Here is a 72,089-nt window from a genome sequence, read left to right as displayed (position 1 = left end):
GTAATACTGCGTGGTACCCATCCCATGGGTCCCAAATCTCCAGGTTCAAGGGCATCTTCCTACATCGAAAACATGCATGAGACACCCAGAAGATGGTACACCGTGTGATCAGCAAAGGTTTCTAAAACGCACCTCATTTCTCATGTCCTTGTGCTCAGGTTCGCCATTCCAGCCGCTTTACTAGCAATCTCCCTCCTTGGAGAATCAGCACCTTTCACCTCCTGTTCCGTCCAGGTTGCCATTTGTCCTGAGGATGAACGGGAAGAGGGCCAAACAATGAGAGACTAGCTCTAGGTGTTGGGGCAGGCACAGGTCACTCTATTTTCCCATCAGGAAGAAGAATTAACCAGAGGCTCAGCTTGCCGCCCGGAACCAGAATAGGGCCTGAAGCAATCCTGCGCTTTTGCGACCAGATCCCAAAAAAGCGAGTTGAAAAATGGAGCTCAGGGGCACTGCAATTCACAAACCTGCAGAGTTATAACTGATAACTCTCGTCCACAAATATATTGAGGGAAGGCAACGAAGAGGATTTGAAAGCAAGGCAGAATTGCAGGAAACTGATTTCAGGAGGTAGATTCGAATCGCCTTTAAAGCACAGGAAAAGCGGCAAAACCTCGACAATGATGCCCTTGGCCAAAAAGGGCGTATGAGTTTTTTCCTGAATATATTCAGGAAAAAACGCATACGCCCTTTTTGGCCAACCAAGCAACCTGGAAAGGCAAATCAGCGCTACAAAGAAGTCTCGCTCCCCATCGGTCAAAAGGACCATGCTGAATAAAGTGTCAAAACCAGAAATGCAGGGCAGGCCATGGAGAAACGGGAGCCTTACTACGCTGATGGGCGGGATATAAATTGCCAACAGCCACTCTGGAGAAGTGTACGGTGTGTCCTGAAACACCTAAAAAACGCAGCTTAGAGAGCGTAGGGCACTTCCACTCATGGGCGTATAAATTGGGAAAACTAAAAATCAGCAAGACACAGGCACCCCAAAGTTTAGGGCTGCTCTGCTGACAAGAACCTCCACTTCCTTACACCTTAAATATCCCAGGAAAGAGAAAAATGGATAAAGACGTTGTGGTCCTTATGTACAATGGAATATCACTCAGCCATGAAATCAACGTCATAAGGCGAGTGGCAGCATGATGAGTGGATTTAGGTACGACGATTCTAAGTGAAATAAGTCAAACAGAAAACGACACTTATCATAAGATATCACTTATAGAGGGAAAGTAAAAACCGCTACACTGGAACTGAATTACAAAACAGAACAGAGTCACACGTTTAGAAAACACACTATGGCTGCTTAACGGGAAAGGTGAGGTGGGGTGATGCGTAAAAGAAGGGTTTCAAATTAGCTCAGATACCGTTCCATAAACCCAATATGTAATAGACAACACCTACTCCTTGCTCAGTGAACTTGACTCAACACCCCCTATTCAACGCCCAAGAATATATCTGACTAGTAAGAATCTTAAAACCTATGTGTTGATATCCCTCTGTAAGTGAGTCAAGTGGGTGTAAAGCGGCCTAAACACAGCAGTGAAAAGCAGCTAAACCCCATTATAAAAATCAACTACTTTTAAAAACCCGTGAAACAAAGACAGTGAAAGAGAGAGAAATTCTTACAAAATTCGTTCAGGGGCTGTGATGCCACCTGGATTGACCATATCTAGACCCACTGCTGATTGAGACATAAGGGTGAACACTCTTGGGGCTGAGAGGTTTGCTGAGGTTGGGTGAGCAAACGCAGACCCTTTAAAGTAATACTGCGTGGTACCCATCCCATGGGTCCCAAATCTCCAGGTTCAAGGGCATCTTCCTACATCGAAAACATGCATGAGACACCCAGAAGATGGTACACCGTGTGATCGGGAAAGGTTTCTAAAACGCACCTCATTTCTCATGTCCTTGTGCTCGGGTTCGCCATTCCAGCCGCTTTACTAGCAATCTCCCTCCTTGGAGAATCAGCACCTTTCACCTCCTGTTCCGTCCAGGTTGCCATTTGTCCTGAGGATGAACGGGAAGAGGGCCAAACAATGAGAGACTAGCTCTAGGTGTTGGGGCAGGCACAGGTCAATCTATTTTCCCATCAGGAAGAAGAATTAACCAGAGGCTCAGCTTGCCGCCCGGAACCAGAATAGGGCCTGAAGCAATCCTGCGCTTTTGCGACCAGCTCCCAAAAAAGCGAGTTGAAAAATGGAGCTCAGGGGCACTGCAATTCACAAACCTGCAGAGTTATAACTGATAACTCTCGTCCACAAATATATTGAGGGAAGGCAACGAAGAGGATTTGAAAGCAAGGCAGAATTGCAGGAAACTGATTTCAGGAGGTAGATTCGAATCGCCTTTAAAGCACAGGAAAAGCGGCAAAACCTCGACAATGATGCCCTTGGCCAAAAAGGGCGTATGAGTTTTTTCCTGAATATATTCAGGAAAAAACGCATACGCCCTTTTTGGCCAACCAAGCAACCTGGAAAGGCAAATCAGCGCTACAAAGAAGTCTCGCTCCCCATCGGTCAAAAGGACCATGCTGAATAAAGTGTCAAAACCAGAAATGCAGGGCAGGCCATGGAGAAACGGGAGCCTTGCTACGCTGATGGGCGGGATGTAAATTGCCAACAGCCACTCTGGAGAAGTGTACGGTGTGTCCTGAAACACCTAAAAAACGCAGCCTAGAGAGCGTAGGGCACTTCCACTCATGGGCGTATAAATTGGGAAAACTAAAAATCAGCAAGACACAGGCACCCCAAAGTTTAGGGCTGCTCTGCTGACAAGATCCTCCACTTCCTTACACCTTAAATATCCCAGGAAAGAGAAAAATGGATAAAGACGTTGTGGTCCTTATGTACAATGGAATATCACTCAGCCATGAAATCAACGTCATAAGGCTAGTGGCAGCATGATGAGTGGATTTAGGTACGACGATTCTAAGTGAAATAAGTCAAACAGAAAACGACACTTATCATAAGATATCACTTATAGAGGGAAAGTAAAAACCGCTACACTGGAACTGAATTACAAAACAGAACAGAGTCACACGTTTAGAAAACACACTATGGCTGCTTAACGGGAAAGGTGAGGTGGGGTGATGCGTAAAAGAAGGGTTTCAAATTAGCTCAGATACCGTTCCATAAACCCAATATGTAATCGACAAGACCTACTCCTTGCTCAGTGAACTGGACTCAACACCCCCTATTCAACGCCCAAGAATATATCTGACTAGTAAGAATCTTAAAACCTATGTGTTGATATCCCTCTGTAAGTGAGTCAAGTGGGTGTAAAGCGGCCTAAACACAGCAGTGAAAAGCAGCTAAACCCCATTATAAAAATCAACTACTTTTAAAAACCCGTGAAACAAAGACAGTGAAAGAGAGAGAAATTCTTACAAAATTCGTTCAGGGGCTGTGATGCCACCTGGATTGACCATATCTAGACCCACTGCTGATTGAGACATAAGGGTGAACACTCTTGGGGCTGAGAGGTTTGCTGAGGTTGGGTGAGCAAACGCAGACCCTTTAAAGTAATACTGCGTGGTACCCATCCCATGGGTCCCAAATCTCCAGGTTCAAGGGCATCTTCCTACATCGAAAACATGCATGAGACACCCAGAAGATGGTACACCGTGTGATCGGGAAAGGTTTCTAAAACGCACCTCATTTCTCATGTCCTTGTGCTCGGGTTCGCCATTCCAGCCGCTTTACTAGCAATCTCCCTCCTTGGAGAATCAGCACCTTTCACCTCCTGTTCCGTCCAGGTTGCCATTTGTCCTGAGGATGAACGGGAAGAGGGCCAAACAATGAGAGACTAGCTCTAGGTGTTGGGGCAGGCACAGGTCAATCTATTTTCCCATCAGGAAGAAGAATTAACCAGAGGCTCAGCTTGCCGCCCGGAACCAGAATAGGGCCTGAAGCAATCCTGCGCTTTTGCGACCAGCTCCCAAAAAAGCGAGTTGAAAAATGGAGCTCAGGGGCACTGCAATTCACAAACCTGCAGAGTTATAACTGATAACTCTCGTCCACAAATATATTGAGGGAAGGCAACGAAGAGGATTTGAAAGCAAGGCAGAATTGCAGGAAACTGATTTCAGGAGGTAGATTCGAATCGCCTTTAAAGCACAGGAAAAGCGGCAAAACCTCGACAATGATGCCCTTGGCCAAAAAGGGCGTATGAGTTTTTTCCTGAATATATTCAGGAAAAAACGCATACGCCCTTTTTGGCCAACCAAGCAACCTGGAAAGGCAAATCAGCGCTACAAAGAAGTCTCGCTCCCCATCGGTCAAAAGGACCATGCTGAATAAAGTGTCAAAACCAGAAATGCAGGGCAGGCCATGGAGAAACGGGAGCCTTGCTACGCTGATGGGCGGGATGTAAATTGCCAACAGCCACTCTGGAGAAGTGTACGGTGTGTCCTGAAACACCTAAAAAACGCAGCCTAGAGAGCGTAGGGCACTTCCACTCATGGGCGTATAAATTGGGAAAACTAAAAATCAGCAAGACACAGGCACCCCAAAGTTTAGGGCTGCTCTGCTGACAAGATCCTCCACTTCCTTACACCTTAAATATCCCAGGAAAGAGAAAAATGGATAAAGACGTTGTGGTCCTTATGTACAATGGAATATCACTCAGCCATGAAATCAACGTCATAAGGCTAGTGGCAGCATGATGAGTGGATTTAGGTACGACGATTCTAAGTGAAATAAGTCAAACAGAAAACGACACTTATCATAAGATATCACTTATAGAGGGAAAGTAAAAACCGCTACACTGGAACTGAATTACAAAACAGAACAGAGTCACACGTTTAGAAAACACACTATGGCTGCTTAACGGGAAAGGTGAGGTGGGGTGATGCGTAAAAGAAGGGTTTCAAATTAGCTCAGATACCGTTCCATAAACCCAATATGTAATCGACAAGACCTACTCCTTGCTCAGTGAACTGGACTCAACACCCCCTATTCAACGCCCAAGAATATATCTGACTAGTAAGAATCTTAAAACCTATGTGTTGATATCCCTCTGTAAGTGAGTCAAGTGGGTGTAAAGCGGCCTAAACACAGCAGTGAAAAGCAGCTAAACCCCATTATAAAAATCAACTACTTTTAAAAACCCGTGAAACAAAGACAGTGAAAGAGAGAGAAATTCTTACAAAATTCGTTCAGGGGCTGTGATGCCACCTGGATTGACCATATCTAGACCCACTGCTGATTGAGACATAAGGGTGAACACTCTTGGGGCTGAGAGGTTTGGTGAGGTTGGGTGAGCAAACACAGACCCTTTAAAGTAATACTGCGTGGTACCCATCCCATGGGTCCCAAATCTCCAGGTTCAAGGGCATCTTCCTACATCGAAAACATGCATGAGACACCCAGAAGATGGTACACCGTGTGATCGGGAAAGGTTTCTAAAACGCACCTCATTTCTCATGTCCTTGTGCTCGGGTTCGCCATTCCAGCCGCTTTACTAGCAATCTCCCTCCTTGGAGAATCAACACCTTTCACCTCCTGTTCCGTCCAGGTTGCCATTTGTCCTGAGGATGAACGGGAAGAGGGCCAAACAATGAGAGACTAGCTCTAGGTGTTGGGGCAGGCACAGGTCACTCTATTTTCCCATCAGGAAGAAGAATTAACCAGAGGCTCAGCTTGCCGCCCGGAACCAGAATAGGGCCTGAAGCAATCCTGCGCTTTTGCGACCAGATCCCAAAAAAGCGAGTTGAAAAATGGAGCTCCGGCGCACTGAAATTCACAAACCTGCAGAGTTATAACTGATAACTCTCGTCCACAAATATATTGAGGGAAGGCAACGAGGAGGATTTGAAAGCAAGGCAGATTTGCAGGAAACTGATTTCAGGAGGTAGATTCGAATCGCCTTTAAAGCACAGGAAAAGCGGCAAAAACTCTACAATGATGCCCTTGGCCAAAAAGGGCGTATGCGTTTTTTCCTGAATATATTCAGGAAAAAACGCATACGCCCTTTTTGGCCAACCAAGCAACCTGGAAAGGCAAATCAGCGCTACAAAGAAGTCTCGCTCCCCATCGGTCAAAAGGACCATGCTGAATAAAGTGTCAAAACCAGAAATGCAGGGCAGGCCATGGAGAAACGGGAGCCTTGCTACGCTGATGGGCGGGATGTAAATTGCCAACAGCCACTCTGGAGAAGTGTACGGTGTGTCCTGAAACACCTAAAAAACGCAGCTTAGAGAGCGTAGGGCACTTCCACTCATGGGCGTATAAATTCGGAAAACTAAAAATCAGCAAGACACAGGCACCCCAAAGTTTAGGGCTGCTCTGCTGACAAGAACCTCCACTTCCTTACACCTTAAATATCCCAGGAAAGAGAAAAATGGATAAAGACGTTGTGGTCCTTATGTACAATGGAATATCATTCAGCCATGAAATCAACGTCATAAGGCTAGTGGCAGCATGATGAGTGGATTTAGGTACGACGATTCTAAGTGAAATAAGTCAAACAGAAAACGACACTTATCATAAGATATCACTTATAGAGGGAATGTAAAAACCGCTACACTGGAACTGAATTACAAAACAGAACAGAGTCACACGTTTAGAAAACACACTATGGCTGCTTAACGGGAAAGGTGAGGTGGGGTGATGCGTAAAAGAAGGGTTTCAAATTAGCTCAGATACCGTTCCATAAACCCAATATGTAATCGACAAGACCTACTCCTTGCTCAGTGAACTTGACTCAACACCCCCTATTCAACGCCCAAGAATATATCTGACTAGTAAGAATCTTAAAACCTATGTGTTGATATCCCTCTGTAAGTGAGTCAAGTGGGTGTAAAGCGGCCTAAACACAGCAGTGAAAAGCAGCTAAACCCCATTATAAAAATCAACTACTTTTAAAAACCCGTGAAACAAAGACAGTGAAAGAGAGAAATTCTTACAAAATTCGTTCAGGGGCTGTGATGCCACCTGGATTGACCATATCTAGACCCACTGCTGATTGAGACATAAGGGTGAACACTCTTGGGGCTGAGAGGTTTGGTGAGGTTGGGTGAGCAAACGCAGACCCTTTAAAGTAATACTGCGTGGTACCCATCCCATGGGTCCCAAATCTCCAGGTTCAAGGGCATCTTCCTACATCGAAAACATGCATGAGACACCCAGAAGATGGTACACCGTGTGATCGGGAAAGGTTTCTAAAACGCACCTCATTTCTCATGTCCTTGTGCTCGGGTTCGCCATTCCAGCCGCTTTACTAGCAATCTCCCTCCTTGGAGAATCAGCACCTTTATCTCCTGTTCCGTCCAGGTTGCCATTTGTCCTGAGGATGAACGGGAAGAGGGCCAAACAATGAGAGACTAGCTCTAGGTGTTGGGGCAGGCACAGGTCACTCTATTTTCCCATCAGGAAGAAGAATTAACCAGAGGCTCAGCCTGCCACCCGGAACCAGAATAGGGCCTGAAGCAATCCTGCGCTTTTGCGGCCAGCTCCCAAAAAAGCGAGTTGAAAAATGGAGCTCAGGGGCACTGCAATTCACAAACCTGCAGAGTTATAACTGATATCTCTCGTCCACAAATATATTGAGGGAAGGCAACGAAGAGGATTTGAAAGCAAGGCAGAATTGCAGGAAACTGATTTCAGGAGGTAGATTCGAGTCGCCTTTAAAGCACAGGAAAAGCGGCAAAACCTCGACAATGATGCCCTTGGCCAAAAAGGGCGTATGCGTTTTTTCCTGAATATATTCAGGAAAAAACGCATACGCCCTTTTTGGCCAACCAAGCAACCTGGAAAGGCAAATCAGCGCTACAAAGAAGTCTCACTTCCCATCGGTCAAAAGGACCATGCTGAATAAAGTGTCAAAACCAGAAATGCAGGGCAGGCCATGGAGAAACGGGAGCCTTGCTACGCTGATGGGCGGGATGTAAATTGCCAACAGCCACTCTGGAGAAGTGTACGGTGTGTCCTGAAACACCTAAAAAACGCAGCTTAGAGAGCGTAGGGCACTTCCACTCATGGGCGTATAAATTGGGAAAACTAAAAATCAGCAAGACACAGGCACCCCAAAGTTTAGGGCTGCTCTGCTGACAAGAACCTCCACTTCTTTACACCTTAAATATCCCAGGAAAGAGAAAAATGGATAAAGACGTTGTGGTCCTTATGTACAATGGAATATCACTCAGCCATGAAATCAACGTCATAAGGCTAGTGGCAGCATGATAAGTGGATTTAGGTACGACGATTCTAAGTGAAATAAGTCAAACAGAAAACGACACTTATCATAAGATATCACTTATAGAGGGAATGTAAAAACCGCTACACTGGAACTGAATTACAAAACAGAACAGAGTCACACGTTTAGAAAACACACTATGGCTGCTTAACGGGAAAGGTGAGGTGGGGTGATGCGTAAAAGAAGGGTTTCAAATTAGCTCAGATACCGTTCCATAAACCCAATATGTAATAGACAAGACCTACTCCTTGCTCAGTGAACTTGACTCAACACCCCCTATTCAACGCCCAAGAATATATCTGACTAGTAAGAATCTTAAAACCTATGTGTTGATATCCCTCTGTAAGTGAGTCAAGTGGGTGTAAAGCGGCCTAAACACAGCAGTGAAAAGCAGCTAAACCCCATTATAAAAATCAACTACTTTTAAAAACCCGTGAAACAAAGACAGTGAAAGAGAGAGAAATTCTTACAAAATTCGTTCAGGGGCTGTGATGCCACCTGGATTGACCATATCTAGACCCACTGCTGATGGAGACATAAGGGTGAACACTCTTGGGGCTGAGAGGTTTGGTGAGGTTGGGTGAGCAAACGCAGACCCTTTAAAGTAATACTGCGTGGTACCCATCCCATGGGTCCCAAATCTCCAGGTTCAAGGGCATCTTCCTACATCGAAAATATGCATGAGACACCCAGAAGATGGTACACCGTGTGATCGGGAAAGGTTTCTAAAACGCACCTCATTTCTCATGTCCTTGTGCTCGGGTTCGCCATTCCAGCCGCTTTACTAGCAATCTCCCTCCTTGGAGAATCAGCACCTTTAACCTCCTGTTCCGTCCAGGTTGCCATTTGTCCTGAGGATGAACGGGAAGAGGGCCAAACAATGAGAGACTAGCTCTAGGTGTTGGGGCAGGCACAGGTCACTCTATTTTCCCATCAGGAAGAAGAATTAACCAGAGGCTCAGCTTGCCGCCCGGAACCAAAATAGGGCCTGAAGCAATCCTGCGCTTTTGCGACCAGCTCCCAAAAAAGCGAGTTGAAAAATGGAGCTCAGGGGCACTGCAATTCACAAACCTGCAGAGTTATAACTGATAACTCTCGTCCACAAATATATTCAGGGAAGGCAACGAAGAGGATTTGAAAGCAAGGCAGAATTGCAGGAAACTGATTTCAGGAGGTAGATTCGAATCGCCTTTAAAGCACAGGAAAAGCGGCAAAACCTCGACAATGATGCCCTTGGCCAAAAAGGGCGTATGCGTTTTTTCCTGAATATATTCAGGAAAAAACGCATACGCCCTTTTTGGCCAACCAAGCAACCTGGAAAGGCAAATCAGCGCTACAAAGAAGTCTCGCTCCCCATCGGTCAAAAGGACCATGCTGAATAAAGTGTCAAAACCAGAAATGCAGGGCAGGCCATGGAGAAACGGGAGCCTTGCTACGCTGATGGGCGGGATGTAAATTGCCAACAGCCACTCTGGAAAAGTGTACGGTGTGTCCTGAAACACCTAAAAAACGCAGCTTCGAGAGCGAAGGGCACTTCCACTCATGGGCGTATAAATTCGGAAAACTAAAAATCAGCAAGACACAGGCACCCCAAAGTTTAGGGCTGCTCTGCTGACAAGAACCTCCACTTCGTTACACCTTAAATATCCCAGGAAAGAGAAAAAGGGATAAAGACGTTGTGGTCCTTATGTACAATGGAATATCACTCAGCCATGAAATCAACGTCATAAGGCTAGTGGCAGCATGATGAGTGGATTTAGGTACGACGATTCTAAGTGAAATAAGTCAAACAGAAAACGACACTTATCATAAGATATCACTTATAGAGGGAATGTAAAAACCGCTACACTGGAACTGAATTACAAAACAGAACAGAGTCACAGGTTTAGAAAACACACTATGGCTGCTTAACGGGAAAGGTGAGGTGGGGTGATGCGTAAAAGAAGGGTTTCAAATTAGCTCAGATACCGTTCCATAAACCCAATATGTAATCGACAAGACCTACTCCTTGCTCAGTGAACTTGACTCAACACCCCCTATTCAACGCCCAAGAATATATCTGACTAGTAAGAATCTTAAAACCTATGTGTTTATATCCCTCTGTAAGTGAGTCAAGTGGGTGTAAAGCGGCCTAAACACAGCAGTGAAAAGCAGCTAAACCCCATTATAAAAATCAACTACTTTTAAAAACCCGTGAAACAAAGACAGTGAAAGAGAGAAATTCTTACAAAATTCGTTCAGGGGCTGTGATGCTACCTGGATTGACCATATCTAGATCCACTGCTGATGGAGACATAAGGGTGAACACTCTTGGGGCTGAGAGGTTTGGTGAGGTTGGGTGAGCAAACGCAGACCCTTTAAAGTAATACTGCGTGGTACCCATCCCATGGGTCCCAAATCTCCAGGTTCAAGGGCATCTTCCTACATCGAAAATATGCATGAGACACCCAGAAGATGGTACACCGTGTGATCGGGAAAAGTTTCTAAAACGCACCTCATTTCTCATGTCCTTGTGCTCGGGTTCGCCATTCCAGCCGCTTTACTAGCAATCTCCCTCCTTGGAGAATCAGCACCTTTAACCTCCTGTTCCGTCCAGGTTGCCATTTGTCCTGAGGATGAACGGGAAGAGGGCCAAAAATTGAGAGACTAGCTCTAGGTGTTGGGGCAGGCACAGGTCACTCTATTTTCCCATCAGGAAGAAGAATTAACCAGAGGCTCAGCCTGCCGCCCGGAACCAGAATAGGGCCTGAAGCAATCCTGCGCTTTTGCGGCCAGCTCCCAAAAAAGCGAGTTGAAAAATGGAGCTCAGGGGCACTGCAATTCACAAACCTGCAGAGTTATAACTGATATCTCTCGTCCACAAATATATTGAGGGAAGGCAACGAAGAGGATTTGAAAGCAAGGCAGAATTGCAGGAAACTGATTTCAGGAGGTAGATTCGAATCGCCTTTAAAGCACAGGAAAAGCGGCAAAAACTCTACAATGATGCCCTTGGCCAAAAAGGGCGTATGCGTTTTTTCCTGAATATATTCAGGAAAAAACGCATACGCCCTTTTTGGCCAACCAAGCAACCTGGAAAGGCAAATCAGCGCTACAAAGAAGTCTCACTTCCCATCGGTCAAAAGGACCATGCTGAATAAAGTGTCAAAACCAGAAATGCAGGGCAGGCCATGGAGAAACGGGAGCCTTGCTACGCTGATGGGCGGGATGTAAATTGCCAACAGCCACTCTGGAGAAGTGTACGGTGTGTCCTGAAACACCTAAAAAACGCAGCTTAGAGAGCGTAGGGCACTTCCACTCATGGGCGTATAAATTGGGAAAACTAAAAATCAGCAAGACACAGGCACCCCAAAGTTTAGGGCTGCTCTGCTGACAAGAACCTCCACTTCTTTACACCTTAAATATCCCAGGAAAGAGAAAAATGGATAAAGACGTTGTGGTCCTTATGTACAATGGAATATCACTCAGCCATGAAATCAACGTCATAAGGCTAGTGGCAGCATGATGAGTGGATTTAGGTACGACGATTCTAAGTGAAATAAGTCAAACAGAAAACGACACTTATCATAAGATATCACTTATAGAGGGAATGTAAAAACCGCTACACTGGAACTGAATTACAAAACAGAACAGAGTCACACGTTTAGAAAACACACTATGGCTGCTTAACGGGAAAGGTGAGGTGGGGTGATGCGTAAAAGAAGGGTTTCAAATTAGCTCAGATACCGTTCCATAAACCCAATATGTAATAGACAAGACCTACTCCTTGCTCAGTGAACTTGACTCAACACCCCCTATTCAACGCCCAAGAATATATCTGACTAGTAAGAATCTTAAAACCTATGTGTTGATATCCCTCTGTAAGTGAGTCAAGTGGGTGTAAAGCGGCCTAAACACAGCAGTGAAAAGCAGCTAAACCCCATTATAAAAATCAACTACTTTTAAAAACCCGTGAAACAAAGACAGTGAAAGAGAGAGAAATTCTTACAAAATTCGTTCAGGGGCTGTGATGCCACCTGGATTGACCATATCTAGACCCACTGCTGATGGAGACATAAGGGTGAACACTCTTGGGGCTGAGAGGTTTGGTGAGGTTGGGTGAGCAAACGCAGACCCTTTAAAGTAATACTGCGTGGTACCCATCCCATGGGTCCCAAATCTCCAGGTTCAAGGGCATCTTCCTACATCGAAAACATGCATGAGACACCCAGAAGATGGTACACCGTGTGATCGGGAAAGGTTTCTAAAACGCACCTCATTTCTCATGTCCTTGTGCTCGGGTTCGCCATTCCAGCCGCTTTACTAGCAATCTCCCTCCTTGGAGAATCAGCACCTTTAACCTCCTGTTCCGTCCAGGTTGCCATTTGTCCTGAGGATGAACGGGAAGAGGGCCAAACAATGAGAGACTAGCTCTAGGTGTTGGGGCAGGCACAGGTCACTCTATTTTCCCATCAGGAAGAAGAATTAACCAGAGGCTCAGCTTGCCGCCCGGAACCAGAATAGGGCCTGAAGCAATCCTGCGCTTTTGCGGCCAGCTCCCAAAAAAGCGAGTTGAAAAATGGAGCTCAGGGGCACTGCAATTCACAAACCTGCAGAGTTATAACTGATAACTCTCGTCCACAAATATATTGAGGGAAGGCAACGAAGAGGATTTGAAAGCAAGGCAGAATTGCAGGAAACTGATTTCAGGAGGTAGATTCGAATCGCCTTTAAAGCACAGGAAAAGCGGCAAAACCTCGACAATGATGCCCTTGGCCAAAAAGGGCGTATGCCTTTTTTCCTGAATATATTCAGGAAAAAACGCATACGCCCTTTTTGGCCAACCAAGCAACCTGGAAAGGCAAATCAGCGCTACAAAGAAGTCTCGCTCCCCATCGGTCAAAAGGACCATGCTGAATAAAGTGTCAAAACCAGAAATGCAGGGCAGGCCATGGAGAAACGGGAGCCTTGCTACGCTGATGGGCGGGATGTAAATTGCCAACAGCCACTCTGGAGAAGTGTACGGTGTGTCCTGAAACACCTAAAAAACGCAGCTTAGAGAGCGTAGGGCACTTCCACTCATGGGCGTATAAATTCGGAAAACTAAAAATCAGCAAGACACAGGCACCCCAAAGTTTAGGGCTGCTCTGCTGACAAGAACCTCCACTTCCTTACACCTTAAATATCCCAGGAAAGAGAAAAATGGATAAAGACGTTGTGGTCCTTATGTACAATGGAATATCAATCAGCCATGAAATCAACGTCATAAGGCTAGTGGCAGCATGATGAGTGGATTTAGGTACGACGATTCTAAGTGAAATAAGTCAAACAGAAAACGACACTTATCATAAGATATCACTTATAGAGGGAATGTAAAAACCGCTACACTGGAACTGAATTACAAAACAGAACAGAGTCACACGTTTAGAAAACACACTATGGCTGCTTAACGGGAAAGGTGAGGTGGGGTGATGCGTAAAAGAAGGGTTTCAAATTAGCTCAGATACCGTTCCATAAACCCAATATGTAATAGACAAGACCTACTCCTTGCTCAGTGAACTGGACTCAACACCCCCTATTCAACGCCCAAAAATATATCTGACTAGTAAGAATCTTAAAACCTATGTGTTGATATCCCTCTGTAAGTGAGTCAAGTGGGTGTAAAGCGGCCTAAACACAGCAGTGAAAAGCAGCTAAACCCCATTATAAAAATCAACTACTTTTAAAAACCCGTGAAACAAAGACAGTGAAAGAGAGAGAAATTCTTACAAAATTCGTTCAGGGGCTGTGATGCCACCTGGATTGACCATATCTAGACCCACTGCTGATTGAGACATAAGGGTGAACACTCTTGGGGCTGAGAGGTTTGCTGAGGTTGGGTGAGCAAACGCAGACCCTTTAAAGTAATACTGCGTGGTACCCATCCCATGGGTCCCAAATCTCCAGGTTCAAGGGCATCTTCCTACATCGAAAACATGCATGAGACACCCAGAAGATGGTACACCGTGTGATCGGGAAAGGTTTCTAAAACGCACCTCATTTCTCATGTCCTTGTGCTCGGGTTCGCCATTCCAGCCGCTTTACTAGCAATCTCCCTCCTTGGAGAATCAGCACCTTTCACCTCCTGTTCCGTCCAGGTTACCATTTGTCCTGAGGATGAACGGGAAGAGGGCCAAACAATGAGAGACTAGCTCTAGGTGTTGGGGCAGGCACAGGTCACTCTATTTTCCCATCAGGAAGAAGAATTAACCAGAGGCTCAGCTTGCCGCCCGGAACCAGAATAGGGCCTGAAGCAATCCTGCTCTTTTGCGGCCAGCTCCCAAAAAAGCGAGTTGAAAAATGGAGCTCAGGGGCACTGCAATTCACAAACCTGCAGAGTTATAACTGATAACTCTCGTCCACAAATATATTGAGGGAAGGCAACGAAGAGGATTTGAAAGCAAGGCAGAATTGCAGGAAACTGATTTCAGGAGGTAGATTCGAATCGCCTTTAAAGCACAGGAAAAGCGGCAAAACCTCGACAATGATGCCCTTGGCCAAAAAGGGCGTATGCGTTTTTTCCTGAATATATTCAGGAAAAAACGCATACGCCCTTTTTGGCCAACCAAGCAACCTGGAAAGGCAAATCAGCGCTACAAAGAAGTCTCGCTCCCCATCGGTCAAAAGGACCATGCTGAATAAAGTGTCAAAACCAGAAATGCAGGGCAGGCCATGGAGAAACGGGAGCCTTGCTACGCTGATGGGCGAGATGTAAATGGCCAACAGCCACTCTGGAAAAGTGTACGGTGTGTCCTGAAACACCTAAAAAACGCAGCTTAGAGAGCGTAGGGCACTTCCACTCATGGGCGTATAAATTCGGGAAAACTAAAAATCAGCAAGACACAGGCACCCCAAAGTTTAGGGCTGCTCTGCTGACAAGAACCTCCACTTCGTTACACCTTAAATATCCCAGGAAAGAGAAAAAGGGATAAAGACTTTGTGGTCCTTATGTACAATGGAATATCACTCAGCCATGAAATCAACGTCATAAGGCTAGTGGCAGCATGATGAGTGGATTTAGGTACGACGATTCTAAGTGAAATAAGTCAAACAGAAAACGACACTTATCATAAGATATCACTTATAGAGGGAATGTAAAAACCGCTACACTGGAACTGAATTACAAAACAGAACAGAGTCACACGTTTAGAAAACACACTATGGCTGCTTAACGGGAAAGGGGAGGTGGGGTGATGCGTAAAAGAAGGGTTTCAAATTAGTTCAGATACCGTTCCATAAACCCAATATGTAATAGACAAGACCTACTCCTTGCTCAGTGAACTTGACTCAACACCCCCTATTCAACGCCCAAGAATATATCTGACTAGTAAGAATCTTAAAACCTATGTGTTGATATCCCTCTGTAAGTGAGTCAAGTGGGTGTAAAGCGGCCTAAACACAGCAGTGAAAAGCAGCTAAACCCCATTATAAAAATCAACTACTTTTAAAAACCCGTGAAACAAAGACAGTGAAAGAGAGAGAAATTCTTACAAAATTCGTTCAGGGGCTGTGATGCCACCTGGATTGACCATATCTAGACCCACTGCTGATTGAGACATAAGGGTGAACACTCTTGGGGCTGAGAGGTTTGGTGAGGTTGGGTGAGCAAACGCAGACCCTTTAAAGTAATACTGCGTGGTACCCATCCCATGGGTCCCAAATCTCCAGGTTCAAGGGCATCTTCCTACATCGAAAACATGCATGAGACACCCAGAAGATGGTACACCGTGTGATCAGCAAAGGTTTCTAAAACGCACCTCATTTCTCATGTCCTTGTGCTCAGGTTCGCCATTCCAGCCGCTTTACTAGCAATCTCCCTCCTTGGAGAATCAGCACCTTTAACCTCCTGTTCCGTCCAGGTTGCCATTTGTCCTGAGGATGAACGGGAAGAGGGCCAAACAATGAGAGACTAGCTCTAGGTGTTGGGGCAGGCACAGGTCACTCTATTTTCCCATCAGGAAGAAGAATTAACCAGAGGCTCAGCTTGCCGCCCGGAACCAGAATAGGGCCTGAAGCAATCCTGCGCTTTTGCGACCAGATCCCAAAAAAGCGAGTTGAAAAATGGAGCTCAGGGGCACTGCAATTCACAAACCTGCAGAGTTATAACTGATAACTCTCGTCCACAAATATATTGAGGGAAGGCAACGAAGAGGATTTGAAAGCAAGGCAGAATTGCAGGAAACTGATTTCAGGAGGTAGATTCGAATCGCCTTTAAAGCACAGGAAAAGCGGCAAAACCTCGACAATGATGCCCTTGGCCAAAAAGGGCGTATGAGTTTTTTCCTGAATATATTCAGGAAAAAACGCATACGCCCTTTTTGGCCAACCAAGCAACCTGGAAAGGCAAATCAGCGCTACAAAGAAGTCTCGCTCCCCATCGGTCAAAAGGACCATGCTGAATAAAGTGTCAAAACCAGAAATGCAGGGCAGGCCATGGAGAAACGGGAGCCTTACTACGCTGATGGGCGGGATATAAATTGCCAACAGCCACTCTGGAGAAGTGTACGGTGTGTCCTGAAACACCTAAAAAACGCAGCTTAGAGAGCGTAGGGCACTTCCACTCATGGGCGTATAAATTGGGAAAACTAAAAATCAGCAAGACACAGGCACCCCAAAGTTTAGGGCTGCTCTGCTGACAAGAACCTCCACTTCCTTACACCTTAAATATCCCAGGAAAGAGAAAAATGGATAAAGACGTTGTGGTCCTTATGTACAATGGAATATCACTCAGCCATGAAATCAACGTCATAAGGCGAGTGGCAGCATGATGAGTGGATTTAGGTACGACGATTCTAAGTGAAATAAGTCAAACAGAAAACGACACTTATCATAAGATATCACTTATAGAGGGAAAGTAAAAACCGCTACACTGGAACTGAATTACAAAACAGAACAGAGTCACACGTTTAGAAAACACACTATGGCTGCTTAACGGGAAAGGTGAGGTGGGGTGATGCGTAAAAGAAGGGTTTCAAATTAGCTCAGATACCGTTCCATAAACCCAATATGTAATAGACAACACCTACTCCTTGCTCAGTGAACTTGACTCAACACCCCCTATTCAACGCCCAAGAATATATCTGACTAGTAAGAATCTTAAAACCTATGTGTTGATATCCCTCTGTAAGTGAGTCAAGTGGGTGTAAAGCGGCCTAAACACAGCAGTGAAAAGCAGCTAAACCCCATTATAAAAATCAACTACTTTTAAAAACCCGTGAAACAAAGACAGTGAAAGAGAGAGAAATTCTTACAAAATTCGTTCAGGGGCTGTGATGCCACCTGGATTGACCATATCTAGACCCACTGCTGATTGAGACATAAGGGTGAACACTCTTGGGGCTGAGAGGTTTGCTGAGGTTGGGTGAGCAAACGCAGACCCTTTAAAGTAATACTGCGTGGTACCCATCCCATGGGTCCCAAATCTCCAGGTTCAAGGGCATCTTCCTACATCGAAAACATGCATGAGACACCCAGAAGATGGTACACCGTGTGATCGGGAAAGGTTTCTAAAACGCACCTCATTTCTCATGTCCTTGTGCTCGGGTTCGCCATTCCAGCCGCTTTACTAGCAATCTCCCTCCTTGGAGAATCAGCACCTTTCACCTCCTGTTCCGTCCAGGTTGCCATTTGTCCTGAGGATGAACGGGAAGAGGGCCAAACAATGAGAGACTAGCTCTAGGTGTTGGGGCAGGCACAGGTCAATCTATTTTCCCATCAGGAAGAAGAATTAACCAGAGGCTCAGCTTGCCGCCCGGAACCAGAATAGGGCCTGAAGCAATCCTGCGCTTTTGCGACCAGCTCCCAAAAAAGCGAGTTGAAAAATGGAGCTCAGGGGCACTGCAATTCACAAACCTGCAGAGTTATAACTGATAACTCTCGTCCACAAATATATTGAGGGAAGGCAACGAAGAGGATTTGAAAGCAAGGCAGAATTGCAGGAAACTGATTTCAGGAGGTAGATTCGAATCGCCTTTAAAGCACAGGAAAAGCGGCAAAACCTCGACAATGATGCCCTTGGCCAAAAAGGGCGTATGAGTTTTTTCCTGAATATATTCAGGAAAAAACGCATACGCCCTTTTTGGCCAACCAAGCAACCTGGAAAGGCAAATCAGCGCTACAAAGAAGTCTCGCTCCCCATCGGTCAAAAGGACCATGCTGAATAAAGTGTCAAAACCAGAAATGCAGGGCAGGCCATGGAGAAACGGGAGCCTTGCTACGCTGATGGGCGGGATGTAAATTGCCAACAGCCACTCTGGAGAAGTGTACGGTGTGTCCTGAAACACCTAAAAAACGCAGCTTAGAGAGCGTAGGGCACTTCCACTCATGGGCGTATAAATTGGGAAAACTAAAAATCAGCAAGACACAGGCACCCCAAAGTTTAGGGCTGCTCTGCTGACAAGATCCTCCACTTCCTTACACCTTAAATATCCCAGGAAAGAGAAAAATGGATAAAGACGTTGTGGTCCTTATGTACAATGGAATATCACTCAGCCATGAAATCAACGTCATAAGGCTAGTGGCAGCATGATGAGTGGATTTAGGTACGACGATTCTAAGTGAAATAAGTCAAACAGAAAACGACACTTATCATAACATATCACTTATAGAGGGAAAGTAAAAACCGCTACACTGGAACTGAATTACAAAACAGAACAGAGTCACACGTTTAGAAAACACACTATGGCTGCTTAACGGGAAAGGTGAGGTGGGGTGATGCGTAAAAGAAGGGTTTCAAATTAGCTCAGATACCGTTCCATAAACCCAATATGTAATCGACAAGACCTACTCCTTGCTCAGTGAACTGGACTCAACACCCCCTATTCAACGCCCAAGAATATATCTGACTAGTAAGAATCTTAAAACCTATGTGTTGATATCCCTCTGTAAGTGAGTCAAGTGGTTGTAAAGCGGCCTAAACACAGCAGTGAAAAGCAGCTAAACCCCATTATAAAAATCAACTACTTTTAAAAACCCGTGAAACAAAGACAGTGAAAGAGAGAGAAATTCTTACAAAATTCGTTCAGGGGCTGTGATGCCACCTGGATTGACCATATCTAGACCCACTGCTGATTGAGACATAAGGGTGAACACTCTTGGGGCTGAGAGGTTTGGTGAGGTTGGGTGAGCAAACACAGACCCTTTAAAGTAATACTGCGTGGTACCCATCCCATGGGTCCCAAATCTCCAGGTTCAAGGGCATCTTCCTACATCGAAAACATGCATGAGACACCCAGAAGATGGTACACCGTGTGATCGGGAAAGGTTTCTAAAACGCACCTCATTTCTCATGTCCTTGTGCTCGGGTTCGCCATTCCAGCCGCTTTACTAGCAATCTCCCTCCTTGGAGAATCAACACCTTTCACCTCCTGTTCCGTCCAGGTTGCCATTTGTCCTGAGGATGAACGGGAAGAGGGCCAAACAATGAGAGACTAGCTCTAGGTGTTGGGGCAGGCACAGGTCACTCTATTTTCCCATCAGGAAGAAGAATTAACCAGAGGCTCAGCTTGCCGCCCGGAACCAGAATAGGGCCTGAAGCAATCCTGCGCTTTTGCGACCAGATCCCAAAAAAGCGAGTTGAAAAATGGAGCTCCGGGGCACTGAAATTCACAAACCTGCAGAGTTATAACTGATAACTCTCGTCCACAAATATATTGAGGGAAGGCAACGAGGAGGATTTGAAAGCAAGGCAGATTTGCAGGAAACTGATTTCAGGAGGTAGATTCGAATCGCCTTTAAAGCACAGGAAAAGCGGCAAAAACTCTACAATGATGCCCTTGGCCAAAAAGGGCGTATGCGTTTTTTCCTGAATATATTCAGGAAAAAACGCATACGCCCTTTTTGGCCAACCAAGCAACCTGGAAAGGCAAATCAGCGCTACAAAGAAGTCTCGCTCCCCATCGGTCAAAAGGACCATGCTGAATAAAGTGTCAAAACCAGAAATGCAGGGCAGGCCATGGAGAAACGGGAGCCTTGCTACGCTGATGGGCGGGATGTAAATTGCCAACAGCCACTCTGGAGAAGTGTACGGTGTGTCCTGAAACACCTAAAAAACGCAGCTTAGAGAGCGTAGGGCACTTCCACTCATGGGCGTATAAATTCGGAAAACTAAAAATCAGCAAGACACAGGCACCCCAAAGTTTAGGGCTGCTCTGCTGACAAGAACCTCCACTTCCTTACACCTTAAATATCCCAGGAAAGAGAAAAATGGATAAAGATGTTGTGGTCCTTATGTACAATGGAATATCATTCAGCCATGAAATCAACGTCATAAGGCTAGTGGCAGCATGATAAGTGGATTTAGGTACGACGATTCTAAGTGAAATAAGTCAAACAGAAAACGACACTTATCATAAGATATCACTTATAGAGGGAATGTAAAAACCGCTACACTGGAACTGAATTACAAAACAGAACAGAGTCACACGTTTAGAAAACACACTATGGCTGCTTAACGGGAAAGGTGAGGTGGGGTGATGCGTAAAAGAAGGGTTTCAAATTAGCTCAGATACCGTTCCATAAACCCAATATGTAATCGACAAGACCTACTCCTTGCTCAGTGAACTTGACTCAACACCCCCTATTCAACGCCCAAGAATATATCTGACTAGTAAGAATCTTAAAACCTATGTGTTGATATCCCTCTGTAAGTGAGTCAAGTGGGTGTAAAGCGGCCTAAACACAGCAGTGAAAAGCAGCTAAACCCCATTATAAAAATCAACTACTTTTAAAAACCCGTGAAACAAAGACAGTGAAAGAGAGAAATTCTTACAAAATTCGTTCAGGGGCTGTGATGCCACCTGGATTGACCATATCTAGACCCACTGCTGATTGAGACATAAGGGTGAACACTCTTGGGGCTGAGAGGTTTGGTGAGGTTGGGTGAGCAAACGCAGACCCTTTAAACTAATACTGCGTGGTACCCATCCCATGGGTCCCAAATCTCCAGGTTCAAGGGCATCTTCCTACATCGAAAACATGCATGAGACACCCAGAAGATGGTACACCGTGTGATCGGGAAAGGTTTCTAAAACGCACCTCATTTCTCATGTCCTTGTGCTCGGGTTCGCCATTCCAGCCGCTTTACTAGCAATCTCCCTCCTTGGAGAATCAGCACCTTTATCTCCTGTTCCGTCCAGGTTGCCATTTGTCCTGAGGATGAACGGGAAGAGGGCCAAACAATGAGAGACTAGCTCTAGGTGTTGGGGCAGGCACAGGTCACTCTATTTTCCCATCAGGAAGAAGAATTAACCAGAGGCTCAGCCTGCCACCCGGAACCAGAATAGGGCCTGAAGCAATCCTGCGCTTTTGCGGCCAGCTCCCAAAAAAGCGAGTTGAAAAATGGAGCTCAGGGGCACTGCAATTCACAAACCTGCAGAGTTATAACTGATATCTCTCGTCCACAAATATATTGAGGGAAGGCAACGAAGAGGATTTGAAAGCAAGGCAGAATTGCAGGAAACTGATTTCAGGAGGTAGATTCGAGTCGCCTTTAAAGCACAGGAAAAGCGGCAAAACCTCGACAATGATGCCCTTGGCCAAAAAGGGCGTATGCGTTTTTTCCTGAATATATTCAGGAAAAAACGCATACGCCCTTTTTGGCCAACCAAGCAACCTGGAAAGGCAAATCAGCGCTACAAAGAAGTCTCACTTCCCATCGGTCAAAAGGACCATGCTGAATAAAGTGTCAAAACCAGAAATGCAGGGCAGGCCATGGAGAAACGGGAGCCTTGCTACGCTGATGGGCGGGATGTAAATTGCCAACAGCCACTCTGGAGAAGTGTACGGTGTGTCCTGAAACACCTAAAAAACGCAGCTTAGAGAGCGTAGGGCACTTCCACTCATGGGCGTATAAATTGGGAAAACTAAAAATCAGCAAGACACAGGCACCCCAAAGTTTAGGGCTGCTCTGCTGACAAGAACCTCCACTTCTTTACACCTTAAATATCCCAGGAAAGAGAAAAATGGATAAAGACGTTGTGGTCCTTATGTACAATGGAATATCACTCAGCCATGAAATCAACGTCATAAGGCTAGTGGCAGCATGATAAGTGGATTTAGGTACGACGATTCTAAGTGAAATAAGTCAAACAGAAAACGACACTTATCATAAGATATCACTTATAGAGGGAATGTAAAAACCGCTACACTGGAACTGAATTACAAAACAGAACAGAGTCACACGTTTAGAAAACACACTATGGCTGCTTAACGGGAAAGGTGAGGTGGGGTGATGCGTAAAAGAAGGGTTTCAAATTAGCTCAGATACCGTTCCATAAACCCAATATGTAATAGACAAGACCTACTCCTTGCTCAGTGAACTTGACTCAACACCCCCTATTCAACGCCCAAGAATATATCTGACTAGTAAGAATCTTAAAACCTATGTGTTGATATCCCTCTGTAAGTGAGTCAAGTGGGTGTAAAGCGGCCTAAACACAGCAGTGAAAAGCAGCTAAACCCCATTATAAAAATCAACTACTTTTAAAAACCCGTGAAACAAAGACAGTGAAAGAGAGAGAAATTCTTACAAAATTCGTTCAGGGGCTGTGATGCCACCTGGATTGACCATATCTAGACCCACTGCTGATGGAGACATAAGGGTGAACACTCTTGGGGCTGAGAGGTTTGGTGAGGTTGGGTGAGCAAACGCAGACCCTTTAAAGTAATACTGCGTGGTACCCATCCCATGGGTCCCAAATCTCCAGGTTCAAGGGCATCTTCCTACATCGAAAATATGCATGAGACACCCAGAAGATGGTACACCGTGTGATCGGGAAAGGTTTCTAAAACGCACCTCATTTCTCATGTCCTTGTGCTCGGGTTCGCCATTCCAGCCGCTTTACTAGCAATCTCCCTCCTTGGAGAATCAGCACCTTTAACCTCCTGTTCCGTCCAGGTTGCCATTTGTCCTGAGGATGAACGGGAAGAGGGCCAAACAATGAGAGACTAGCTCTAGGTGTTGGGGCAGGCACAGGTCACTCTATTTTCCCATCAGGAAGAAGAATTAACCAGAGGCTCAGCTTGCCGCCCGGAACCAAAATAGGGCCTGAAGCAATCCTGCGCTTTTGCGACCAGCTCCCAAAAAAGCGAGTTGAAAAATGGAGCTCAGGGGCACTGCAATTCACAAACCTGCAGAGTTATAACTGATAACTCTCGTCCACAAATATATTGAGGGAAGGCAACGAAGAGGATTTGAAAGCAAGGCAGAATTGCAGGAAACTGATTTCAGGAGGTAGATTCGAATCGCCTTTAAAGCACAGGAAAAGCGGCAAAACCTCGACAATGATGCCCTTGGCCAAAAAGGGCGTATGCGTTTTTTCCTGAATATATTCAGGAAAAAACGCATACGCCCTTTTTGGCCAACCAAGCAACCTGGAAAGGCAAATCAGCGCTACAAAGAAGTCTCGCTCCCCATCGGTCAAAAGGACCATGCTGAATAAAGTGTCAAAACCAGAAATGCAGGGCAGGCCATGGAGAAACGGGAGCCTTGCTACGCTGATGGGCGGGATGTAAATTGCCAACAGCCACTCTGGAAAAGTGTACGGTGTGTCCTGAAACACCTAAAAAACGCAGCTTCGAGAGCGAAGGGCACTTCCACTCATGGGCGTATAAATTCGGAAAACTAAAAATCAGCAAGACACAGGCACCCCAAAGTTTAGGGCTGCTCTGCTGACAAGAACCTCCACTTCGTTACACCTTAAATATCCCAGGAAAGAGAAAAAGGGATAAAGACGTTGTGGTCCTTATGTACAATGGAATATCACTCAGCCATGAAATCAACGTCATAAGGCTAGTGGCAGCATGATGAGTGGATTTAGGTACGACGATTCTAAGTGAAATAAGTCAAACAGAAAACGACACTTATCATAAGATATCACTTATAGAGGGAATGTAAAAACCGCTACACTGGAACTGAATTACAAAACAGAACAGAGTCACAGGTTTAGAAAACACACTATGGCTGCTTAACGGGAAAGGTGAGGTGGGGTGATGCGTAAAAGAAGGGTTTCAAATTAGCTCAGATACCGTTCCATAAACCCAATATGTAATCGACAAGACCTACTCCTTGCTCAGTGAACTTGACTCAACACCCCCTATTCAACGCCCAAGAATATATCTGACTAGTAAGAATCTTAAAACCTATGTGTTTATATCCCTCTGTAAGTGAGTCAAGTGGGTGTAAAGCGGCCTAAACACAGCAGTGAAAAGCAGCTAAACCCCATTATAAAAATCAACTACTTTTAAAAACCCGTGAAACAAAGACAGTGAAAGAGAGAAATTCTTACAAAATTCGTTCAGGGGCTGTGATGCTACCTGGATTGACCATATCTAGATCCACTGCTGATGGAGACATAAGGGTGAACACTCTTGGGGCTGAGAGGTTTGGTGAGGTTGGGTGAGCAAACGCAGACCCTTTAAAGTAATACTGCGTGGTACCCATCCCATGGGTCCCAAATCTCCAGGTTCAAGGGCATCTTCCTACATCGAAAATATGCATGAGACACCCAGAAGATGGTACACCGTGTGATCGGGAAAAGTTTCTAAAACGCACCTCATTTCTCATGTCCTTGTGCTCGGGTTCGCCATTCCAGCCGCTTTACTAGCAATCTCCCTCCTTGGAGAATCAGCACCTTTAACCTCCTGTTCCGTCCAGGTTGCCATTTGTCCTGAGGATGAACGGGAAGAGGGCCAAAAATTGAGAGACTAGCTCTAGGTGTTGGGGCAGGCACAGGTCACTCTATTTTCCCATCAGGAAGAAGAATTAACCAGAGGCTCAGCTTGCCGCCCGGAACCAGAATAGGGCCTGAAGCAATCCTGCGCTTTTGCGACCAGCTCCCAAAAAAGCGAGTTGAAAAATGGAGCTCAGGGGCACTGCAATTCACAAACCTGCAGAGTTATAACTGATAACTCTCGTCCACAAATATATTGAGGGAAGGCAACGAAGAGGATTTGAAAGCAAGGCAGAATTGCAGGAAACTGATTTCAGGAGGTAGATTCGAATCGCCTTTAAAGCACAGGAAAAGCGGCAAAACCTCGACAATGATGCCCTTGGCCAAAAAGGGCGTATGCGTTTTTTCCTGAATATATTCAGGAAAAAACGCATACGCCCTTTTTGGCCAACCAAGCAACCTGGAAAGGCAAATCAGCGCTACAAAGAAGTCTCGCTCCCCATCCGTCAAAAGGACCATGCTGAATAAAGTGTCAAAACCAGAAATGCAGGGCAGGCCATGGAGAAACGGGAGCCTTGCTACGCTGATGGGCGGGATGTAAATTGCCAACAGCCACTCTGGAGAAGTGTACGGTGTGTCCTGAAACACCTAAAAAACGCAGCTTCGAGAGCGAAGGGCACTTCCACTCATGGGCGTATAAATTGGGAAAACTAAAAATCAGCAAGACACAGGCACCCCAAAGTTTAGGGCTGCTCTGCTGACAAGAACCTCCACTTCGTTACTCCTTAAATATCCCAGGAAAGAGAAAAACGGATAAAGACGTTGTGGTCCTTATGTACAATGGAATATCACTCAGCCATGAAATCAACGTCATAAGGCTAGTGGCAGCATGATGAGTGGATTTAGGTACGACGATTCTAAGTGAAATAAGTCAAACAGAAAACGACACTTATCATAAGATATCACTTATAGAGGGAATGTAAAAACCGCTACACTGGAACTGAATTACAAAACAGAACAGAATCACACGTTTAGAAAACACACTATGGCTGCTTCACGGGAAAGGGGAGGTGGGGTGATGCGTAAAAGAAGGGTTGCAAATTAGTTCAGATACCGTTCCATAAACCCAATATGTAATAGACAAGACCTACTCCTTGCTCAGTGAACTTGACTCAACACCCCCTATTCAACGCCCAAGAATATATCTGACTAGTAAGAATCTTAAAACCTATGTGTTGATATCCCTCTGTAAGTGAGTCAAGTGGGTGTAAAGCGGCCTAAACACAGCAGTGAAAAGCAGCTAAACCCCATTATAAAAATCAACTACTTTTAAAAACCCGTGAAACAAAGACAGTGAAAGAGAGAGAAATTCTTACAAAATTCGTTCAGGGGCTGTGATGCCACCTGGATTGACCATATCTAGACCCACTGCTGATTGAGACATAAGGGTGAACTCTCCTGGGGCTGAGAGGTTTGGTGAGGTTGGGTGAGCAAACGCAGACCCTTTAAAGTAATACTGCGTGGTACCCATCCCATGGGTCCCAAATCTCCAGGTTCAAGGGCATCTTCCTACATCGAAAACATGCATGAGACACCCAGAAGATGGTACACCGTGTGATCGGGAAAGGTTTCTAAAACGCACCTCATTTCTCATCTCCTTGTGCACGGGTTCGCCATTCCAGCCGCTGCACTAGCAATCTCCCTCCTTGGAGAATCAGCACCTTTAACCTCCTGTTCCGTCCAGGTTGCCATTTGTCCTGAGGATGAACGGGAAGAGGGCGAAACAATGAGAGACTAGCTCTAGGTGTTGGGGCAGGCACAGGTCACTCTATTTTCCCATCAGGAAGAAGAATTAACCAGAGGCACAGCCTGCCGCCCGGAACCAGAATAGAGCCTGAAGCAATCCTGCGCTTTTGTGGCCAGCTCCCAAAAAAGCGAGTTGAAAAATGGAGCTCAGGGGCACTGCAATTCACAAACCTGCAGAGTTATAACTGATAACTCTCGTCCACAAATATATTGAGGGAAGGCAACGAAGAGGATTTGAAAGCAAGGCAGAATTGCAGGAAACTGATTTCAGGAGGTAGATTCGAATCGCCTTTAAAGCACAGGAAAAGCGGCAAAACCTTGACAATGATGCCCTTGGCCAAAAAGGGCGTATGCGTTTTTTCCTGAATATATTCAGGAAAAAACGCATACGCCCTTTTTGGCCAACCAAGCAACCTGGAAAGGCAAATCAGCGCTACAAAGAAGTCTCGCTCCCCATCGGTCAAAAGGACCATGCTGAATAAAGTGTCAAAACCAGAAATGCAGGGCAGGCCATGGAGAAACGGGAGCCTTGCTACGCTGATGGGCGGGATGTAAATTGCCAACAGCCACTCTGGAGAAGTGTACGGTGTGTCCTGAAACACCTAAAAAACGCAGCTTAGAGAGCGTAGGGCACTTCCACTCATGGGCGTATAAAGTGGGAAAACTAAAAATCAGCAAGACACAGGCACCCCAAAGTTTAGGGCTGCTCTGCTGACAAGAACCTCCACTTCCTTACACCTTAAATATCCCAGGAAAGAGAAAAATGGATAAAGACGTTGTGGTCCTTATGTACAATGGAATATCACTCAGCCATGAAATCAACGTCATAAGGCTAGTGGCAGCATGATGAGTGGATTTAGGTACGACGATTCTAAGTGAAATAAGTCAAACAGAAAACGACACTTATCATAAGATATCACTTATAGAGGGAAAGTAAAAACCGCTACACTGGAACTGAATTACAAAACAGAACAGAGTCACACGTTTAGAAAACACACTATGGCTGCTTAACGGGAAAGGTGAGGTGGGGTGATGCGTAAAAGAAGGGTTTCAAAGTAGCTCAGATACCGTTCCATAAACCCAATATGTAATAGAAAAGACCTACTCCTTGCTCAGTGAACTTGACTCAACACCCCCTATTCAACGCCCAAGAATATGTCTGACTAGGAAGAATCTTAAAACCTATGTGATGATATCCCTCTGTAAGTGAGTCAAGTGGGTGTAAAGCGGCCTAAACACAGCAGTGAAAAGCAGCTAAACCCCATTATAAAAATCAACTACTTTTAAAAACCCGTGAAACAAAGACAGTGAAAGAGAGAGAAATTCTTACAAAATTCGTTCAGGGGCTGTGATGCCACCTGGATTGACCATATCAAGACCCACTGCTGATTGAGACATAAGGGTGAACACTCTTGGGGCTGAGAGGTTTGCTGAGGTTGGGTGAGCAAACGCAGACCCTTTAAAGTAATACTGCGTGGTACCCATCCCATGGGTCCCAAATCTCCAGGTTCAAGGGCATCTTCCTACATCGAAAACATGCATGAGACACCCAGAAGATGGTACACCGTGTGATCGGGAAAGGTTTCTAAAACGCACCTCATTTCTCATGTCCTTGTGCTCGGGTTCGCCATTCCAGCCGCTTTACTAGCAATCTCCCTCCTTGGAGAATCAGCACCTTTAACCTCCTGTTCCGTCCAGGTTGCCATTTGTCCTGAGGATGAACGGGAAGAGGGCAAAACAATGAGAGACTAGCTCTAGGTGTTGGGGCAGGCACAGGTCACTCTATTTTCCCATCAGGAAGAAGAATTAACCAGAGGCTCAGCTTGCCGCCCGGAACCAGAATAGGGCCTGAAGCAATCCTGCGCTTTTGCGACCAGATCCCAAAAAAGCGAGTTGAAAAATGGAGCTCAGGGGCACTGCAATTCACAAACCTGCAGAGTTATAACTGATAACTCTCGTCCACAAATATATTGAGGGAAGGCAACGAGGAGGATTTGAAAGCAAGGCAGAATTGCAGGAAACTGATTTCAGGAGGTAGATTCGAATCGCCTTTAAAGCACAGGAAAAGCGGCAAAAACTCGACAATGATGCCCTTGGCCAAAAAGGGCGTATGCGTTTTTTCCTGAATATATTCAGGAAAAAACGCATACGCCCTTTTTGGCCAACCAAGCAACCTGGAAAGGCAAATCAGCGCTACAAAGCAGTCTCGCTCCCCATCGGTCAAAAGGACCATGCTGAATAAAGTGTCAAAACCAGAAATGCAGGGCAGGCCATGGAGAAACGGGAGCCTTGCTACGCTGATGGGCGGGATGTAAATTGCCAACAGCCACTCTGGAGAAGTGTACGGTGTGTCCTGAAACACCTAAAAAACGCAGCTTAGAGAGCGAAGGGCACTTCCACTCATGGGCGTATAAATTCGGAAAACTAAAAATCAGCAAGACACAGGCACCCCAAAGTTTAGGGCTGCTCTGCTGACAAGAACCTCCACTTCGTTACTCCTTAAATATCCCAGGAAAGAGAAAAACGGATAAAGACGTTGTGGTCCTTATGTACAATGGAATATCACTCAGCCATGAAATCAACGTCATAAGGCTAGTGGCAGCATGATGAGTGGATTTAGGTACGACGATTCTAAGTGAAATGAGTCAAACAGAAAACGACACTTATCATAATATATCACTTATAGAGGGAATGTAAAAACCGCTACACTGGAACTGAATTACAAAACAGAACAGAGTCACACGTTTAGAAAACACACTATGGCTGCTTAACGGGAAAGGGGAGGTGGGGTGATGCGTAAAAGAAGGGTTTCAAATTAGTTCAGATACCGTTCCATAAACCCAATATGTAATAGACAAGACCTACTCCTTGCTCAGTGAACTTGACTCAACACCCCCTATTCAACGCCCAAGAATATATCTGACTAGTAAGAATCTTAAAACCTATGTGTTGATATCCCTCTGTAAGTGAGTCAAGTGGGTGTAAAGCGGCCTAAACACAGCAGTGAAAAGCAGCTAAACCCCATTATAAAAATCAACTACTTTTAAAAACCCGTGAAACAAAGACAGTGAAAGAGAGAGAAATTCTTACAAAATTCGTTCAGGGGCTGTGATGCCACCTGGATTGACCATATCTAGACCCACTGCTGATTGAGACATAAGGGTGAACTCTCTTGGGGCTGAGAGGTTTGTTGAGGTTGGGTGAGCAAACGCAGACCCTTTAAAGTAATACTGCGTGGTACCCATCCCATGGGTCCCAAATCTCCAGGTTCAAGGGCATCTTCCTACATCGAAAAATGCATGAGACACCCAGAAGATGGTACACCGTGTGATCGGGAAAGGTTTCTAAAACGCACCTCATTTCTCATGTCCTTGTGCTCGGGTTCGCCATTCCAGCCGCTTTACTAGCAATCTCCCTCCTTGGAGAATCAGCCCCTTTAACCTCCTGTTCCGTCCAGGTTGCCATTTGTCCTGAGGATGAACGGGAAGAGGGGGAACCAATGAGAGACTAGCTCTAGGTGTTGGGGCAGGCACAGGTCACTCTATTTTCCCATCAGGAAGAAGAATTAACCAGAGGCTCAGCTTGCCGCCCGGAACCAGAATAGGGCCTGAAGCAATCCTGCGCTTTTGCGGACAGCTCCCAAAAAAGCGAGTTGAAAAATGGAGCTCAGGGGCACTGCAATTCACAAACCTGCAGAGTTATAACTGATAACTCTCGTCCACAAATATATTGAGGGAAGGCAACGAAGAGGATTTGAAAGCAAGGCAGAATTGCAGGAAACTGATTTCAGGAGGTAGATTCGAATCGCCTTTAAAGCACAGGAAAAGCGGCAAAACCTCGACAATGATGCCCTTGGCCAAAAAGGGCGTATGCGTTTTTTCCTGAATATATTCAGGAAAAAACGCATACGCCCTTTTTGGCCAACCAAGCAACCTGGAAAGGCAAATCAGCGCTACAAAGAAGTCTCGCTCCCCATCGGTCAAAAGGACCATGCTGAATAAAGTGTCAAAACCAGAAATGCAGGGCAGGCCATGGAGAAACGGGAGCCTTGCTACGCTGATGGGCGGGATGTAAATTGCCAACAGCCACTCTGGAGAAGTGTACGGTGTGTCCTGAAACACCTAAAAAACGCAGCTTAGAGAGCGAAGGGCACTTCCACTCATGGGCGTATAAATTCGGAAAACTAAAAATCAGCAAGACACAGGCACCCCAAAGTTTAGGGCTGCTCTGCTGACAAGAACCTCCACTTCCTTACACCTTAAATATCCCAGGAAAGAGAAAAATGGATAAAGACGTTGTGGTCCTTATGTACAATGGAATATCACTCAGCCATGAAATCAACGTCATAAGGCTAGTGGCAGCATGATGAGTGGATTTAGGTACGACGATTCTAAGAGAAATAAGTCAAACAGAAAACGACACTTATCATAAGATATCACTTATAGAGGGAAAGTAAAAACCGCTACACTGGAACTGAATTACAAAACAGAACAGAGTCACACGTTTAGAAAACACACTATGGCTGCTTAACGGGAAAGGTGAGGTGGGGTGATGCGTAAAAGAAGGGTTTCAAATTAGCTCAGATACCGTTCCATAAACCCAATATGTAATCGACAAGACCTACTCCTTGCTCAGTGAACTGGACTCAACACCCCCTATTCAACACCCAAGAATATATCTGACTAGTAAGAATCTTAAAACCTATGTGTTGATATCCCTCTGTAAGTGAGTCAAGTGGGTGTAAAGCGGCCTAAACACAGCAGTGAAAAGCAGCTAAACACCATTATAAAAATCAACTACTTTTAAAAACCCGTGAAACAAAGACAGTGAAAGAGAGAGAAATTCTTACAAAATTCGTTCAGGGGCTGTGATGCCACCTGGATTGACCATATCTAGACCCACTGCTGATGGAGACATAAGGGTGAACACTCTTGGGGCTGAGAGGTTTGGTGAGGTTGGGTGAGCAAACGCAGACCCTTTAAAGTAATACTGCGTGGTACCCATCCCATGGGTCCCAAATCTCCAGGTTCAAGGGCATCTTCCTACATCGAAAATATGCATGAGACACCCAGAAGATGGTACACCGTGTGATCGGGAAAGGTTTCTAAAACGCACCTCATTTCTCATGTCCTTGTGCTCGGGTTCGCCATTCCAGCCGCTTTACTAGCAATCTCCCTCCTTGGAGAATCAGCACCTTTAACCTCCTGTTCCGTCCAGGTTGCCATTTGTCCTGAGGATGAACGGGAAGAGGGCCAAACAATGAGAGACTAGCTCTAGGTGTTGGGGCAGGCACAGGTCACTCTATTTTCCCATCAGGAAGAAGAATTAACCAGAGGCTCAGCTTGCCGCCCGGAACCAGAATAGGGCCTGAAGCAATCCTTCGCTTTTGCGACCAGCTCCCAAAAAAGCGAGTTGAAAAATGGAGCTCAGGGGCACTGCAATTCACAAACCTGCAGAGTTATAACTGATAACTCTCGTCCACAAATATATTGAGGGAAGGCAACGAAGAGGATTTGAAAGCAAGGCAGAATTGCAGGAAACTGATTTCAGGAGGTAGATTCGAATCGCCTTTAAAGCACAGGAAAAGCGGCAAAACCTCGACAATGATGCCCTTGGCCAAAAAGGGCGTATGCGTTTTTTCCTGAATATATTCAGGAAAAAACGCATACGCCCTTTTTGGCCAACCAAGCAACCTAGAAAGGCAAATCAGCGCTACAAAGAAGTCTCGCTCCCCATCGGTCAAAAGGACCATGCTGAATAAAGTGTCAAAACCAGAAATGCAGGGCAGGCCATGGAGAAACGGGAGCCTTGCTACGCTGATGGGCGAGATGTAAATTGCCAACAGCCACTCTGGAAAAGTGTACGGTGTGTCCTGAAACACCTAAAAAACGCAGCTTAGAGAGCGTAGGGCACTTCCACTCATGGGCGTATAAATTCGGAAAACTAAAAATCAGCAAGACACAGGCACCCCAAAGTTTAGGGCTGCTCTGCTGACAAGAGCCTCCACTTCGTTACACCTTAAATATCCCAGGAAAGAGAAAAAGGGATAAAGACGTTGTGGTCCTTATGTACAATGGAATATCACTCAGCCATGAAATCAACGTCATAAGGCTAGTGGCAGCATGATGAGTGGATTTAGGTACGACGATTCTAAGTGAAATAAGTCAAACAGAAAACGACACTTATCATAAGATATCACTTATAGAGGGAATGTAAAAACCGCTACACTGGAACTGAATTACAAAACAGAACAGAGTCACACGTTTAGAAAACACACTATGGCTGCTTAACGGGAAAGGTGAGGTGGGGTGATGCGTAAAAGAAGGGTTTCAAATTAGCTCAGATACCGTTCCATAAACCCAATATGTAATCGACAAGACCTACTCCTTGCTCAGTGAACTGGACTCAACACCCCCTATTCAACGCCCAAGAATATATCTGACTAGTAAGAATCTTAAAACCTATGTGTTGATATCCCTCTGTAAGTGAGTCAAGTGGGTGTAAAGCGGCCTAAACACAGCAGTGAAAAGCAGCTAAACCCCATTATAAAAATCAACTACTTTTAAAAACCCGTGAAACAAAGACAGTGAAAGAGAGAAATTCTTACAAAATTCGTTCAGGGGCTGTGATGCCACCTGGATTGACCATATCTAGACCCACTGCTGATGGAGACATAAGGGTGAACACTCTTGGGGCTGAGAGGTTTGGTGAGGTTGGGTGAGCAAACGCAGACCCTTTAAAGTAATACTGCGTGGTACCCATCCCATGGGTCCCAAATCTCCAGGTTCAAGGGCATCTTCCTACATCGAAAATATGCATGAGACACCCAGAAGATGGTACACCGTGTGATCGGGAAAAGTTTCTAAAACGCACCTCATTTCTCATGTCCTTGTGCTCGGGTTCGCCATTCCAGCCGCTTTACTAGCAATCTCCCTCCTTGGAGAATCAGCACCTTTAACCTCCTGTTCCGTCCAGGTTGCCATTTGTCCTGAGGATGAACGGGAAGAGGGCCAAAAATTGAGAGACTAGCTCTAGGTGTTGGGGCAGGCACAGGTCACTCTATTTTCCCATCAGGAAGAAGAATTAACCAGAGGCTCAGCTTGCCGCCCGGAACCAGAATAGGGCCTGAAGCAATCCTGCGCTTTTGCGGCCAGCTCCCAAAAAAGCGAGTTGAAAAATGGAGCTCAGGGGCACTGCAATTCACAAACCTGCAGAGTTATAACTGATAACTCTCGTCCACAAATATATTGAGGGAAGGCAACGAAGAGGATTTGAAAGCAAGGCAGAATTGCAGGAAACTGATTTCAGGAGGTAGATTCGAATCGCCTTTAAAGCACAGGAAAAGCGGCAAAACCTCGACAATGATGCCCTTGGCCAAAAAGGGCGTATGCGTTTTTTCCTGAATATATTCAGGAAAAAACGCATACGCCCTTTTTGGCCAACCAAGCAACCTGGAAAGGCAAATCAGCGCTACAAAGAAGTCTCGCTCCCCATCGGTCAAAAGGACCATGCTGAATAAAGTGTCAAAACCAGAAATGCAGGGCAGGCCATGGAGAAACGGGAGCCTTGCTACGCTGATGGGCGGGATGTAAATTGCCAACAGCCACTCTGGAGAAGTGTACGGTGTGTCCTGAAACACCTAAAAAACGCAGCTTCGAGAGCGAAGGGCACTTCCACTCATGGGCGTATAAATTCGGAAAACTAAAAATCAGCAAGACACAGGCACCCCAAAGTTTACGGCTGCTCTGCTGACAAGAACCTCCACTTCGTTACTCCTTAAATATCCCAGGAAAGAGAAAAACGGATAAAGACGTTGTGGTCCTTATGTACAATGGAATATCACTCAGCCATGAAATCAACGTCATAAGGCTAGTGGCAGCATGATGAGTGGATTTAGGTACGACGATTCTAAGTGAAATAAGTCAAACAGAAAACGACACTTATCATAAGATATCACTTATAGAGGGAATGTAAAAACCGCTACACTGGAACTGAATTACAAAACAGAACAGAGTCACACGTTTAGAAAACACACTATGGCTGCTTAACGGGAAAGGGGAGGTGGGGTGATGCGTAAAAGAAGGGTTTCAAATTAGTTCAGATACCGTTCCATAAACCCAATATGTAATAGACAAGACCTACTCCTTGCTCAGTGAACTTGACTCAACACCCCCTATTCAACGCCCAAGAATATATCTGACTAGTAAGAATCTTAAAACCTATGTGTTGATATCCCTCTGTAAGTGAGTCAAGTGGGTGTAAAGCGGCCTAAACACAGCAGTGAAAAGCAGCTAAACCCCATTATAAAAATCAACTACTTTTAAAAACCCGTGAAACAAAGACAGTGAAAGAGAGAGAAATTCTTACAAAATTCGTTCAGGGGCTGTGATGCCACCTGGATTGACCATATCTAGACCCACTGCTGATTGAGACATAAGGGTGAACTCTCTTGGGGCTGAGAGGTTTGGTGAGGTTGGGTGAGCAAACGCAGACCCTTTAAAGTAATACTGCGTGGTACCCATCCCATGGGTCCCAAATCTCCAGGTTCAAGGGCATCTTCCTACATCGAAAACATGCATGAGACACCCAGAAGATGGTACACCGTGTGATCGGGAAAGGTTTCTAAAACGCACCTCATTTCTCATCTCCTTGTGCACGGGTTCGCCATTCCAGCCGCTGCACTAGCAATCTCCCTCCTTGGAGAATCAGCACCTTTAACCTCCTGTTCCGTCCAGGTTGCCATTTGTCCTGAGGATGAACGGGAAGAGGGCGAAACAATGAGAGACTAGCTCTAGGTGTTGGGGCAGGCACAGGTCACTCTATTTTCCCATCAGGAAGAAGAATTAACCAGAAGCACAGCCTGCCGCCCGGAACCAGAATAGGGCCTGAAGCAATCCTGCGCTTTTGTGGCCAGCTCCGAAAAAAGCGAGTTGAAAAATGGAGCTCAGGGGCACTGCAATTCACAAACCTGCAGAGTTATAACTGATAACTCTCGTCCACAAATATATTGAGGGAAGGCAACGAAGAGGATTTGAAAGCAAGGCAGAATTGCAGGAAACTGATTTCAGGAGGTAGATTCGAATCGCCTTTAAAGCACAGGAAAAGCGGCAAAACCTCGACAATGATGCCCTTGGCCAAAAAGGGCGTATGCGTTTTTTCCTGAATATATTCAGGAAAAAACGCATACGCCCTTTTTGGCCAACCAAGCAACCTGGAAAGGCAAATCAGCGCTACAAAGAAGTCTCGCTCCCCATCGGTCAAAAGGACCATGCTGAATAAAGTGTCAAAACCAGAAATGCAGGGCAGGCCATGGAGAAACGGGAGCCTTGCTACGCTGATGGGCGGGATGTAAATTGCCAACAGCCACTCTGGAGAAGTGTACGGTGTGTCCTGAAACACCTAAAAAACGCAGCTTAGAGAGCGTAGGGCACTTCCACTCATGGGCGTATAAAGTGGGAAAACTAAAAATCAGCAAGACACAGGCACCCCAAAGTTTAGGGCTGCTCTGCTGACAAGAACCTCCACTTCCTTACACCTTAAATATCCCAGGAAAGAGAAAAATGGATAAAGACGTTGTGGTCCTTATGTACAATGGAATATCACTCAGCCATGAAATCAACGTCATAAGGCTAGTGGCAGCATGATGAGTGGATTTAGGTACGACGATTCTAAGTGAAATAAGTCAAACAGAAAACGACACTTATCATAAGATATCACTTATAGAGGGAAAGTAAAAACCGCTACACTGGAACTGAATTACAAAACAGAACAGAGTCACACGTTTAGAAAACACACTATGGCTGCTTAACGGGAAAGGTGAGGTGGGGTGATGCGTAAAAGAAGGGTTTCAAAGTAGCTCAGATACCGTTCCATAAACCCAATATGTAATAGAAAAGACCTACTCCTTGCTCAGTGAACTTGACTCAACACCCCCTATTCAACGCCCAAGAATATGTCTGACTAGGAAGAATCTTAAAACCTATGTGATGATATCCCTCTGTAAGTGAGTCAAGTGGGTGTAAAGCGGCCTAAACACAGCAGTGAAAAGCAGCTAAACCCCATTATAAAAATCAACTACTTTTAAAAACCCGTGAAACAAAGACAGTGAAAGAGAGAGAAATTCTTACAAAATTCGTTCAGGGGCTGTGATGCCACCTGGATTGACCATATCAAGACCCACTGCTGATTGAGACATAAGGGTGAACACTCTTGGGGCTGAGAGGTTTGCTGAGGTTGGGTGAGCAAACGCAGACCCTTTAAAGTAATACTGCGTGGTACCCATCCCATGGGTCCCAAATCTCCAGGTTCAAGGGCATCTTCCTACATCGAAAACATGCATGAGACACCCAGAAGATGGTACACCGTGTGATCGGGAAAGGTTTCTAAAACGCACCTCATTTCTCATGTCCTTGTGCTCGGGTTCGCCATTCCAGCCGCTTTACTAGCAATCTCCCTCCTTGGAGAATCAGCACCTTTAACCTCCTGTTCCGTCCAGGTTGCCATTTGTCCTGAGGATGAACGGGAAGAGGGCCAAACAATGAGAGACTAGCTCTAGGTGTTGGGGCAGGCACAGGTCACTCTATTTTCCCATCAGGAAGAAGAATTAACCAGAGGCTCAGCTTGCCGCCCGGAACCAGAATAGGGCCTGAAGCAATCCTGCGCTTTTGCGACCAGATCCCAAAAAAGCGAGTTGAAAAATGGAGCTCAGGGGCACTGCAATTCACAAACCTGCAGAGTTATAACTGATAACTCTCGTCCACAAATATATTGAGGGAAGGCAACGAAGAGGATTTGAAAGCAAGGCAGAATTGCAGGAAACTGATTTCAGGAGGTAGATTCGAATCGCCTTTAAAGCACAGGAAAAGCGGCAAAAACTCGACAATGATGCCCTTGGCCAAAAAGGGCGTATGCGTTTTTTCCTGAATATATTCAGGAAAAAACGCATACGCCCTTTTTGGCCAACCAAGCAACCTGGAAAGGCAAATCAGCGCTACAAAGCAGTCTCGCTCCCCATCGGTCAAAAGGACCATGCTGAATAAAGTGTCAAAACCAGAAATGCAGGGCAGGCCATGGAGAAACGGGAGCCTTGCTACGCTGATGGGCGGGATGTAAATTGCCAACAGCCACTCTGGAGAAGTGTACGGTGTGTCCTGAAACACCTAAAAAACGCAGCTTAGAGAGCGAAGGGCACTTCCACTCATGGGCGTATAAATTCGGAAAACTAAAAATCAGCAAGACACAGGCACCCCAAAGTTTAGGGCTGCTCTGCTGACAAGAACCTCCACTTCGTTACTCCTTAAATATCCCAGGAAAGAGAAAAACGGATAAAGACGTTGTGGTCCTTATGTACAATGGAATATCACTCAGCCATGAAATCAACGTCATAAAGCTAGTGGCAGCATGATGAGTGGATTTAGGTACGACGATTCTAAGTGAAATGAGTCAAACAGAAAACGACACTTATCATAAGATATCACTTATAGAGGGAATGTAAAAACCGCTACACTGGAACTGAATTACAAAACAGAACAGAGTCACACGTTTAGAAAACACACTATGGCTGCTTAACGGGAAAGGGGAGGTGGGGTGATGCGTAAAAGAAGGGTTTCAAATTAGTTCAGATACCGTTCCATAAACCCAATATGTAATAGACAAGACCTACTCCTTGCTCAGTGAACTTGACTCAACACCCCCTATTCAACGCCCAAGAATATATCTGACTAGTAAGAATCTTAAAACCTATGTGTTGATATCCCTCTGTAAGTGAGTCAAGTGGGTGTAAAGCGGCCTAAACACAGCAGTAAAAAGCAGCTAAACCCCATTATAAAAATCAACTACTTTTAAAAACCCGTGAAACAAAGACAGTGAAAGAGAGAGAAATTCTTACAAAATTCGTTCAGGGGCTGTGATGCCACCTGGATTGACCATATCTAGACCCACTGCTGATTGAGACATAAGGGTGAACTCTCTTGGGGCTGAGAGGTTTGTTGAGGTTGGGTGAGCAAACGCAGACCCTTTAAAGTAATACTGCGTGGTACCCATCCCATGGGTCCCAAATCTCCAGGTTCAAGGGCATCTTCCTACATCGAAAAATGCATGAGACACCCAGAAGATGGTACACCGTGTGATCGGGAAAGGTTTCTAAAACGCACCTCATTTCTCATGTCCTTGTGCTCGGGTTCGCCATTCCAGCCGCTTTACTAGCAGTCTCCCTCCTTGGAGAATCAGCCCCTTTAACCTCCTGTTCCGTCCAGGTTGCCATTTGTCCTGAGGATGAACGGGAAGAGGGGGAACCAATGAGAGACTAGCTCTAGGTGTTGGGGCAGGCACAGGTCACTCTATTTTCCCATCAGGAAGAAGAATTAACCAGAGGCTCAGCTTGCCGCCCGGAACCAGAATAGGGCCTGAAGCAATCCTGCGCTTTTGCGGACAGCTCCCAAAAAAGCGAGTTGAAAAATGGAGCTCAGGGGCACTGCAATTCACAAACCTGCAGAGTTATAACTGATAACTCTCGTCCACAAATATATTGAGGGAAGGCAACGAAGAGGATTTGAAAGCAAGGCAGAATTGCAGGAAACTGATTTCAGGAGGTAGATTCGAATCGCCTTTAAAGCACAGGAAAAGCGGCAAAACCTCGACAATGATGCCCTTGGCCAAAAAGGGCGTATGCGTTTTTTCCTGAATATATTCAGGAAAAAACGCATACGCCCTTTTTGGCCAACCAAGCAACCTGGAAAGGCAAATCAGCGCTACAAAGAAGTCTCGCTCCCCATCGGTCAAAAGGACCATGCTGAATAAAGTGTCAAAACCAGAAATGCAGGGCAGGCCATGGAGAAACGGGAGCCTTGCTACGCTGATGGGCGGGATGTAAATTGCCAACAGCCACTCTGGAGAAGTGTACGGTGTGTCCTGAAACACCTAAAAAACGCAGCTTAGAGAGCGTAGGGCACTTCCACTCATGGGCGTATAAATTGGGAAAACTAAAAATCAGCAAGACACAGGCACCCCAAAGTTTAGGGCTGCTCTGCTGACAAGAACCTCCACTTCCTTACACCTTAAATATCCCAGGAAAGAGAAAAATGGATAAAGACGTTGTGGTCCTGATGTACAATGGAATATCACTCAGCCATGAAATCAACGTCATAAGGCTAGTGGCAGCATGATGAGTGGATTTAGGTACGACGATTCTAAGAGAAATAAGTCAAACAGAAAACGACACTTATCATAAGATATCACTTATAGAGGGAAAGTAAAAACCGCTACACTGGAACTGAATTACAAAACAGAACAGAGTCACACGTTTAGAAAACACACTATGGCTGCTTAACGGGAAAGGTGAAGTGGGGTGATGCGTAAAAGAAGGGTTTCAAATTAGCTCAGATACCGTTCCATAAACCCAATATGTAATCGACAAGACCTACTCCTTGCTCAGTGAACTGGACTCAACACCCCCTATTCAATGCCCAAGAATATATCTGACTAGTAAGAATCTTAAAACCTATGTGTTGATATCCCTCTGTAAGTGAGTCAAGTGGGTGTAAAGCGGCCTAAACACAGCAGTGAAAAGCAGCTAAACCCCATTATAAAAATCAACTACTTTTAAAAACCCGTGAAACAAAGACAGTGAAAGAGAGAGAAATTCTTACAAAATTCGTTCAGGGGCTGTGATGCCACCTGGATTGACCATATCTAGACCCACTGCTGATGGAGACATAAGGGTGAACACTCTTGGGGCTGAGAGGTTTGGTGAGGTTGGGTGAGCAAACGCAGACCCTTTAAAGTAATACTGCGTGGTACCCATCCCATGGGTCCCAAATCTCCAGGTTCAAGGGCATCTTCCTACATCGAAAATATGCATGAGACACCCAGAAGATGGTACACCGTGTGATCGGGAAAGGTTTCTAAAACGCACCTCATTTCTCATGTCCTTGTGCTCGGGTTCGCCATTCCAGCCGCTTTACTAGCAATCTCCCTCCTTGGAGAATCAGCACCTTTCACCTCCTGTTCCGTCCAGGTTGCCATTTGTCCTGAGGATGAACGGGAAGAGGGCGAAACAATGAGAGACTAGCTCTAGGTGTTGGGGCAGGCACAGGTCACTCTATTTTCCCATCAGGAAGAAGAATTAACCAGAGGCTCATCTTGCCGCCCGGAACCAGAATAGGGCCTGAAGCAATCCTGCGCTTTTGCGACCAGCTCCCAAAAAAGCGAGTTGAAAAATGGAGCTCAGGGGCACTGCAATTCACAAACCTGCAGAGTTATAACTGATAACTCTCGTCCACAAATATATTGAGGGAAGGCAACGAAGAGGATTTGAAAGCAAGGCAGAATTGCAGGAAACTGATTTCAGGAGGTAGATTCGAATCGCCTTTAAAGCACAGGAAAAGCGGCAAAACCTCGACAATGATGCCCTTGGCCAAAAAGGGCGTATGCGTTTTTTCCTGAATATATTCAGGAAAAAACGCATACGCCCTTTTTGGCCAACCAAGCAACCTGGAAAGGCAAATCAGCGCTACAAAGAAGTCTCGCTCCCCATCGGTCAAAAGGACCATGCTGAATAAAGTGTCAAAACCAGAAATGCAGGGCAGGCCATGGAGAAACGGGAGCCTTGCTACGCTGATGGGCGAGATGTAAATTGCCAACAGCCACTCTGGAAAAGTGTACGGTGTGTCCTGAAACACCTAAAAAACGCAGCTTAGAGAGCGTAGGGCACTTCCACTCATGGGCGTATAAATTCGGAAAACTAAAAATCAGCAAGACACAGGCACCCCAAAGTTTAGGGCTGCTCTGCTGACAAGAACCTCCACTTCGTTACACCTTAAATATCCCAGGAAAGAGAAAAAGGGATAAAGACGTTGTGGTCCTTATGTACAATGGAATATCACTCAGCCATGAAATCAACGTCATAAGGCTAGTGGCAGCATGATGAGTGGATTTAGGTACGACGATTCTAAGTGAAATAAGTCAAACAGAAAACGACACTTATCATAAGATATCACTTATAGAGGGAATGTAAAAACCGCTACACTGGAACTGAATTACAAAACAGAACAGAGTCACACGTTTAGAAAACACACTATGGCTGCTTAACGGGAAAGGGGAGGTGGGGTGATGCGTAAAAGAAGGGTTTCAAATTAGTTCAGATACCGTTCCATAAACCCAATATGTAATAGAAAAGACCTACTCCTTGCTCAGTGAACTTGACTCAACACCCCCTATTCAACGCCCAAAAATATGTCTGACTAGGAAGAATCTTAAAACCTATGTGATGATATCCCTCTGTAAGTGAGTCAAGTGGGTGTAAAGCGGCCTAAACACAGCAGTAAAAAGCAGCTAAACCCCATTATAAAAATCAACTACTTTTAAAAACCCGTGAAACAAAGACAGTGAAAGAGAGAGAAATTCTTACAAAATTCGTTCAGGGGCTGTGATGCCACCTGGATTGACCATATCTAGACCCACTGCTGATTGAGATATAAGGGTGAACTCTCTTGGGGCTGAGAGGTTTGTTGAGGTTGGGTGAGCAAACGCAGACCCTTTAAAGTAATACTGCGTGGTACCCATCCCATGGGTCCCAAATCTCCAGGTTCAAGGGCATCTTCCTACATCGAAAAATGCATGAGACACCCAGAAGATGGTACACCGTGTGATCGGGAAAGGTTTCTAAAACGCACCTCATTTCTCATGTCCTTGTGCTCGGGTTCGCCATTCCAGCCGCTTTACTAGCAGTCTCCCTCCTTGGAGAATCAGCCCCTTTAACCTCCTGTTCCGTCCAGGTTGCCATTTGTCCTGAGGATGAACGGGAAGAGGGGGAACCAATGAGAGACTAGCTCTAGGTGTTGGGGCAGGCACAGGTCACTCTATTTTCCCATCAGGAAGAAGAATTAACCAGAGGCTCAGCTTGCCGCCCGGAACCAGAATAGGGCCTGAAGCAATCCTGCGCTTTTGCGGACAGCTCCCAAAAAAGCGAGTTGAAAAATGGAGCTCAGGGGCACTGCAATTCACAAACCTGCAGAGTTATAACTGATAACTCTCGTCCACAAATATATTGAGGGAAGGCAACGAAGAGGATTTGAAAGCAAGGCAGAATTGCAGGAAACTGATTTCAGGAGGTAGATTCGAATCGCCTTTAAAGCACAGGAAAAGCGGCAAAACCTCGACAATGATGCCCTTGGCCAAAAAGGGCGTATGCGTTTTTTCCTGAATATATTCAGGAAAAAACGCATACGCCCTTTTTGGCCAACCAAGCAACCTGGAAAGGCAAATCAGCGCTACAAAGAAGTCTCGCTCCCCATCGGTCAAAAGGACCATGCTGAATAAAGTGTCAAAACCAGAAATGCAGGGCAGGCCATGGAGAAACGGGAGCCTTGCTACGCTGATGGGCGGGATGTAAATTGCCAACAGCCACTCTGGAGAAGTGTACGGTGTGTCCTGAAACACCTAAAAAACGCAGCTTAGAGAGCGTAGGGCACTTCCACTCATGGGCGTATAAATTGGGAAAACTAAAAATCAGCAAGACACAGGCACCCCAAAGTTTAGGGCTGCTCTGCTGACAAGAACCTCCACTTCCTTACACCTTAAATATCCCAGGAAAGAGAAAAATGGATAAAGACGTTGTGGTCCTGATGTACAATGGAATATCACTCAGCCATGAAATCAACGTCATAAGGCTAGTGGCAGCATGATGAGTGGATTTAGGTACGACGATTCTAAGAGAAATAAGTCAAACAGAAAACGACACTTATCATAAGATATCACTTATAGAGGGAAAGTAAAAACCGCTACACTGGAACTGAATTACAAAACAGAACAGAGTCACACGTTTAGAAAACACACTATGGCTGCTTAACGGGAAAGGTGAAGTGGGGTGATGCGTAAAAGAAGGGTTTCAAATTAGCTCAGATACCGTTCCATAAACCCAATATGTAATCGACAAGACCTACTCCTTGCTCAGTGAACTGGACTCAACACCCCCTATTCAATGCCCAAGAATATATCTGACTAGTAAGAATCTTAAAACCTATGTGTTGATATCCCTCTGTAAGTGAGTCAAGTGGGTGTAAAGCGGCCTAAACACAGCAGTGAAAAGCAGCTAAACCCCATTATAAAAATCAACTACTTTTAAAAACCCGTGAAACAAAGACAGTGAAAGAGAGAGAAATTCTTACAAAATTCGTTCAGGGGCTGTGATGCCACCTGGATTGACCATATCTAGACCCACTGCTGATGGAGACATAAGGGTGAACACTCTTGGGGCTGAGAGGTTTGGTGAGGTTGGGTGAGCAAACGCAGACCCTTTAAAGTAATACTGCGTGGTACCCATCCCATGGGTCCCAAATCTCCAGGTTCAAGGGCATCTTCCTACATCGAAAATATGCATGAGACACCCAGAAGATGGTACACCGTGTGATCGGGAAAGGTTTCTAAAACGCACCTCATTTCTCATGTCCTTGTGCTCGGGTTCGCCATTCCAGCCGCTTTACTAGCAATCTCCCTCCTTGGAGAATCAGCACCTTTCACCTCCTGTTCCGTCCAGGTTGCCATTTGTCCTGAGGATGAACGGGAAGAGGGCGAAACAATGAGAGACTAGCTCTAGGTGTTGGGGCAGGCACAGGTCACTCTATTTTCCCATCAGGAAGAAGAATTAACCAGAGGCTCATCTTGCCGCCCGGAACCAGAATAGGGCCTGAAGCAATCCTGCGCTTTTGCGACCAGCTCCCAAAAAAGCGAGTTGAAAAATGGAGCTCAGGGGCACTGCAATTCACAAACCTGCAGAGTTATAACTGATAACTCTCGTCCACAAATATATTGAGGGAAGGCAACGAAGAGGATTTGAAAGCAAGGCAGAATTGCAGGAAACTGATTTCAGGAGGTAGATTCGAATCGCCTTTAAAGCACAGGAAAAGCGGCAAAACCTCGACAATGATGCCCTTGGCCAAAAAGGGCGTATGCGTTTTTTCCTGAATATATTCAGGAAAAAACGCATACGCCCTTTTTGGCCAACCAAGCAACCTGGAAAGGCAAATCAGCGCTACAAAGAAGTCTCGCTCCCCATCGGTCAAAAGGACCATGCTGAATAAAGTGTCAAAACCAGAAATGCAGGGCAGGCCATGGAGAAACGGGAGCCTTGCTACGCTGATGGGCGAGATGTAAATTGCCAACAGCCACTCTGGAAAAGTGTACGGTGTGTCCTGAAACACCTAAAAAACGCAGCTTAGAGAGCGTAGGGCACTTCCACTCATGGGCGTATAAATTCGGAAAACTAAAAATCAGCAAGACACAGGCACCCCAAAGTTTAGGGCTGCTCTGCTGACAAGAACCTCCACTTCGTTACACCTTAAATATCCCAGGAAAGAGAAAAAGGGATAAAGACGTTGTGGTCCTTATGTACAATGGAATATCACTCAGCCATGAAATCAACGTCATAAGGCTAGTGGCAGCATGATGAGTGGATTTAGGTACGACGATTCTAAGTGAAATAAGTCAAACAGAAAACGACACTTATCATAAGATATCACTTATAGAGGGAATGTAAAAACCGCTACACTGGAACTGAATTACAAAACAGAACAGAGTCACACGTTTAGAAAACACACTATGGCTGCTTAACGGGAAAGGGGAGGTGGGGTGATGCGTAAAAGAAGGGTTTCAAATTAGTTCAGATACCGTTCCATAAACCCAATATGTAATAGACAAGACCTACTCCTTGCTCAGTGAACTTGACTCAACACCCCCTATTCAACGCCCAAGAATATATCTGACTAGTAAGAATCTTAAAACCTATGTGTTGATATCCCTCTGTAAGTGAGTCAAGTGGGTGTAAAGCGGCCTAAACACAGCAGTGAAAAGCAGCTAAACCCCATTATAAAAATCAACTACTTTTAAAAACCCGTGAAACAAAGACAGTGAAAGAGAGAGAAATTCTTACAAAATTCGTTCAGGGGCTGTGATGCCACCTGGAATGACCATATCTAGACCCACTGCTGATGGAGACATAAGGGTGAACTCTCTTGGGGCTGAGAGGTTTGGTGAGGTTGGGTGAGCAAACGCAGACCCTTTAAAGTAATACTGCGTGGTACCCATCCCATGGGTCCCAAATCTCCAGGTTCAAGGGCATCTTCCTACATCGAAAACATGCATGAGACACCCAGAAGATGGTACACCGTGTGATCGGGAAAGGTTTCTAAAACGCACCTCATTTCTCATCTCCTTGTGCACGGGTTCGCCATTCCAGCCGCTGCACTAGCAATCTCCCTCCTTGGAGAATCAGCACCTTTAACCTCCTGTTCCGTCCAGGTTGCCATTTGTCCTGAGGATGAACGGGAAGAGGGCGAAACAATGAGAGACTAGCTCTAGGTGTTGGGGCAGGCACAGGTCACTCTATTTTCCCATCAGGAAGAAGAATTAACCAGAGGCACAGCCTGCCGCCCGGAACCAGAATAGGGCCTGAAGCAATCCTGCGCTTTTGTGGCCAGCTCCCAAAAAAGCGAGTTGAAAAATGGAGCTCAGGGGCACTGCAATTCACAAACCTGCAGAGTTATAACTGATAACTCTCGTCCACAAATATATTGAGGGAAGGCAACGAAGAGGATTTGAAAGCAAGGCAGAATTGCAGGAAACTGATTTCAGGAGGTAGATTCGAATCGCCTTTAAAGCACAGGAAAAGCGGCAAAACCTCGACAATGATGCCCTTGGCCAAAAAGGGCGTATGCGTTTTTTCCTGAATATATTCAGGAAAAAACGCATACGCCCTTTTTGGCCAACCAAGCAACCTGGAAAGGCAAATCAGCGCTACAAAGAAGTCTCGCTCCCCATCGGTCAAAAGGACCATGCTGAATAAAGTGTCAAAACCAGAAATGCAGGGCAGGCCATGGAGAAACGGGAGCCTTGCTACGCTGATGGGCGGGATGTAAATTGCCAACAGCCACTCTAGAGAAGTGTACGGTGTGTCCTGAAACACCTAAAAAACGCAGCTTAGAGAGCGTAGGGCACTTCCACTCATGGGCGTATAAAGTGGGAAAACTAAAAATCAGCAAGACACAGGCACCCCAAAGTTTAGGGCTGCTTTGCTGACAAGAACCTCCACTTCCTTACACCTTAAATATCCCAGGAAAGAGAAAAATGGATAAAGAATTTGTGGTCCTTATGTACAATGGAATATCACTCAGCCATGAAATCAACGTCATAAGGCTAGTGGCAGCATGATGAGTGGATTTAGGTACGACGATTCTAAGAGAAATAAGTCAAACAGAAAACGACACTTATCATAAGATATCACTTATAGAGGGAAAGTAAAAACCGCTACACTGGAACTGAATTACAAAACAGAACAGAGTCACACGTTTAGAAAACACACTATGGCTGCTTAACGGGAAAGGTGAAGTGGGGTGATGCGTAAAAGAAGGGTTTCAAATTAGCTCAGATACCGTTCCATAAACCCAATATGTAATCGACAAGACCTACTCCTTGCTCAGTGAACTGGACTCAACACCCCCTATTCAATGCCCAAGAATATATCTGACTAGTAAGAATCTTAAAACCTATGTGTTGATATCCCTCTGTAAGTGAGTCAAGTGGGTGTAAAGCGGCCTAAACACAGCAGTGAAAAGCAGCTAAACCCCATTATAAAAATCAACTACTTTTAAAAACCCATGAAACAAAGACAGTGAAAGAGAGAGAAATTCTTACAAAATTCGTTCAGGGGCTGTGATGCCACCTGGATTGACCATATCTAGACCCACTGCTGATGGAGACATAAGGGTGAACACTCTTGGGGCTGAGAGGTTTGGTGAGGTTGGGTGAGCAAACGCAGACCCTTTAAAGTAATACTGCGTGGTACCCATCCCATGGGTCCCAAATCTCCAGGTTCAAGGGCATCTTCCTACATCGAAAATATGCATGAGACACCCAGAAGATGGTACACCGTGTGATCGGGAAAGGTTTCTAAAACGCACCTCATTTCTCATGTCCTTGTGCTCGGGTTCGCCATTCCAGCCGCTTTACTAGCAATCTCCCTCCTTGGAGAATCAGCACCTTTCACCTCCTGTTCCGTCCAGGTTGCCATTTGTCCTGAGGATGAACGGGAAGAGGGCGAAACAATGAGAGACTAGCTCTAGGTGTTGGGGCAGGCACAGGTCACTCTATTTTCCCATCAGGAAGAAGAATTAACCAGAGGCTCATCTTGCCGCCCGGAACCAGAATAGGGCCTGAAGCAATCCTGCGCTTTTGCGACCAGCTCCCAAAAAAGCGAGTTGAAAAATGGAGCTCAGGGGCACTGCAATTCACAAACCTGCAGAGTTATAACTGATAACTCTCGTCCACAAATATATTGAGGGAAGGCAACGAAGAGGATTTGAAAGCAAGGCAGAATTGCAGGAAACTGATTTCAGGAGGTAGATTCGAATCGCCTTTAAAGCACAGGAAAAGCGGCAAAACCTCGACAATGATGCCCTTGGCCAAAAAGGGCGTATGCGTTTTTTCCTGAATATATTCAGGAAAAAACGCATACGCCCTTTTTGGCCAACCAAGCAACCTGGAAAGGCAAATCAGCGCTACAAAGAAGTCTCGCTCCCCATCGGTCAAAAGGACCATGCTGAATAAAGTGTCAAAACCAGAAATGCAGGGCAGGCCATGGAGAAACGGGAGCCTTGCTACGCTGATGGGCGAGATGTAAATTGCCAACAGCCACTCTGGAAAAGTGTACGGTGTGTCCTGAAACACCTAAAAAACGCAGCTTAGAGAGCGTAGGGCACTTCCACTCATGGGCGTATAAATTCGGAAAACTAAAAATCAGCAAGACACAGGCACCCCAAAGTTTAGGGCTGCTCTGCTGACAAGAACCTCCACTTCGTTACACCTTAAATATCCCAGGAAAGAGAAAAAGGGATAAAGACGTTGTGGTCCTTATGTACAATGGAATATCACTCAGCCATGAAATCAACGTCATAAGGCTAGTGGCAGCATGATGAGTGGATTTAGGTACGACGATTCTAAGTGAAATAAGTCAAACAGAAAACGACACTTATCATAAGATATCACTTATAGAGGGAATGTAAAAACCGCTACACTGGAACTGAATTACAAAACAGAACAGAGTCACACGTTTAGAAAACACACTATGGCTGCTTAACGGGAAAGGGGAGGTGGGGTGATGCGTAAAAGAAGGGTTTCAAATTAGTTCAGATACCGTTCCATAAACCCAATATGTAATAGACAAGACCTACTCCTTGCTCAGTGAACTTGACTCAACACCCCCTATTCAACGCCCAAGAATATATCTGACTAGTAAGAATCTTAAAACCTATGTGTTGATATCCCTCTGTAAGTGAGTCAAGTGGGTGTAAAGCGGCCTAAACACAGCAGTGAAAAGCAGCTAAACCCCATTAGAAAAATCAACTACTTTTAAAAACCCGTGAAACAAAGACAGTGAAAGAGAGAGAAATTCTTACAAAATTCGTTCAGGGGCTGTGATGCCACCTGGATTGACCATATCTAGACCCACTGCTGATGGAGACATAAGGGTGAACTCTCTTGGGGCTGAGAGGTTTGGTGAGGTTGGGTGAGCAAACGCAGACCCTTTAAAGTAATACTGCGTGGTACCCATCCCATGGGTCCCAAATCTCCAGGTTCAAGGGCATCTTCCTACATCGAAAACATGCATGAGACACCCAGAAGATGGTACACCGTGTGATCGGGAAAGGTTTCTAAAACGCACCTCATTTCTCATCTCCTTGTGCACGGGTTCGCCATTCCAGCCGCTGCACTAGCAATCTCCCTCCTTGGAGAATCAGCACCTTTAACCTCCTGTTCCGTCCAGGTTGCCATTTGTCCTGAGGATGAACGGGAAGAGGGCGAAACAATGAGAGACTAGCTCTAGGTGTTGGGGCAGGCACAGGTCACTCTATTTTCCCATCAGGAAGAAGAATTAACCAGAGGCACAGCCTGCCGCCCGGAACCAGAATAGGGCCTGAAGCAATCCTGCGCTTTTGTGGCCAGCTCCCAAAAAAGCGAGTTGAAAAATGGAGCTCAGGGGCACTGCAATTCACAAACCTGCAGAGTTATAACTGATAACTCTCGTCCACAAATATATTGAGGGAAGGCAACGAAGAGGATTTGAAAGCAAGGCAGAATTGCAGGAAACTGATTTCAGGAGGTAGATTCGAATCGCCTTTAAAGCACAGGAAAAGCGGCAAAACCTCGACAATGATGCCCTTGGCCAAAAAGGGCGTATGCGTTTTTTCCTGAATATATTCAGGAAAAAACGCATACGCCCTTTTTGGCCAACCAAGCAACCTGGAAAGGCAAATCAGCGCTACAAAGAAGTCTCGCTCCCCATCGGTCAAAAGGACCATGCTGAATAAAGTGTCAAAACCAGAAATGCAGGGCAGGCCATGGAGAAACGGGAGCCTTGCTACGCTGATGGGCGGGATGTAAATTGCCAACAGCCACTCTAGAGAAGTGTACGGTGTGTCCTGAAACACCTAAAAAACGCAGCTTAGAGAGCGTAGGGCACTTCCACTCATGGGCGTATAAAGTGGGAAAACTAAAAATCAGCAAGACACAGGCACCCCAAAGTTTAGGGCTGCTTTGCTGACAAGAACCTCCACTTCCTTACACCTTAAATATCCCAGGAAAGAGAAAAATGGATAAAGAATTTGTGGTCCTTATGTACAATGGAATATCACTCAGCCATGAAATCAACGTCATAAGGCTAGTGGCAGCATGATGAGTGGATTTAGGTACGACGATTCTAAGTGAAATAAGTCAAACAGAAAACGACACTTATCATAAGATATCACTTATAGAGGGAAAGTAAAAACCGCTACACTGGAACTGAATTACAAAACAGAACAGAGTCACACGTTTAGAAAACACACTATGGCTGCTTAACGGGAAAGGTGAAGTGGGGTGATGCGTAAAAGAAGGGTTTCAAATTAGCTCAGATACCGTTCCATAAACCCAATATGTAATCGACAAGACCTACTCCTTGCTCAGTGAACTGGACTCAACACCCCCTATTCAATGCCCAAGAATATATCTGACTAGTAAGAATCTTAAAACCTATGTGTTGATATCCCTCTGTAAGTGAGTCAAGTGGGTGTAAAGCGGCCTAAACACAGCAGTGAAAAGCAGCTAAACCCCATTATAAAAATCAACTACTTTTAAAAACCCGTGAAACAAAGACAGTGAAAGAGAGAGAAATTCTTACAAAATTCGTTCAGGGGCTGTGATGCCACCTGGATTGACCATATCTAGACCCACTGCTGATGGAGACATAAGGGTGAACACTCTTGGGGCTGAGAGGTTTGGTGAGGTTGGGTGAGCAAACGCAGACCCTTTAAAGTAATACTGCGTGGTACCCATCCCATGGGTCCCAAATCTCCAGGTTCAAGGGCATCTTCCTACATCGAAAATATGCATGAGACACCCAGAAGATGGTACACCGTGTGATCGGGAAAGGTTTCTAAAACGCACCTCATTTCTCATGTCCTTGTGCTCGGGTTCGCCATTCCAGCCGCTTTACTAGCAATCTCCCTCCTTGGAGAATCAGCACCTTTCACCTCCTGTTCCGTCCAGGTTGCCATTTGTCCTGAGGATGAACGGGAAGAGGGCGAAACAATGAGAGACTAGCTCTCGGTGTTGGGGCAGGCACAGGTCACTCTATTTTCCCATCAGGAAGAAGAATTAACCAGAGGCTCAGCTTGCCGCCCGGAACCAGAATAGGGCCTGAAGCAATCCTGTGCTTTTGCGACCAGCTCCCAAAAAAGCGAGTTGAAAAATGGAGCTCAGGGGCACTGCAATTCACAAACCTGCAGAGTTATAACTGATAACTCTCGTCCACAAATATATTGAGGGAAGGCAACGAAGAGGATTTGAAAGCAAGGCAGAATTGCAGGAAACTGATTTCAGGAGGTAGATTCGAATCGCCTTTAAAGCACAGGAAAAGCGGCAAAACCTCGACAATGATGCCCTTGGCCAAAAAGGGCGTATGCGTTTTTTCCTGAATATATTCAGGAAAAAACGCATACGCCCTTTTTGGCCAACCAAGCAACCTGGAAAGGCAAATCAGCGCTACAAAGAAGTCTCGCTCCCCATCGGTCAAAAGGACCATGCTGAATAAAGTGTCAAAACCAGAAATGCAGGGCAGGCCATGGAGAAACGGGAGCCTTGCTACGCTGATGGGCGAGATGTAAATTGCCAACAGCCACTCTGGAAAAGTGTACGGTGTGTCCTGAAACACCTAAAAAACGCAGCTTAGAGAGCGTAGGGCACTTCCACTCATGGGCGTATAAATTCGGAAAACTAAAAATCAGCAAGACACAGGCACCCCAAAGTTTAGGGCTGCTCTGCTGACAAGAACCTCCACTTCGTTACACCTTAAATATCCCAGGAAAGAGAAAAAGGGATAAAGACGTTGTGGTCCTTATGTACAATGGAATATCACTCAGCCATGAAATCAACGTCATAAGGCTAGTGACAGCATGATGAGTGGATTTAGGTACGACGATTCTAAGTGAAATAAGTCAAACAGAAAACGACACTTATCATAAGATATCACTTATAGAGAGAAAGTAAAAACCGCTACACTGGAACTGAATTACAAAACAGAACAGAGTCACACGTTTAGAAAACACACTATGGCTGCTTAACGGGAAAGGTGAGGTGGGGTGATGCGTAAAAGAAGGGTTTCAAAGTAGCTCAGATACCGTTCCATAAACCCAATATGTAATAGAAAAGACCTACTCCTTGCTCAGTGAACTTGACTCAACACCCCCTATTCAACGCCCAAGAATATGTCTGACTAGGAAGAATCTTAAAACCTATGTGATGATATCCCTCTGTAAGTGAGTCAAGTGGGTGTAAAGCGGCCTAAACACAGCAGTGAAAAGCAGCTAAACCCCATTATAAAAATCAACTACTTTTAAAAACCCGTGAAACAAAGACAGTGAAAGAGAGAGAAATTCTTACAAAATTCGTTCAGGGGCTGTGATGCCACCTGGATTGACCATATCAAGACCCACTGCTGATTGAGACATAAGGGTGAACACTCTTGGGGCTGAGAGGTTTGCTGAGGTTGGGTGAGCAAACGCAGACCCTTTAAAGTAATACTGCGTGGTACCCATCCCATGGGTCCCAAATCTCCAAGTTCAAGGGCATCTTCCTACATCGAAAAATGCATGAGACACCCAGAAGATGGTACACCGTGTGATCGGGAAAGGTTTCTAAAACGCACCTCATTTCTCATGTCCTTGTGCTCGGGTTCGCCATTCCAGCCGCTTTACTAGCAGTCTCCCTCCTTGGAGAATCAGCCCCTTTAACCTCCTGTTCCGTCCAGGTTGCCATTTGTCCTGAGGATGAACGGGAAGAGGGGGAACCAATGAGAGACTAGCTCTAGGTGTTGGGGCAGGCACAGGTCACTCTATTTTCCCATCAGGAAGAAGAATTAACCAGAGGCTCAGCTTGCCGCCCGGAACCAGAATAGGGCCTGAAGCAATCCTGCGCTTTTGCGGACAGCTCCCAAAAAAGCGAGTTGAAAAATGGAGCTCAGGGGCACTGCAATTCACAAACCTGCAGAGTTATAACTGATAACTCTCGTCCACAAATATATTGAGGGAAGGCAACGAAGAGGATTTGAAAGCAAGGCAGAATTGCAGGAAACTGATTTCAGGAGGTAGATTCGAATCGCCTTTAAAGCACAGGAAAAGCGGCAAAACCTCGACAATGATGCCCTTGGCCAAAAAGGGCGTATGCGTTTTTTCCTGAATATATTCAGGAAAAAACGCATACGCCCTTTTTGGCCAACCAACCAACCTGGAAAGGCAAATCAGCGCTACAAAGAAGTCTCGCTTCCCATCGGTCAAAAGGACCATGCTGAATAAAGTGTCAAAACCAGAAATGCAGGGCAGGCCATGGAGAAACGGGAGCCTTGCTACGCTGATGGGCGGGAGGTAAATTGCCAACAGCCACTCTGGAGAAGTGTACGGTGTGTCCTGAAACACCTAAAAAACTCAGCTTAGAGAGCATAGGGCATTTCCACTCATGGGCGTATAAATTGGAAAACTAAAAATCAGCAAGACACAGGAACCCCAAAGTTTAGGGCTGCTCTGCTGACAAGAACCTCCACTTCCTTACACCTGAAATATCCCAGGAAAGAGAAAAATGGATAAAGACGTTGTGGTCCTTATGTACAATGGAATATCACTCAGCCATGAAATCAACGTCATAAGGCTAGTGGCAGCATGATGAGTGGATTTAGGTACGACGATTCTAAGTGAAATAAGTCAAACAGAAAACGACACTTATCATAAGATATCACTTATAGAGGGAATGTAAAAACCGCTACACTTGAACTGAATTACAAAACAGAACAGAGTCACACGTTTAGAAAACACACTATGGCTGCTTAACGGGAAAGGTGAGGTGGGGTGATGCGTAAAAGAAGGGTTTCAAATTAGCTCAGATACCGTTCCATAAACCCAATATGTAATAGACAAGACCTACTCCTTGCTCAGTGAACTTGACTCAACACCCCCTATTCAACGCCCAAGAATATATCTGACTAGTAAGAATCTTAAAACCTATGTGTTGATATCCCTCTGTAAGTGAGTCAAGTGGGTGTAAAGCGGCCTAAACACAGCAGTGAAAAGCAGCTAAACCCCATTATAAAAATCAACTACTTTTAAAAACCCGTGAAACAAAGACAGTGAAAGAGAGAGAAATTCTTACAAAATTCGTTCAGGGGCTGTGATGCCACCTGGATTGACCATATCTAGACCCACTGCTGATTGAGACATAAGTGTGAACACTCTTGGGGCTGAGAGGTTTCGTGAGGTTGGGTGAGCAAACGCAGACCCTTTAAAGTAATACTGCGTGGTACCCATCCCATGGGTCCCAAATCTCCAGGTTCAAGGGCATTTTCCTACATCGAAAACATGCATGAGACACCCAGAAGATGGTACACCGTGTGATCGGGAAAGGTTTCTAAAACGCACCTCATTTCTCATCTCCTTGTGCTCGGGTTCGCCATTCCAGCCGCTTTACTAGCAATCTCCCTCCTTGGAGAATCAGCACCTTTAACCTCCTGTTCCGTCCAGGTTGCCATTTGTCCTGAGGATGAACGGGAAGAGGGTGAAACAATGAGAGACTAGCTCAAGAAGTTGGGGCAGGCACAGGTCACTCTATTTTCCCATCAGGAAGAAGAATTAACCACAGGCTCAGCCTGCCGCCCGGAACCAGAATAGGGCCTGAAGCAATCCTGCGCTTTTGCGGCCAGCTCCCAAAAAAGCGAGTTGAAAAATGGAGCTCAGGGGCACTGCAATTCACAAACCTGCAGAGTTATAACTGATAACTCTCGTCCACAAATATATTGAGGGAAGGCAACGAAGAGGATTTGAAAGCAAGGCAGAATTGCAGGAAACTGATTTCAGGAGGTAGATTCGAATCGCCTTTAAAGCACAGGAAAAGCGGCAAAACCTCGACAATGATGCCCTTGGCCAAAAAGGGCGTATGCGTTTTTTCCTGAATATATTCAGGAAAAAACGCATACGCCCTTTTTGGCCAACCAACCAACCTGGAAAGGCAAATCAGCGCTACAAAGAAGTCTCGCTTCCCATCGGTCAAAAGGACCATGCTGAATAAAGTGTCAAAACCAGAAATGCAGGGCAGGCCATGGAGAAACGGGAGCCTTGCTACGCTGATGGGCGGGAGGTAAATTGCCAACAGCCACTCTGGAGAAGTGTACGGTGTGTCCTGAAACACCTAAAAAACGCAGCTTAGAGAGCATAGGGCATTTCCACTCATGGGCGTATAAATTGGGAAAATTAAAAATCAGCAAGACACAGGCACCCCAAAGTTTAGGGCTGCTCTGCTGACAAGAACCTCCACTTCGTTACTCCATAAATATCCCAGGAAAGAGAAAAATGGATAAAGACGTTGTGGTCCTTATGTACAATGGAATATCACTCAGCCATGAAATCAACGTCATAAGGCTAGTGGCAGCATGATGAGTGGATTTAGGTACGACGATTCTAAGTGAAATAAGTCAAACAGAAAACGACACTTATCATAAGATATCACTTATAGAGGGAATGTAAAAACCGCTACACTGGAACTGAATTACAAAACAGAACAGAGTCACACGTTTAGAAAACACACTATGGCTGCTTAACGGGAAAGGTGAGGTGGGGTGATGCGTAAAAGAAGGGTTTCAAATTAGCTCAGATACCGTTCCATAAACCCAATATGTAATAGACAAGACCTACTCCTTGCTCAGTGAACTTGACTCAACACCCCCTATTCAACGCCCAAGAATATATCTGACTAGTAAGAATCTTAAAACCTATGTGTTGATATCCCTCTGTAAGTGAGTCAAGTGGGTGTAAAGCGGCCTAAACACAGCAGTGAAAAGCAGCTAAACCCCATTATAAAAATCAACTACTTTTAAAAACCCGTGAAACAAAGACAGTGAAAGAGAGAGAAATTCTTACAAAATTCGTTCAGGGGCTGTGATGCCACCTGGATTGACCATATCTAGACCCACTGTTGATTGAGACATAAGGGTGAACACTCTTGGGGCTGAGAGGTTTGGTGAGGTTGGGTGAGCAAACGCAGACCCTTTAAAGTAATACTGCGTGGTACCCATCCCATGGGTCCCAAATCTCCAGATTCAAGGGCATCTTCCTACATCGAAAACATGCATGAGACACCCAGAAGATGGTACACCGTGTGATCGGGAAAGGTTTCTAAAACGCACCTCATTTCTCATGTCCTTGTGCTCGGGTTCGCCATTCCAGCCGCTTTACTAGCAATCTCCCTCCTTGGAGAATCAGCACCTTTAACCTCCTGTTCCGTCCAGGTTGCCATTTGTCCTGAGGATGAACGGGAAGAGGGCCAAACAATGAGAGACTAGCTCAAGAAGTTGGGGCAGGCACAGGTCACCCTATTTTCCCATCAGGAAGAAGAATTAACCACAGGCTCAGCCTGCCGCCCGGAACCAGAATAGGGCCTGAAGCAATCCTGCGCTTTTGCGGCCAGCTCCCAAAAAAGCGAGTTGAAAAATGGAGCTCAGGGGCACTGCAATTCACAAACCTGCAGAGTTATAACTGATAACTCTCGTCCACAAATATATTGAGGGAAGGCAACGAAGAGGATTTGAAAGCAAGGCAGAATTGCAGGAAACTGATTTCAGGAGGTAGATTCGAATCGCCTTTAAAGCACAGGAAAAGCGGCAAAACCTCGACAATGATGCCCTTGGCCAAAAAGGGCGTATGCGTTTTTTCCTGAATATATTCAGGAAAAAACGCATACGCCCTTTTTGGCCAACCAAGCAACCTGGAAAGGCAAATCAGCGCTACAAAGAAGTCTCGCTTCCCATCGGTCAAAAGGACCATGCTGAATAAAGTGTCAAAACCAGAAATGCAGGGCAGGCCATGGAGAAACGGGAGCCTTGCTACGCTGATGGGCGGGAGGTAAATTGCCAACAGCCACTCTGGAGAAGTGTACGGTGTGTCCTGAAACACCTAAAAAACGCAGCTTAGAGGGCATAGGGCACTTCCACTCATGGGCGTATAAATTGGAAAACTAAAAATCAGCAAGACACAGGAACCCCAAAGTTTAGGGCTGCTCTGCTGACAAGAACCTCCACTTCCTTACACCTTAAATATCCCAGGAAAGAGAAAAATGGATAAAGACGTTGTGGTCCTTATGTACAATGGAATATCACTCAGCCATGAAATCAACGTCATAAGGCTAGTGGCAGCATGATGAGTGGATTTAGGTACGACGATTCTAAGTGAAATAAGTCAAACAGAAAACGACACTTATCATAAGATATCACTTATAGAGGGAATGTAAAAACCGCTACACTTGAACTGAATTACAAAACAGAACAGAGTCACACGTTTAGAAAACACACTATGGCTGCTTAACGGGAAAGGTGAGGTGGGGTGATGCGTAAAAGAAGGGTTTCAAATTAGCTCAGATACCGTTCCATAAACCCAATATGTAATAGACAAGACCTACTCCTTGCTCAGTGAACTTGACTCAACACCCCCTATTCAACGCCCAAGAATATATCTGACTAGTAAGAATCTTAAAACCTATGTGTTGATATCCCTCTGTAAGTGAGTCAAGTGGGTGTAAAGCGGCCTAAACACAGCAGTGAAAAGCAGCTAAACCCCATTATAAAAATCAACTACTTTTAAAAACCCGTGAAACAAAGACAGTGAAAGAGAGAGAAATTCTTACAAAATTCGTTCAGGGGCTGTGATGCCACCTGGATTGACCATATCTAGACCCACTGCTGATTGAGACATAAGTGTGAACACTCTTGGGGCTGAGAGGTTTCGTGAGGTTGGGTGAGCAAACGCAGACCCTTTAAAGTAATACTGCGTGGTACCCATCCCATGGGTCCCAAATCTCCAGGTTCAAGGGCATTTTCCTACATCGAAAACATGCATGAGACACCCAGAAGATGGTACACCGTGTGATCGGGAAAGGTTTCTAAAACGCACCTCATTTCTCATCTCCTTGTGCTCGGGTTCGCCATTCCAGCCGCTTTACTAGCAATCTCCCTCCTTGGAGAATCAGCACCTTTAACCTCCTGTTCCGTCCAGGTTGCCATTTGTCCTGAGGATGAACGGGAAGAGGGCGAAACAATGAGAGACTAGCTCAAGAAGTTGGGGCAGGCACAGGTCACTCTATTTTCCCATCAGGAAGAAGAATTAACCACAGGCTCAGCCTGCCGCCCGGAACCAGAATAGGGCCTGAAGCAATCCTGCGCTTTTGCGGCCAGCTCCCAAAAAAGCGAGTTGAAAAATGGAGCTCAGGGGCACTGCAATTCACAAACCTGCAGAGTTATAACTGATAACTCTCGTCCACAAATATATTGAGGGAAGGCAACGAAGAGGATTTGAAAGCAAGGCAGAATTGCAGGAAACTGATTTCAGGAGGTAGATTCGAATCGCCTTTAAAGCACAGGAAAAGCGGCAAAACCTCGACAATGATGCCCTTGGCCAAAAAGGGCGTATGCGTTTTTTCCTGAATATATTCAGGAAAAAACGCATACGCCCTTTTTGGCCAACCAACCAACCTGGAAAGGCAAATCAGCGCTACAAAGAAGTCTCGCTTCCCATCGGTCAAAAGGACCATGCTGAATAAAGTGTCAAAACCAGAAATGCAGGGCAGGCCATGGAGAAACGGGAGCCTTGCTACGCTGATGGGCGGGAGGTAAATTGCCAACAGCCACTCTGGAGAAGTGTACGGTGTGTCCTGAAACACCTAAAAAACGCAGCTTAGAGAGCATAGGGCATTTCCACTCATGGGCGTATAAATTGGGAAAATTAAAAATCAGCAAGACACAGGCACCCCAAAGTTTAGGGCTGCTCTGCTGACAAGAACCTCCACTTCGTTACTCCATAAATATCCCAGGAAAGAGAAAAATGGATAAAGACGTTGTGGTCCTTATGTACAATGGAATATCACTCAGCCATGAAATCAACGTCATAAGGCTAGTGGCAGCATGATGAGTGGATTTAGGTACGACGATTCTAAGTGAAATAAGTCAAACAGAAAACGACACTTATCATAAGATATCACTTATAGAGGGAATGTAAAAACCGCTACACTGGAACTGAATTACAAAACAGAACAGAGCCACACGTTTAGAAAACACACTATGGCTGCTTAACGGGAAAGGTGAGGTGGGGTGATGCGTAAAAGAAGGGTTTCAAATTAGCTCAGATACCGTTCCATAAACCCAATATGTAATAGACAAGACCTACTCCTTGCTCAGTGAACTTGACTCAACACCCCCTATTCAACGCCCAAGAATATATCTGACTAGTAAGAATCTTAAAACCTATGTGTTGATATCCCTCTGTAAGTGAGTCAAGTGGGTGTAAAGCGGCCTAAACACAGCAGTGAAAAGCAGCTAAACCCCATTATAAAAATCAACTACTTTTAAAAACCCGTGAAACAAAGACAGTGAAAGAGAGAGAAATTCTTACAAAATTCGTTCAGGGGCTGTGATGCCACCTGGATTGACCATATCTAGACCCACTGTTGATTGAGACATAAGGGTGAACACTCTTGGGGCTGAGAGGTTTGGTGAGGTTGGGTGAGCAAACGCAGACCCTTTAAAGTAATACTGCGTGGTACCCATCCCATGGGTCCCAAATCTCCAGGTTCAAGGGCATCTTCCTACATCGAAAACATGCATGAGACACCCAGAAGATGGTACACCGTGTGATCGGGAAAGGTTTCTAAAACGCACCTCATTTCTCATGTCCTTGTGCTCGGGTTCGCCATTCCAGCCGCTTTACTAGCAATCTCCCTCCTTGGAGAATCAGCACCTTTAACCTCCTGTTCCGTCCAGGTTGCCATTTGTCCTGAGGATGAACGGGAAGAGGGCCAAACAATGAGAGACTAGCTCAAGAAGTTGGGGCAGGCACAGGTCACCCTATTTTCCCATCAGGAAGAAGAATTAACCACAGGCTCAGCCTGCCGCCCGGAACCAGAATAGGGCCTGAAGCAATCCTGCGCTTTTGCGGCCAGCTCCCAAAAAAGCGAGTTGAAAAATGGAGCTCAGGGGCACTGCAATTCACAAACCTGCAGAGTTATAACTGATAACTCTCGTCCACAAATATATTGAGGGAAGGCAACGAAGAGGATTTGAAAGCAAGGCAGAATTGCAGGAAACTGATTTCAGGAGGTAGATTCGAATCGCCTTTAAAGCACAGGAAAAGCGGCAAAACCTCGACAATGATGCCCTTGGCCAAAAAGGGCGTATGCGTTTTTTCCTGAATATATTCAGGAAAAAACGCATACGCCCTTTTTGGCCAACCAACCAACCTGGAAAGGCAAATCAGCGCTACAAAGAAGTCTCGCTTCCCATCGGTCAAAAGGACCATGCTGAATAAAGTGTCAAAACCAGAAATGCAGGGCAGGCCATGGAGAAACGGGAGCCTTGCTACGCTGATGGGCGGGAGGTAAATTGCCAACAGCCACTCTGGAGAAGTGTACGGTGTGTCCTGAAACACCTAAAAAACGCAGCTTAGAGAGCATAGGGCATTTCCACTCATGGGCGTATAAATTGGGAAAACTAAAAATCAGCAAGACACAGGCACCCCAAAGTTTAGGGCTGCTCTGCTGACAAGAACCTCCACTTCGTTACTCCATAAATATCCCAGGAAAGAGAAAAATGGATAAAGACGTTGTGGTCCTTATGTACAATGGAATATCACTCAGCCATGAAATCAACGTCATAAGGCTAGTGGCAGCATGATGAGTGGATTTAGGTACGACGATTCTAAGTGAAATAAGTCAAACAGAAAACGACACTTATCATAAGATATCACTTATAGAGGGAATGTAAAAACCGCTACACTGGAACTGAATTACAAAACAGAACAGAGTCACACGTTTAGAAAACACACTATGGCTGCTTAACGGGAAAGGGGAGGTGGGGTGATGCGTAAAAGAAGGGTTTCAAATTAGCTCAGATACCGTTCCATAAACCCAATATGTAATAGACAAGACCTACTCCTTGCTCAGTGAACTGGACTCAACACCCCCTATTCAACGTCCAAGAATATATCTGACTAGTAAGAATCTTAAAACCTATGTGTTGATATCCCTCTGTAAGTGAGTCAAGTGGGTGTAAAGCGGCCTAAACACAGCAGTGAAAAGCAGCTAAACCCCATTATAAAAATCAACTACTTTTAAAAACCCGTGAAACAAAGACAGTGAAAGAGAGAGAAATTCTTACAAAATTCGTTCAGGGGCTGTGATGCCACCTGGATTGACCATATCTAGACCCACTGCTGATTGAGACATAAGGGTGAACACTCTTGGGGCTGAGAGGTTTGGTGAGGTTGGGTGAGCAAACGCAGACCCTTTAAAGTAATACTGCGTGGTACCCATCCCATGGGTCCCAAATCTCCAGGTTCAAGGGCATCTTCCTACATCGAAAACATGCATGAGACACCCAGAAGATGGTACACCGTGTGATCGGGAAAGGTTTCTAAAACGCACCTCATTTCTCATCTCCTTGTGCTCGGGTTCGCCATTCCAGCCGCTTTACTAGCAATCTCCCTCCTTGGAGAATCAGCACCTTTAACCTCCTGTTCCGTCCAGGTTGCCATTTGTCCTGAGGATGAACGGGAAGAGGGCGAAACAATGAGAGACTAGCTCAAGAAGTTGGGGCAGGCACAGGTCACTCTATTTTCCCATCAGGAAGAAGAATTAACCACAGGCTCAGCCTGCCGCCCGGAACCAGAAGAGGGCCTGAAGCAATCCTGCGCTTTTGCGGCCAGCTCCCAAAAAAGCGAGTTGAAAAATGGAGCTCAGGGGCACTGCAATTCACAAACCTGCAGAGTTATAACTGATAACTCTCGTCCACAAATATATTGAGGGAAGGCAACGAAGAGGATTTGAAAGCAAGGCAGAATTGCAGGAAACTGATTTCAGGAGGTAGATTCGAATCGCCTTTAAAGCACAGGAAAAGCGGCAAAACCTCGACAATGATGCCCTTGGCCAAAAAGGGCGTATGCGTTTTTTCCTGAATATATTCCGGAAAAAACGCATACGCCCTTTTTGGCCAACCAAGCAACCTGGAAAGGCAAATCAGCGCTACAAAGAAGTCTCGCTTCCCATCGGTCAAAAGGACCATGCTGAATAAAGTGTCAAAACCAGAAATGCAGGGCAGGCCATGGAGAAACGGGAGCCTTGCTACGCTGATGGGCGGGATGTAAATTGCCAACAGCCACTCTGGAGAAGTGTACGGTGTGTCCTGAAACACCTAAAAAACGCAGCTTAGAGAGCATAGGGCATTTCCACTCATGGGCGTATAAATTGGGAAAACTAAAAATCAGCAAGACACAGGCACCCCAAAGTTTAGGGCTGCTCTGCTGACAAGAACCTCCACTTCGTTACTCCTTAAATATCCCAGGAAAGAGAAAAATGGATAAAGACGTTGTGGTCCTTATGTACAATGGAATATCACTCAGCCATGAAATCAACGTCATAAGGCTAGTGGCAGCATGATGAGTGGATTTAGGTACGACGATTCTAAGTGAAATAAGTCAAACAGAAAACGACACTTATCATAAGATATCACTTATAGAGGGAATGTAAAAACCGCTACACTGGAACTGAATTACAAAACAGAACAGAGCCACACGTTTAGAAAACACACTATGGCTGCTTAACGGGAAAGGGGAGGTGGGGTGATGCGTAAAAGAAGGGTTTCAAATTAGCTCAGATACCGTTCCATAAACCCAATATGTAATAGACAAGACCTACTCCTTGCTCAGTGAACTTGACTCAACACCCCCTATTCAACGCCCAAGAATATATCTGACTAGTAAGAATCTTAAAACCTATGTGTTGATATCCCTCTGTAAGTGAGTCAAGTGGGTGTAAAGCGGCCTAAACACAGCAGTGAAAAGCAGCAAAACCCCATTATAAAAATCAACTACTTTTAAAAAGCCGTGAAACAAAGACAGTGAAAGAGAGAAATTCTTACAAAATTCGTTCAGGGGCTGTGATGCCACCTGGATTGACCATATCTAGACCCACTGCTGATTGAGACATAAGGGTGAACACTCTTGGGGCTGAGAGGTTTGGTGAGGTTGGGTGAGCAAACGCAGACCCTTTAAAGTAATACTGCGTGGTACCCATCCCATGGGTCCCAAATCTCCAGGTTCAAGGGCATCTTCCTACATCGAAAACATGCATGAGACACCCAGAAGATGGTACACCGTGTGATCGGGAAAGGTTTCTAAAACGCACCTCATTTCTCATCTCCTTGTGCTCGGGTTCGCCATTCCAGCCGCTTTACTAGCAATCTCCCTCCTTGGAGAATCAGCACCTTTAACCTCCTGTTCCGTCCAGGTTGCCATTTCTCCTGAGGATGAACGGGAAGAGGGCGAAACAATGAGAGACTAGCTCAAGAAGTTGGGGCAGGCACAGGTCACTCTATTTTCCCATCAGGAAGAAGAATTAACCACAGGCTCAGCCTGCCGCCCGGAACCAGAATAGGGCCTGAAGCAATCCGGCGCTTTTGCGGCCAGCTCCCAAAAAAGCGAGTTGAAAAATGGAGCTCAGGGGCACTGCAATTCACAAACCTGCAGAGTTATAACTGATAACTCTCGTCCACAAATATATTGAGGGAAGGCAACGAAGAGGATTTGAAAGCAAGGCAGAATTGCAGGAAACTGATTTCAGGAGGTAGATTCGAATCGCCTTTAAAGCACAGGAAAAGCGGAAAAACCTCGACAATGATGCCCTTGGCCAAAAAGGGCGTATGCGTTTTTTCCTGAATATATTCAGGAAAAAACGCATACGCCCTTTTTGGCCAACCAAGCAACCTGGAAAGGCAAATCAGCGCTACAAAGAAGTCTCGCTTCCCATCGGTCAAAAGGACCATGCTGAATAAAGTGTCAAAACCAGAAATGCAGGGCAGGCCATGGAGAAACGGGAGCCTTGCTACGCTGATGGGCGGGAGGTAAATTGCCAACAGCCACTCTGGAGAAGTGTACGGTGTGTCCTGAAACACCTAAAAAACTCAGCTTAGAGAGCATAGGGCATTTCCACTCATGGGCGTATAAATTGGGAAAACTAAAAATCAGCAAGACACAGGCACCCCAAAGTTTAGGGCTGCTCTGCTGACAAGAACCTCCACTTCGTTACTCCTTAAATATCCCAGGAAAGAGAAAAATGGATAAAGACGTTGTGGTCCTTATGTACAATGGAATATCACTCAGCCATGAAATCAACGTCATAAGGCTAGTGGCAGCATGATGAGTGGATTTAGGTACGACGATTCTAAGTGAAATAAGTCAAACAGAAAACGACACTTATCATAAGATATCACTTATAGAGGGAATGTAAAAACCGCTACACTGGAACTGAATTACAAAACAGAACAGAGCCACACGTTTAGAAAACACACTATGGCTGCTTAACGGGAAAGGGGAGGTGGGGTGATGCGTAAAAGAAGGGTTTCAAATTAGCTCAGATACCGTTCCATAAACCCAATATGTAATAGACAAGACCTACTCCTTGCTCAGTGAACTTGACTCAACACCCCCTATTCAACGCCCAAGAATATATCTGACTAGTAAGAATCTTAAAACCTATGTGTTGATATCCCTCTGTAAGTGAGTCAAGTGGGTGTAAAGCGGCCTAAACACAGCAGTGAAAAGCAGCTAAACCCCATTATAAAAATCAACTACTTTTAAAAAGCCGTGAAACAAAGACAGTGAAAGAGAGAAATTCTTACAAAATTCGTTCAGGGGCTGTGATGCCACCTGGATTGACCATATCTAGACCCACTGCTGATTGAGACATAAGGGTGAACACTCTTGGGGCTGAGAGGTTTGGTGAGGTTGGGTGAGCAAACGCAGACCCTTTAAAGTAATACTGCGTGGTACCCATCCCATGGGTCCCAAATCTCCAGGTTCAAGGGCATCTTCCTACATCGAAAACATGCATGAGACACCCAGAAGATGGTACACCGTGTGATCGGGAAAGGTTTCTAAAACGCACCTCATTTCTCATCTCCTTGTGCTCGGGTTCGCCATTCCAGCCGCTTTACTAGCAATCTCCCTCCTTGGAGAATCAGCACCTTTAACCTCCTGTTCCGTCCAGGTTGCCATTTGTCCTGAGGATGAACGGGAAGAGGGCGAAACAATGAGAGACTAGCTCAAGAAGTTGGGGCAGGCACAGGTCACTCTATTTTCCCATCAGGAAGAAGAATTAACCACAGGCTCAGCCTGCCGCCCGGAACCAGAATAGGGCCTGAAGCAATCCTGCGCTTTTGCGGCCAGCTCCCAAAAAAGCGAGTTGAAAAATGGAGCTCAGGGGCACTGCAATTCACAAACCTGCAGAGTTATAACTGATAACTCTCGTCCACAAATATATTGAGGGAAGGCAACGAACAGGATTTGAAAGCAAGGCAGAATTGCAGGAAACTGATTTCAGGAGGTAGATTCGAATCGCCTTTAAAGCACAGGAAAAGCGGCAAAACCTCGACAATGATGCCCTTGGCCAAAAAGGGCGTATGCGTTTTTTCCTGAATATATTCAGGAAAAAACGCATACGCCCTTTTTGGCCAACCAAGCAACCTGGAAAGGCAAATCAGCGCTACAAAGAAGTCTCGCTTCCCATCGGTCAAAAGGACCATGCTGAATAAAGTGTCAAAACCAGAAATGCAGGGCAGGCCATGGAGAAACGGGAGCCTTGCTACGCTGATGGGCGGGAGGTAAATTGCCAACAGCCACTCTGGAGAAGTGTACGGTGTGTCCTGAAACACCTAAAAAACTCAGCTTAGAGAGCATAGGGCATTTCCACTCATGGGCGTATAAATTGGGAAAACTAAAAATCAGCAAGACACAGGCACCCCAAAGTTTAGGGCTGCTCTGCTGACAAGAACCTCCACTTCGTTACTCCTTAAATATCCCAGGAAAGAGAAAAATGGATAAAGACGTTGTGGTCCTTATGTACAATGGAATATCAGTCAGCCATGAAATCAACGTCATAAGGCTAGTGGCAGCATGATGAGTGGATTTAGGTACGACGATTCTAAGTGAAATAAGTCAAACAGAAAACGACACTTATCATAAGATATCACTTATAGAGGGAATGTAAAAACCGCTACACTGGAACTGAATTACAAAACAGAACAGAGTCACACGTTTAGAAAACACACTATGGCTGCTTAACGGGAAAGGTGAGGTGGGGTGATGCGTAAAAGAAGTGTTTCAAATTAGCTCAGATACCGTTCCATAAACCCAATATGTAATAGACAAGACCTACTCCTTGCTCAGTGAACTTGACTCAACACCCCCTGTTCAAAGTCCAAGAAGATATCTGACTAGTAAGAATCTTAAAACCTATGTGTTGATATCCCTCTGTAAGTGAGTCAAGTGGGTGTAAAGCGGCCTAAACACAGCAGTGAAAAGCAGCTAAACCCCATTATAAAAATCAACTACTTTTAAAAAGCCGTGAAACAAAGACAGTGAAAGAGAGAGAAATTCTTACAAAATTCGTTCAGGGGCTGTGATGCCACCTGGATTGACCATATCTAGACCCACTGCTGATTGAGACATAAGGGTGAACACTCTTGGGGCTGAGAGGTTTGGTGAGGTTGGGTGAGCAAACGCAGACCCTTTAAAGTAATACTGCGTGGTACCCATCCCATGGGTCCCAAATCTCCAGGTTCAAGGGCATCTTCCTACATCGAAAATATGCATGAGACACCCAGAAGATGGTACACCGTGTGATCGGGAAAGGTTTCTAAAACGCACCTCATTTCTCATCTCCTTGTGCTCGGGTTCGCCATTCCAGCCGCTTTACTAGCAATCTCCCTCCTTGGAGAATCAGCACCTTTAACCTCCTGTTCCGTCCAGGTTGCCATTTGTCCTGAGGATGAACGGGAAGAGGGCGAAACAATGAGAGACTAGCTCAAGAAGTTGGGGCAGGCACAGGTCACTCTCTTTTCACATCAGGAAGAAGAATTAACCACAGGCTCAGCCTGCCGCCCGGAACCAGAATAGGGCCTGAAGCAATCCTGCGCTTTTGCGGCCAGCTCCCAAAAAAGCGAGTTGAAAAATGGAGCTCAGGGGCACTGCAATTCACAAACCTGCAGAGTTATAACTGATAACTCTCGTCCACAAATATATTGAGGGAAGGCAACGAAGAGGATTTGAAAGCAAGGCAGAATTGCAGGAAACTGATTTCAGGAGGTAGATTCGAATCGCCTTTAAAGCACAGGAAAAGCGGCAAAACCTCGACAATGATGCCCTTGGCCAAAAAGGGCGTATGCGTTTTTTCCTGAATATATTCAGGAAAAAACGCATACGCCCTTTTTGGCCAACCAACCAACCTGGAAAGGCAAATCAGCGCTACAAAGAAGTCTCGCTTCCCATCGGTCAAAAGGACCATGCTGAATAAAGTGTCAAAACCAGAAATGCAGGGCAGGCCATGGAGAAACGGGAGCCTTGCTACGCTGATGGGCGGGAGGTAAATTGCCAACAGCCACTCTGGAGAAGTGTACGGTGTGTCCTGAAACACCTAAAAAACGCAGCTTAGAGAGCATAGGGCATTTCCACTCATGGGCGTATAAATTGGGAAAACTAAAAATCAGCAAGACACAGGCACCCCAAAGTTTAGGGCTGCTCTGCTGACAAGAACCTCCACTTCGTTACTCCATAAATATCCCAGGAAAGAGAAAAATGGATAAAGACGTTGTGGTCCTTATGTACAATGGAATATCACTCAGCCATGAAATCAACGTCATAAGGCTAGTGGCAGCATGATGAGTGGATTTAGGTACGACGATTCTAAGTGAAATAAGTCAAACAGAAAACGACACTTATCATAAGATATCACTTATAGAGGGAATGTAAAAACCGCTACACTGGAACTGAATTACAAAACAGAACAGAGCCACACGTTTAGAAAACACACTATGGCTGCTTAACGGGAAAGGTGAGGTGGGGTGATGCGTAAAAGAAGGGTTTCAAATTAGCTCAGATACCGTTCCATAAACCCAATATGTAATAGACAAGACCTACTCCTTGCTCAGTGAACTTGACTCAACACCCCCTATTCAACGCCCAAGAATATATCTGACTAGTAAGAATCTTAAAACCTATGTGTTGATATCCCTCTGTAAGTGAGTCAAGTGGGTGTAAAGCGGCCTAAACACAGCAGTGAAAAGCAGCTAAACCCCATTATAAAAATCAACTACTTTTAAAAACCCGTGAAACAAAGACAGTGAAAGAGAGAGAAATTCTTACAAAATTCGTTCAGGGGCTGTGATGCCACCTGGATTGACCATATCTAGACCCACTGTTGATTGAGACATAAGGGTGAACACTCTTGGGGCTGAGAGGTTTGGTGAGGTTGGGTGAGCAAACGCAGACCCTTTAAAGTAATACTGCGTGGTACCCATCCCATGGGTCCCAAATCTCCAGGTTCAAGGGCATCTTCCTACATCGAAAACATGCATGAGACACCCAGAAGGTGGTACACCGTGTGATCGGGAAAGGTTTCTAAAACGCACCTCATTTCTCATCTCATTGTGCTCGGGTTCGCCATTCCAGCCGCTTTACTAGCAATCTCCCTCCTTGGAGAATCAGCACCTTTAACCTCCTGTTCCGTCCAGGTTGCCATTTGTCCTGAGGATGAACGGGAAGAGGGCGAAACAATGAGAGACTAGCTCAAGAAGTTGGGGCAGGCACAGGTCACCCTATTTTCCCATCAGGAAGAAGAATTAACCACAGGCTCAGCCTGCCGCCCGGAACCAGAATAGGGCCTGAAGCAATCCTGCGCTTTTGCGGCCAGCTCCCAAAAAAGCGAGTTGAAAAATGGAGCTCAGGGGCACTGCAATTCACAAACCTGCAGAGTTATAACTGATAACTCTCGTCCACAAATATATTGAGGGAAGGCAACGAAGAGGATTTGAAAGCAAGGCAGAATTGCAGGAAACTGATTTCAGGAGGTAGATTCGAATCGCCTTTAAAGCACAGGAAAAGAGGCAAAACCTCGACAATGATGCCCTTGGCCAAAAAGGGCGTATGCGTTTTTTCCTGAATATATTCAGGAAAAAACGCATACGCCCTTTTTGGCCAACCAACCAACCTGGAAAGGCAAATCAGCGCTACAAAGAAGTCTCGCTTCCCATCGGTCAAAAGGACCATGCTGAATAAAGTGTCAAAACCAGAAATGCAGGGCAGGCCATGGAGAAACGGGAGCCTTGCTACGCTGATGGGCGGGAGGTAAATTGCCAACAGCCACTCTGGAGAAGTGTACGGTGTGTCCTGAAACACCTAAAAAACGCAGCTTAGAGAGCATAGGGCATTTCCACTCATGGGCGTATAAATTGGGAAAACTAAAAATCAGCAAGACACAGGCACCCCAAAGTTTAGGGCTGCTCTGCTGACAAGAACCTCCACTTCGTTACTCCATAAATATCCCAGGAAAGAGAAAAATGGATAAAGACGTTGTGGTCCTTATGTACAATGGAATATCACTCAGCCATGAAATCAACGTCATAAGGCTAGTGGCAGCATGATGAGTGGATTTAGGTACGACGATTCTAAGTGAAATAAGTCAAACAGAAAACGACACTTATCATAAGATATCACTTATAGAGGGAATGTAAAAACCGCTACACTGGAACTGAACTACAAAACAGAACAGAGCCACACGTTTAGAAAACACACTATGGCTGCTTAACGGGAAAGGGGAGGTGGGGAGATGCGTAAAAGAAGGGTTTCAAATTAGCTCAGATACCGTTCCATAAACCCAATATGTAATAGACAAGACCTACTCCTTGCTCAGTGAACTTGACTCAACACCCCCTATTCAACGCCCAAGAATATATCTGACTAGTAAGAATCTTAAAACCTATGTGTTGATATCCCTCTGTAAGTGAGTCAAGTGGGTGTAAAGCGGCCTAAACACAGCAGTGAAAAGCAGCTAAACCCCATTATAAAAATCAACTACTTTTAAAAAGCCGTGAAACAAAGACAGTGAAAAAGAGAGAAATTCTTACAAAATTCGTTCAGGGGCTGTGATGCCACCTGGATTGACCATATCTAGACCCACTGCTGATTGAGACATAAGGGTGAACACTCTTGGGGCTGAGAGGTTTGGCGAGGTTGGGTGAGCAAACGCAGACCCTTTAAAGTAATACTGCGTGGTACCCATCCCATGGGTCCCAAATCTCCAGGTTCAAGGGCATCTTCCTACATCGAAAACATGCATGAGACACCCAGAAGGTGGTACACCGTGTGATCGGGAAAGGTTTCTAAAACGCACCTCATTTCTCATCTCCTTGTGCTCGGGTTCGCCATTCCAGCCGCTTTACTAGCAATCTCCCTCCTTGGAGAATCAGCACCTTTAACCTCCTGTTCCGTCCAGGTTGCCATTTGTCCTGAGGATGAACGGGAAGAGGGCGAAACAATGAGAGACTAGCTCAAGAAGTTGGGGCAGGCACAGGTCACTCTATTTTCCCATCAGGAAGAAGAATTAACCACAGGCTCAGCCTGCCGCCCGGAACCAGAAGAGGGCCTGAAGCAATCCTGCGCTTTTGCGGCCAGCTCCCAAAAAAGCGAGTTGAAAAATGGAGCTCAGGGGCACTGCAATTCACAAACCTGCAGAGTTATAACTGATAACTCTCGTCCACAAATATATTGAGGGAAGGCAACGAAGAGGATTTGAAAGCAAGGCAGAATTGCAGGAAACTGATTTCAGGAGGTAGATTCGAATCGCCTTTAAAGCACAGGAAAAGCGGCAAAACCTCGACAATGATGCCCTTGGCCAAAAAGGGCGTATGCGTTTTTTCCTGAATATATTCAGGAAAAAACGCATACGCCCTTTTTGGCCAACCAAGCAACCTGGAAAGGCAAATCAGCGCTACAAAGAAGTCTCGCTTCCCATCGGTCAAAAGGACCATGCTGAATAAAGTGTCAAAACCAGAAATGCAGGGCAGGCCATGGAGAAACGGGAGCCTTGCTACGCTGATGGGCGGGATATAAATTGCCAACAGCCACTCTGGAGAAGTGTACGGTGTGTCCTGAAACACCTAAAAAACTCAGCTTAGAGAGCATAGGGCATTTCCACTCATGGGCGTATAAATTGGGAAAACTAAAAATCAGCAAGACACAGGCACCCCAAAGTTTAGGGCTGCTCTGCTGACAAGAACCTCCACTTCGTTACTCCTTAAATATCCCAGGAAAGAGAAAAATGGATAAAGACGTTGTGGTCCTTATGTACAATGGAATATCACTGAGCCATGAAATCAACGTCATAAGGCTACTGGCAGCATGATGAGTGGATTTAGGTACGACGATTCTACGTGAAATAAGTCAAACAGAAAACGACACTTATCATAAGATATCACTTATAGAGGGAATGTAAAAACCGCTACACTTGAACTGAATTACAAAACAGAACAGAGCCACACGTTTAGAAAACACACTATGGCTGCTTAACGGGAAAGGGGAGGTGGGGTGATGCGTAAAAGAAGGGTTTCAAATTAGCTCAGATACCGTTCCATAAACCCAATATGTAATAGACAAGACCTACTCCTTGCTCAGTGAACTTGACTCAACACCCCCTATTCAACGCCCAAGAATATATCTGACTAGTAAGAATCTTAAAACCTATGTGTTGATATCCCTCTGTAAGTGAGTCAAGTGGGTGTAAAGCGGCCTAAACACAGCAGTGAAAAGCAGCTAAACCCCATTATAAAAATCAACTACTTTTAAAAAGCCGTGAAACAAAGACAGTGAAAGAGAGAAATTCTTACAAAATTCGTTCAGGGGCTGTGATGCCACCTGGATTGACCATATCTAGACCCACTGCTGATTGAGACATAAGGGTGAACACTCTTGG

The sequence above is a fragment of the Eschrichtius robustus genome, chromosome 1 (genome assembly GCF_028021215.1).
Source record: "Eschrichtius robustus isolate mEscRob2 chromosome 1, mEscRob2.pri, whole genome shotgun sequence".
NCBI lineage: Eukaryota > Metazoa > Chordata > Mammalia > Artiodactyla > Eschrichtiidae > Eschrichtius > Eschrichtius robustus.
The sequence above is the reverse complement of the archived record's forward strand: the minus strand, read 5'-3'. Positions refer to the sequence as shown.